Source organism: Onychostoma macrolepis, chromosome 06, assembly GCF_012432095.1.
Source record: "Onychostoma macrolepis isolate SWU-2019 chromosome 06, ASM1243209v1, whole genome shotgun sequence".
Classification (NCBI taxonomy): Eukaryota; Metazoa; Chordata; class Actinopteri; order Cypriniformes; family Cyprinidae; genus Onychostoma; species Onychostoma macrolepis.
This window is the reverse complement of record NC_081160.1, coordinates 33,871,193-33,941,360: the sequence shown is the minus strand read 5'-3', so window position 1 is coordinate 33,941,360 and position 70,168 is coordinate 33,871,193. Positions and strand designations below refer to the sequence as shown.

The 70,168-nt window shown below is 41.4% G+C and overlaps 4 protein-coding genes and 1 long non-coding RNA gene across 6 annotated transcripts in view; 1 reads left to right on the top strand and 4 right to left on the bottom strand.

Moving 5' to 3' along the window:
• Positions 1-16,063: 16,063 nt before the first annotated feature.
• On the bottom strand, positions 16,064-17,142 carry LOC131542845 (uncharacterized). The gene is made up of 2 exons (XR_009271798.1): positions 16,948-17,142; positions 16,064-16,487 (listed from the first exon to the last, which is right to left on the bottom strand). It is a non-coding gene; the product is annotated as an uncharacterized LOC131542845 (long non-coding RNA).
• A 25,689-nt stretch (positions 17,143-42,831) lies between these two features.
• On the bottom strand, positions 42,832-46,305 carry LOC131542728 (G-protein coupled bile acid receptor 1). Its single transcript, XM_058779669.1, has 2 exons — positions 45,977-46,305; positions 42,832-44,817 (listed from the first exon to the last, which is right to left on the bottom strand). The coding sequence occupies exon 2, from the start codon at positions 44,778-44,780 to the stop codon at positions 43,752-43,754; it is 1,029 nt and encodes a 342-aa protein (XP_058635652.1). The 5' UTR covers positions 44,781-44,817; positions 45,977-46,305; the 3' UTR covers positions 42,832-43,751.
• Positions 46,306-46,428: 123 nt separating this feature from the next.
• LOC131542542 (uncharacterized) lies at positions 46,429-51,046 on the bottom strand. Its single transcript, XM_058779343.1, has 3 exons — positions 50,763-51,046; positions 50,238-50,642; positions 46,429-49,254 (listed from the first exon to the last, which is right to left on the bottom strand). Exons 1-3 carry the CDS (start codon positions 51,013-51,015, stop codon positions 48,920-48,922), a joined length of 993 nt encoding a protein of 330 aa, XP_058635326.1. The 5' UTR covers positions 51,016-51,046; the 3' UTR covers positions 46,429-48,919.
• Positions 51,047-51,561: 515 nt separating this feature from the next.
• On the bottom strand, positions 51,562-64,187 carry aamp (angio-associated, migratory cell protein). The gene is made up of 11 exons (XM_058779342.1): positions 63,826-64,187; positions 63,191-63,322; positions 62,987-63,106; positions 62,757-62,896; positions 62,536-62,680; positions 62,379-62,462; positions 55,742-55,857; positions 55,265-55,359; positions 54,906-54,996; positions 54,647-54,801; positions 51,562-52,774 (listed from the first exon to the last, which is right to left on the bottom strand). Exons 1-11 carry the CDS (start codon positions 63,917-63,919, stop codon positions 52,699-52,701), a joined length of 1,248 nt encoding a protein of 415 aa, XP_058635325.1. The 5' UTR covers positions 63,920-64,187; the 3' UTR covers positions 51,562-52,698.
• Positions 64,188-66,606: 2,419 nt separating this feature from the next.
• The window catches only part of LOC131542329 (histone deacetylase 4-like), a 41,394-nt gene continuing 37,832 nt past the window's right edge, over positions 66,607-70,168 (top strand). For both annotated transcript variants that reach the window (XM_058778909.1, XM_058778912.1), the window contains exon 1: positions 66,607-68,032. The gene's annotated coding sequence lies outside the window, so the exon portion shown is untranslated. The remainder of the gene's footprint in view (positions 68,033-70,168) is intronic.

Genomic DNA, 70,168 nt, shown 5'->3' with positions numbered 1-70,168 from the left:
TTGAGCGATGCATTCAGTTTGGTTTCCTGTTAGAAGGGGAAAAACAAACAAAAAGACAGCAAGTAAGTAAATAAATAAATAAATAAACATTGAGTGACTGAAACAGCTTATTTGCATAATTCAGCACTTACGGCTTAATAAAACCAAGTCAAGTCAAGTCACCTTTATTTATATAGCGCTTTTAACAATACAGATTGTGTCAAAGCACTTAACAGTATCAAATTGGAGGATAGAGTGTCAGTAATGTATAATGATAAGATCAAACACTCAATTTTCAGTTAAAGGCATTTCATTATTGAATTCAGAGATGTCATTGTCTAGCTCAGTTTAGTTTAAATCGTATCTGTGCAATCAAATCGGTGATAATCGCTAGAAATTAAGTTATTCATTTTATTAAGTTAGAAATTAATTAACCAGCCTATTTAATTGTAATAGAGGATTCTCAGACAACTGAACTCACCTCGGCCTTAATGAAGTAGTGAATGTAATGAATTATGGGAGATCTGGGGTAAGCAGAGCCACTCTGGATGATAGTGAATTTATCAATCTGTTCCTGCACTGACTTCCTGTTTTTCCACTCACTCTAGAGTCAAAAGAAAACCAATTATGGTTTATTTTTACTGGATGTTACAGATTATAGATGTAATATGATACAAAAATACAGGAAGGAAATTGTGATTGGAATGGCCAAATTCCCAAACACACAGTTTGCTTTATGAATGTGAACGTCTGCAGCTGTAACAACAAATTAACCAAAATTCTGGACCAAAAGGAGTTCAAGAGATGAGCAAATAATGTCTTTTTCCTGTAGAGCAGAGATGCTCAAGCAGGGCTTATGAGACCGTGGTGATTGCTGCAGATTTAACATCAAGGTGTTAGTCACTGACCGCAAAGTAAGCCGATTTTATTTATATTTGTGTTAACAGTGATCGGAACAGTGTTATATGCGTCTGTATCAGACGAACCTGCCCAGACATGTCCTGTAACGATCGTTCTGTATTATTCAGCCTGGTAATGATACTTAACTAGTGATTATTCATTCATTATCTGGATGTAAATCAGTGTTATGTATTACAGTGTTTCTTAAAGCTGTTTGAATGACGCGATGTAGTTCTATTGGGCTGTTAAATTACCGAATGAGTGATGAGCGTTATGTTTATGCAGATGCTGCTCAAATGCACCACAACTACCCATATATGATAGCTGTATGTTCATAGTGACAAATTCTCACTCATGGCTTGTAGTTCTCTGTGAAAGACCTTCTTTCCCTTCATTTAACCCTTGTGCAGTCCTTATTTGGGAGTCACACTCATGGTATTCACGGTCAAAAGTGACCGGATACCTGAAATTTTTTTTTTTTTTCAATCTAATAAAATCTAGTAAAATCAATCTAATATATTTTTGTTCAATAATATTTTTTCTTTTTTCTTTTGTATTTTGAGAGAATTTTATGGTACTAATTAATATTTATGCAATAATTATGATAAATTTTTCCCATTGAAAATAGTACAAAAAAATTTTTTTCAAATTTTTCAAATTATTTTTCAATTTATGCAGTATTTCAGATGAAAATAGACACTAGGCCTTTAAATTCCAATTTTTGAATGCAGATTAGCACCTCCTGGTGTGAGCAAAGAAAGAAAAACATGTAATTTCATGGTGTAACCACTAGTTGCCTGTATAGGACTCTATAGAGAGTCTTGTGAATTCCCTAGTTGTTTTAGACATAATTGTTTACTTTTATTAGGTTGTGGATATAAATGTATATTTAGGCATTCTCAAAGACTACTTTTGTCAAGGTTTATATTTTTTGCATTATTATTATTATATAGGTTTTGCATTATTATTACTACAGTCAACCCTGAACACAGAAAGCATTTTGTTACACAAAACATTAAAAAACTATAAAAATGTAACAAAAATGAAGAGGAATGCTTTATCAGAGCCTAATCCTTCAGGGTCTGATCTGATTTCAACCTCTTATTTCACTCAACTCATTTTGGCTATATGGTTACAGCCATACCAATTCATTTGAGTGTGTATAATTGTATATGTGTGTGTGTGTCTGTGAATGTGTGTGAGTGGATGTATCTGTTTTACACTCTTGATGTTTTAGAGTATAACCCATTCCTTGTTGTCCACTTTTTAACTGCATTGTAGCTGAATTATTGATTTTATTTTACATAGTTGCTGTGTTACAGGCACACCAGTTCATTGGGGTGTGTGTGTACAAGTGTGTGTGTGTATGAGTGGATGTGTTGATTTTGCACTCTAGATGTTTTAGAGTTTCACCCTTCATTGCTGTGCAATGTTTTTCTGCATTGTTGGGGATTTGTAGATTGTACACAAAAATTTTCTGTATTTTTAAATGTTTTCCGTTTCCCATTCATTTCTTATGGTCGGTCATTTTTGACCGAAGACCATGAGTGTGACTATTTTTTACGACCATTTAACTTTTTCGAATCATGCCCTCAATTTTTTTGTGTGTTCACATACCAAGTGCCATAAAAGTCAACGAGTTTCGTACCATTCTGGTGAAGCTACGATTTTTAAAAATTCAAAATGTAAAATCCTCGGTCAGAAATGACCGAAGAGCGCACAAGGGTTAACCGTATGTTTTGTAGAGAAATATCACTGATGTGAATTGGGAATACTTTGGCTTCATTGTGTAACAGTGAATGTTTACTGTTGTTTATATAATTTAGTTTATTCATTTTCTTCATTGTACTTATTTTTGCAGACTATCTTCACCTTTTATTGTACATCTGTGGCCCTACCTTTCTCTGCCAATACACCGTCTAAAACTGATCACCTGTCTCCTCATTATTGGTGCTCTGACCGGCACCCAGGGGGGTTTACTCATCAACTACCCAATCAGAACCTCATAGTCCAAAGTCTCTCTAACAGTATATATATATATATATATATGTGTGTGTGTGTGTGTCTGTGTGTGTGTGTGTCTGTGTGTGTATATATGCATGCGTATGTGTATGTATATATGTATGTGTGTATATATATATGCATGCGTATGTGTATGTATATATGTATGTGTGTATATATGTGTGCGTGTGTGTATGCTGCAGGGTGCTGGCTGCTGCTCATGCGCCTGAACCTTAAACTTGTCAACTTTTTTTTTTACAGTGAGGTCCAGCTCACCTGGAAGACAGTATTAGACATTAGGGTTAAATGTAAACCACAAAACTCAAAAAATATAAACAAATTTCCAGGTATTTAAAGAAAACCTGTTCAAGGTGAATTTGTGAGACAGAAGAGGGCATCAGTGTCTGGTTGAATCCAGCTCAAATGACAGAAGAAACTGAAGCAATATTCTCCACATTTCCAAAAGGCCAAGTGCAAATGAGGCGAGAAGAGCTTTGATGATGTAAGGCTTATTCAGGTAAATGCAAGAAATGCTAAAGGTGTTACTTATATATTTTTTTTTTTTTTTTTTTTAAAAGATATTACAGAAAGCAAACGTACTTGTTTGCTGTGTGGTCTGGAAGAAAGTGAAGTCATGTCCTCTGGTAGAATCAAGGTCTCAGTCCAGCCAAAGATGAGCTGAGAGCAGCTGTCTCCCGATATCTGTGTCTGATATTGGACCTCAGCAGCAGTGGATTTGCACCTGCAGGTGACTGACTCTACCACTACCTAGCATTGACTGCAATAGAGAATGATATTCTCCACCAAAAGGCTTTCTGGGGAACATGGTTTGACCCAGTAAAGACAACAGTGTTGAAATAAATACAATAAAATTAAAATAAAATAACATAACTAAAAATATAATAAAATACCTAACTACATAAAACTATTATTGTTAGAAATTGCAACAAAATAAAATAGAAATGTAAACTTTTGAACTGCAGGTTTCGTCTGGCCAGAGGAGAACTGGCCCCCCGACTGAGCCTGGTTTCTCCCAAGGTTTTTTCTCTATTCTGTCACAGAGTTATCCTTTGATTGCACAGATACTATTTAAACTAAACTGACCTAGACAATGTCATCTCTGAATTAAATAATGAAATGCCTTTAACTGAAAATTGAGTGTTTAATCTTATCATTATACATTACTGACACTATCTTTCAATTTTATACTGTTAAGTGCTTTGACACAATCTGTATTGTTAAAGGCGCTATATAAATAAAGGTGACTTGACTTGTTGTGGATATTAAGACTCACAGAAGGAATCACCTCAGCAGCTGTTGATTTTCCAGGAGAATCTTTAACACTGTCAGTACCTCACAGGAACAAAGCAAACAATTGAAATTTCTAATGCATTTCTAATTGATGTTTCTAGAGGTGCAACAGGAACACTGAGCTGCTTGTGAAAATCAGAGCCATCTGTGAACTGAAGGGAGTCCTTTATATTTGACAGATGAAAAACAGTGAGCAGCAAAAGGACATTTAAGCATGGTTTAAATTTAATTAAATATGCAGATATGTGGAGTACATCAATTCAAAACTCAAACACACGGTCACAAGAGTTAAATTGACATTAACAAGCAGTTATCAATGCAGTTATCAATGCAGCCATGAATGAACCCTGAAACTCTTTAGTGCACACATTGCTAGACAGATCTCAAACTCTTGTCACTAGGTTTGGGGCACCCCTTTTATCTGAAACCTGAGCTTAGAGGCATTGTAAGCTGTTGACCAAGTAAAGTCACCATTTTGCACACAATGCTGTAAACATTGTAAGGGAGGTTTAGTCAAATCTTTGGAGGACTCTTACCTTGCCAGGTTTTGGAAAGAGGGACTGCTGAGATTGAGATGACATTTTAAGAAGGACAATTTCTGCATATTATAACCGCCTCATGTTTTTCTAACACAAAACTAGTTATACAACTTAAACTACTGTTATGCAAACTAGGCAAAAATTAAAATATGCACATTTTTATATAGCCATGAAAAAAAAAAAAAAAAAAAACAATCAATCACATTATACAAATAATGTCATGTATGAATCCATAACAGGAAATAGATATTAGGTTGCACAGTTTATTAATGTGCAAATGGATGTGTAGTCTTATTTGATGAGATATAGTTTATCAAATTATGCCCAAAGTTGAAGCTGTCCCTCAGACGATGAATACTCCAACTATTTGCGATGACTTCACTCCAAACGATAACAGTTCCCAAGCCCCAGACCTTTCCAGAACAGGTACTGCCATAAGAAAGACAGAAGCTACACGCTTACATCCATCTGGGCATTACATCCATTTTAGCTCGTAACATGTGGTTAGTCACCAATAAAGGGTCCTTCTAAAATACATAAAATAAACTGTATCAACCTTTTAGCATCCAACCCAACATCGCTTGTATACACATATACAATTGCTTAGCATATATCAAACATCATCAACAAGGCCAGATTGAGATAAAGAAAACATCCTTACTTTAAGTTGAGCTTGAAATGGAACATTTCCCAACAAGGACATCGCACATGCAGTCAAGCCATGCTTTCTACTGCTGCCGTTCTGCTAACTTCCTCTACTGACGGAGCTCATTTAGGCACCATAGCACCCCTAGCGGTGGGAAGACACCTATAGATAAGAGACTTAGTAACTGGCTTGTCTGTTACAATATGATGCTATAGCATAACTTGCATCAGAACACATTTACTCTTATCAATTCCAGTTTGTACAATCAGCACAACATTGAGGATGTTGAATATCAAGGGTTTAACCAAAATGGTTAATGTAACCACTGCATTTGGTCTGTATTCACAATTGAAACCATTATGATTCAACACTTCTCAGAACCAAATAAACATACAAATAAACCTATACAAGCTTTGTGTGGGTACATTTGAATGTTCTGCATTTAGCAACAACGAAACACGAGCAATGAGCTTTTAATCCTCAAGCTCACAGATCGTTTTTGAAGAAAACAAGAATCAAGTTCCTTCAGAACATGCCAGCATTAAGTCTTAACTGAAATAGAAAAGAAAAAAAAACTATAGTGATAAACTGAAACAGTTATGAAAATATAAATTCACAATAGACAAGGAATACTCTCCTTTGGGATGATTTCTCTTGATGCAGCTCTTAACATCCGGGTCACACACACAAAACTCACCTGTAGCTTTTAGAAGCCCTTAGACCTTGATCAGTTGGTTCAGGTGTGTTTGATTAGGGTTGAGCTGAACTCTACTGGACTATGTTCTAGGGAGCAGTCCACCTGGACTATGTTCTAGGAGCAGTCTACCTGGACTATGTTCTAGGAGCAGTCTACCTGGACTATGTTCTAGGAGCAGTCAATCTAAATTATATTCTAGGGAGCAGTCAATCTAAATTATATTCTAGGGAGCAGTCTACTGGACTATGTTCAAGGGAGCAGTCTATCTGGACTATGTTCTAGGAGCAGTCTACCTGGACTATGTTCTAGGAGCAGTCTACCTGGACTATGTTCTAGGGAGCAGTCAATCTAAATTATATTCTAGGGAGCAGTCAACCTGGACTATGTTCTAGGGAGCAGTCTACTGGACTATGTTCTGGGGAGCAGTCTACTGGACTATGTTCTAGGAGCAGTCTATCTGGACTATGTTCTAGGAGCAGTCTACCTGGACTATGTTCTAGGGAGCAGTCAATCTAAATTATATTCTAGGGAGCAGTCTACTGGACTATGTTCTAGGAGCAGTCTACCTGGACTATGTTCAAGGGAGCAGTCTATCTGGACTATGTTCTAGGGAGCAGTCTATCTGGACTATGTTCTAGGGAGCAGTCTACTGGACTATGTTCTAGGGAGCAGTCTATCTGGACTATGTTCTAGGAGCAGTCTACCTGGACTATGTTCAAGGGAGCAGTCTACCTGGACTATGTTCTAGGGAGCAGTCTACTGGACTATGTTCAAGGGAGCAGTCTATCTGGACTATGTTCTGGGGAGCAGTCTACTGGACTATGTTCTAGGGAGCAGTCAATCTAAATTATATTCTAGGGAGCAGTCAATCTAAATTATATTCTAGGGAGCAGTCTACTGGACTATGTTCTAGGGAGCAGTCCACCTGGACTATGTTCTAGGGAGCAGTCAATCTAAATTATATTCTAGGGAGCAGTCAATCTAAATTATATTCTAGGGAGCAGTCAATCTAAATTATATTCTAGGGAGCAGTCAATCTAAATTATATTCTAGGGAGCAGTCAATCTAAATTATATTCTAGGGAGCAGTCTACCTGGACTATGTTCTAGGGAGCAGTCTACCTGGACTATGTTCTAGGGAGCAGTCTACTGGACTATGTTCTAGGGAGCAGTCAATCTAAATTATATTCTAGGGAGCAGTCTACTGGACTATGTTCTAGGGAGCAGTCAATCTAAATTATATTCTAGGGAGCAGTCTACTGGACTATGTTCTAGGGAGCAGTCAATCTAAATTATATTCTAGGGAGCAGTCAATCTAAATTATATTCTAGGGAGCAGTCAATCTAAATTATATTCTAGGGAGCAGTCAATCTAAATTATATTCTAGGGAGCAGTTAACCTGGACTATGTTCTAGGGGAGCAGTCTATCTGGACTATGTTCAAGGGAGCAGTCTATCTGGACTATGTTCTAGGAGCAGTCTACCTGGACTATGTTCTAGGGAGCAGTCTATCTGGACTATGTTCTGGGGAGCAGTCTACTGGACTATGTTCTAGGAGCAGTCTACCTGGACTATGTTCTAGGGAGCAGTCAATCTAAATTATATTCTAGGGAGCAGTCTATCTGGACTATGTTCAAGGGAGCAGTCTATCTGGACTATGTTCTGGGGAGCAGTCTACTGGACTATGTTCTAGGGAGCAGTCAATCTAAATTATATTCTAGGGAGCAGTCTACTGGACTATGTTCAAGGGAGCAGTCTATCTGGACTATGTTCTAGGGAGCAGTCTACTGGACTATGTTCTAGGGAGCAGTCTATCTGGACTATGTTCAAGGGAGCAGTCTATCTGGACTATGTTCTAGGGAGCAGTCAATCTAAATTATATTCTAGGGAGCAGTCAATCTAAATTATATTCTAGGGTGCAGTCTATTTAGGGTGCAGTTTACATGGACTATATTCTAGGAGCAGTCTATCTAGGGTGCAGTCTACCTGGACTATGTTCTAGCAGTCTACCTGAACTATGTTCTAGGGAGCAGTCAACCTGGACTATGTTCTAGGAGCAGTCAACCTGGACTATGTCTAGGGAGCAGTCAACCTGGACTATGTTCTGAGCAGTCTACCTGGACTATGTTCTAGGGAGCAGTCCACCTGGACTATGTTCTAGGAGCAGTCAGTCAATCTAGGTGCAGTCTACCTGGACTATGTTCTAGGAGCAGTCTATCTGGACTATGTTCTAGGAGCAGTCAGTCAATCTAGGGTGCAGTCTACCTGGACTATGTTCTAGGGAGCAGTCTACCTGGACTATGTTCTAGGGAGCAGTCTACTGGACTATGTTCTAGGGGCAGTCTACCTGGACTATGTTCTGGGGGCAGTCTACCTGGACTATGTTCTAGGGGCAGTCTACCTGGACTATGTTCTGGGGAGCAGTCTACCTGGACTATGTTCTAGGGAGCAGTCTACCTGGACTATGTTCTAGCAGTCTACCTGGACTATGTTCTAGAGCAGTCTACCTGGACTATGTTCTAGCAGTCTACCTGGACTATGTTCAGGGAGCAGTCTGGACTATGTTCTAGCAGTCTACCTGGACTATGTTCTAGCAGTCTACCTGGACTATGTCTAGGAGCAGTCAGTCAATCTAGGGTGCAGTCTACCTGGACTATGTTCTAGGAGCAGTCCATCTAGGAGCAGTCTATCTGGACTATGTTCTAGGAGCAGTCAGTCAATCTAGGGTGCAGTCTACCTGGACTATGTTCTAGGGAGCAGTCAATCTAAATTATATTCTAGGAGCAGTCCATCTGGAGCAGTCCATCTAGGAGCAGTCTACCTGGACTATGTCTAGGAGCAGTCAGTCAATCTAGGTGCAGTCTACCTGGACTATGTTCTAGGAGCAGTCCATCTAGGAGCAGTCTATCTGGACTATGTTCTAGGAGCAGTCCATCTAGGAGCAGTCTACCTGAACTATGTTCTAGGAGCAGTCAATCTAAATTATATTACAGGGTGCATTCAATCTAGGAGCAGTCCACCTGGACTATGTGCACTGGATAGTGTGCACTGGATAGTGTGCACTGGATAGTGTGCACTGGATAGTGTGCACTGGATATGTGCACTGGATATGTGCACTGGATAGTGTGCACTGGATAGTGTGCACTGGATATGTGCACTGGATAGTGTGCACTGGATAGTGTGCACTGGATAGTGTGCACTGGATAGTGTGCACTGGATATGTGCACTGGATATGTGCACTGGATATGTGCACTGGATATGTGCACTGGATATGTGCACTGGATATGTGCACTGGATATGTGCACTGGATATGTGCACTGGATATGTGCACTGGATATGTGCACTGGATATGTGCACTGGATATGTGCACTGGATATGTGCACTGGATATGTGCACTGGATATGTGCACTGGATAGTGTGCACTGGATATGTGCACTGGATAGTGTGCACTGGATATGTGCACTGGATATGTGCACTGGATATGTGCACTGGATATGTGCACTGGATATGTGCACTGGATATGTGCACTGGATATGTGCACTGGATATGTGCACTGGATATGTGCACTGGATAGTGTGCACCTGGACTATGTTCTACAGTCTACCTGGACTATGTTCAGGGAGCAGTCTACCTGGACTATGTTCTAGCAGTCTACCTGGACTATGTTCTGCAGTCTACCTGGACTATGTTCTACAGTCTACCTGGACTATGTCTAGAGCAGTCTACCTGGACTATGCTCTAGGAGCAGTCAGTCAATCTATGCAGTCTACCTGGACTATGTTCTGCAGTCTACCTGGACTATGTTCTACAGTCTACCTGGACTATGTTCTACAGTCTACCTGGACTATGTTCTAAGCAGTCTACCTGGACTATGTTCTAAGCAGTCTACCTGGACTATGTCTAGAGCAGTCAGTCAATCTAGGTGCAGTCTACCTGGACTATGTTCTACAGTCTACCTGGACTATGTTCTGCAGTCTACCTGGACTATGTTCTAAGCAGTCTACCTGGACTATGTTCTAGCAGTCTACCTGGACTATGTTCTAAGCAGTCTACCTGGACTATGCTCTAGGAGCAGTCAGTCAATCTATGCAGTCTACCTGGACTATGTTCTAGGAGCAGTCTCTGGACTATGTTCTAAGCAGTCTACCTGGACTATGTTCTAGCAGTCTACCTGGACTATGTTCTAAGCAGTCTACCTGGACTATGTTCTAGCAGTCTACCTGGACTATGTTCTGCAGTCTACCTGGACTATGTTCTGAGCAGTCTACCTGGACTATGTTCTAGCAGTCTACCTGGACTATGTCTAGAGCAGTCAGTCAATCTATGCAGTCTACCTGGACTATGTTCTAGGAGCAGTCTCTGGACTATGTTCTAAGCAGTCTACCTGGACTATGTTCTACAGTCTACCTGGACTATGTTCTGCAGTCTACCTGGACTATGCTCTAGGAGCAGTCAGTCAATCTAGGGTGCAGTCTACCTGGACTATGTTCTAGCAGTCTACCTGGACTATGTTCTGAGCAGTCTACCTGGACTATGTTCTGAGCAGTCTACCTGGACTATGTTCTGCAGTCTACCTGGACTATGTTCTAGAGCAGTCTACCTGGACTATGTTCTAGCAGTCTACCTGGACTATGTTCTAGGGCAGTCTACCTGGACTATGTCTAGGAGCAGTCAGTCAATCTAGGGTGCAGTCTACCTGGACTATGTTCTGAGCAGTCTACCTGGACTATGTTCTGCAGTCTACCTGGACTATGTTCTAAGCAGTCTACCTGGACTATGTTCTAGGGCAGTCTACCTGGACTATGTTCTAGGGAGCAGTCTGGACTATGTTCTAGAGCAGTCTACCTGGACTATGTTCTGGGAGCAGTCTACCTGGACTATGTTCTGGGGGCAGTCTACCTGGACTATGTCTAGGGAGCAGTCAGTCAATCTAGGTGCAGTCTACCTGGACTATGTTCTGAGCAGTCTACCTGGACTATGTTCTGCAGTCTACCTGGACTATGTTCTAGGGCAGTCTACCTGGACTATGTTCTACAGTCTACCTGGACTATGTCTAGAGCAGTCAGTCAATCTAGGTGCAGTCTACCTGGACTATGTTCTAGCAGTCTACCTGGACTATGTTCTAGGAGCAGTCTACCTGGACTATGTTCTAGGAGCAGTCTACCTGGACTATGTTCTGGGAGCAGTCTACCTGGACTATGTTCTAGGGTGCAGTCTATCTAGGGTGCAGTCTACCTGGACTATGTTCTAGGGAGCAGTCTACCTGGACTATGTTCTGGGAGCAGTCTACCTGGACTATGTTCTGGGAGCAGTCTACCTGGACTATGTTCTGGGAGCAGTCTACCTGGACTATGTTCAAGGGAGCAGTCTACCTGGACTATGTTCTGGGAGCAGTCTACCTGGACTATGTTCTAGGAGCAGTCTACCTGGACTATGTTCTGGGGGCAGTCTACCTGGACTATGTTCTAGGAGCAGTCTACCTGGACTATGTTCTAGAGCAGTCTACCTGGACTATGTTCTGGGGGCAGTCTACCTGGACTATGTTCTGGGAGCAGTCTACCTGGACTATGTTCTAGAGCAGTCTACCTGGACTATGTTCTGGGGGCAGTCTACCTGGACTATGTTCTGGGAGCAGTCTACCTGGACTATGTTCTGGGAGCAGTCTACCTGGACTGTTCTGGGAGCAGTCTACCTGGACTATGTTCTAGGGCAGTCTACCTGGACTATGTTCTGGGAGCAGTCTACCTGGACTATGTTCTAGGGAGCAGTCTATCTAGGGAGCAGTCTATCTGGACTATGTTCTGAGAGTAGTCCATCTAGGGTGCAGTCTACCTGGACTATGTTCTAGGAGCAGTCAATCTAAATTATATTACAGGGTGCAGTCTATCTAGGGTGCAGTTTACATTCTAGGGAGCAGTCTACCTGGACTATGTTCTGGGGGCAGTCTACCTGGACTATGTCTAGGAGCAGTCAGTCAATCTAGGTGCAGTCTACCTGGACTATGTTCTAGGGTGCAGTCTACCTGGACTATGCTCTGGGAGCAGTCAATCTAGGGAGCAGTCAATCTAGGTGCAGTCTACCTGGACTATGACAGTGTGATAGCAGTCTACCTGGACTATGTTCTGGGAGCAGTCTACCTGGACTATGTTCTAGGGAGCAGTCTACCTGGACTATGTTCTAGGGCAGTCAGTCAATCTAGGTGCAGTCTACCTGGACTATGTTCTAGGGCAGTCTACCTGGACTATGTTCTAGGGAGCAGTCAATCTAGGTGCAGTCTACCTGGACTATGTTCTAGGGAGCAGTCAATCTGGGGTGCAGTCTACCTGGACTATGTTCTAGGAGCAGTCTATCTGGACTATGTTCTAGGGTGCAGTCTATCTAGGGTGCAGTTTACATTCTAGGCAGCAGTCTATCTGGACTATGTTCTAGGGAGCAGTCTACCTGGACTATGCTCTAGGGAGCAGTCAGTCAATCTAGGGAGCAGTCTACCTGGACTATGCTCTAGGGAGCAGTCAGTCAATCTAGGGTGCAGTCTACCTGGACTATGCCCTAGGGAGCAGTCTACCTGGACTATGTTCTAGGGAGCAGTCTACGTGGACTATGTTCTAGGGAGCAGTCTACCTGGACTACGTTCTAGGGAGCAGTCAGTCAATCTAGGGAGCAGTCTACGTGGACTATGTTCTAGGGAGCAGTCAGTCAATCTAGGGAGCAGTCTACCTGGACTATGTTCTAGGGAGCAGTCTACCTGGACTATGTTCTAGGGAGCAGTCTACCTGGACTATGCTCTAGGGAGCAGTCAGTCAATCTAGGGTGCAGTCTACCTGGACTATGTTCTAGGGAGCAGTCTACCTGGACTATGTTCTAGGGAGCAGTCTACCTGGACTATGTTCTAGGGAGCAGTCTACCTGGACTATGTTCTAGGGAGCAGTCTACCTGGACTATGTTCTAGGGAGCAGTCTACCTGGACTATGTTCTAGGGAGCAGTCTACCTGGACTATGTTCTAGGGAGCAGTCTACCTGGACTATGTTCTAGGGAGCAGTCTACCTGGACTATGTTCTAGGGAGCAGTCTATCTAGGGAGTAGTCCATCTGTACTATGTTCTAGAGAGTAGTCCATCTAGGGTGCAGTCTACCTGGACTATGTTCTAGGGAGCAGTCAATCTAAATTATATTACAGGGTGCAGTCTATCTAGGGTGCAGTTTACATTCTAGGGAGCAGTCTACCTGGACTATGTTCTAGGGAGCAGTCTACCTGGACTATGCTCTAGGGAGCAGTCAGTCAATCTAGCGTGCAGTCTACCTGGACTATGCTCTAGGGAGCAGTCTACCTGGACTATGCTCTAGGGAGCAGTCTACCTGGACTATGCTCTAGGGAGCAGTCTACCTGGACTATGCTCTAGGGAGCAGTCAGTCAATCTAGGGTGCAGTCTACCTGGACTATGCTCTAGGGAGCAGTCTACCTGGACTATGCTCTAGGGAGCAGTCTACCTGGACTATGCTCTAGGGAGCAGTCTACCTGGACTATGCTCTAGGGAGCAGTCTACCTGGACCATGCTCTAGGGAGCAGTCTACCTGGACTATGCTCTAGGGAGCAGTCTACCTGGACTATGCTCAGGGAGCAGTCTACCTGGACTATGCTCTAGGGAGCAGTCTACCTGGACTATGCTCTAGGGAGCAGTCTACCTGGACTATGCTCTAGGGAGCAGTCTACCTGGACTATGCTCTAGGGAGCAGTCTACCTGGACTATGCTCTAGGGAGCAGTCTACCTGGACCATGCTCTAGGGAGCAGTCTACCTGGACTATGCTCTAGGGAGCAGTCTACCTGGACTATGCTCTAGGGAGCAGTCTACCTGGACTATGCTCTAGGGAGCAGTCTACCTGGACTATGCTCTAGGGAGCAGTCTACCTGGACTATGCTCTAGGGAGCAGTCTACCTGGACTATGCTCTAGGGAGCAGTCTACCTGGACTATGCTCTAGGGAGCAGTCTACCTGGACTATGCTCTAGGGAGCAGTCTACCTGGACTATGCTCTGGGAGCAGTCTACCTGGACTATGCTCTGGGAGCAGTCTACCTGGACTATGCTCTAGGGAGCAGTCTACCTGGACTATGCTCTAGGGAGCAGTCTACCTGGACTATGCTCTAGGGAGCAGTCTACCTGGACTATGCTCTAGGGAGCAGTCTACCTGGACTATGCTCTAGGGAGCAGTCTACCTGGACTATGCTCTAGGGAGCAGTCTACCTGGACTATGGTCTAGGGAGCAGTCTACCTGGACTACGTTCTAGGGAGCAGTCTACCTGGACTATGCTCTAGGGAGCAGTCTACCTGGACTATGCTCTAGGGAGCAGTCTACCTGGACTATGCTCTAGGGAGCAGTCTACCTGGACTATGCTCTAGGGAGCAGTCAGTCAATCTAGGGTGCAGTCTACCTGGACTGTGCTCTAGGGTGCAGTCTACCTGGACTGTGCTCTAGGGAGCAGTCTACCTGGACTGTGCTCTAGGGAGCAGTCTACCTGGACTGTGCTCTTGGGAGCAGTCAATCTAGGGTGCATTCAATCTAGGGAGCATTCTACGTGCACCCTATGACAGTGTGATAGCAGTCTACCTGGGCAATGCCCTAGATAGGGCGCACCCTAGATAGGGCGCACCCTAGATAGGGCGCACCCTAGATAGGGCGCACCCTAGATAGGGCGCACCCTAGATAGGGCGCACCCTAGATAGGGCGCACCCCAGATAGGGCGCACCCCAGATAGGGCGCACCCCAGATAGGGCGCACCCTAGATAGGGCGCACCCTAGATAGGGCGCACCCTAGATGGGCGCACCCCAGATAGTGCGCACCCCAGATAGGGCGCACCTAGATAGGGCGCACCCTAGATAGGGCGCACCCTAGATAGGGCGCACCCTAGATAGGGCGCACCCTAGATAGGGCGCACCCTAGATAGGGCGCACCCTAGATAGGGCGCACCCTAGATAGGGCGCACCCTAGATAGGGCGCACCCTAGATAGGGCTTGAAATGTTAAAAAGGGGAACTAAGTTAATTCATACAGCATTAACAAGCGGTCAGTTGTTCAGAACATAAAACCTGCAAATGCCTAAAGAAAAGGGACACATGAAAGGAACAGTGCAAATGTCATCAAATAAAGCATAAAATCCTATTAAAAAAAAAAAAAAGATTATAAAAAAGTGTTACAAATTTACACAGAAACATGCAATATTCTAATGAGGGTGGAAATAATGAGGATGAAAGGTGTTTTTATCTATATACCTAACCCTAACACCCCCCAATTAGCATATGTACCAATCAGGAGATATTGGGGGATACCAATGGATAGTCTGCACCCTGGATAGTCAGTCTGCGACAGAGATGACAGCCTTAGGTTAGGGTTCTAAATATACATGACAAAGTTTATACAACTAATACAAAAAAGAACTAAAGTCTGCAGGTAGGTAGATCTCCAGGAACAGGGTTAGGCACCCCTGGGTTAGGGTGTAACAGGAACACTGTGAGCTGCTTGTGGACATAAGAGCCATCTGTGAGCTGAATGAGCAATTTATCATCAAATGAGATTTAAAAAAAAAAAAAAAAAAAGTAGCTCTTTAAAATGTCTGGATTAACTGTAGGATTAAATAAACATTAAACAACGATAAAACATTGAGTTAACATTTGTAGTTGCTTTAAACAATAGAAACATTCAGCAAATCAGTTTCTCTACAGATCCTAATTTTAATGGCACTGATTTTGTTTGAGAAGAAAGTGTTGCTTTGCTCATGTTAGGCTTGACTGAGACCTCGATTCGACCAGAGGACTGAGTATGGCTACAGCTGGAATAAAGTCAGCTTTGGGACTCTGGAATTGACAGATGAAAATGACATTATGAGCATAGTTTAATTTAAACTAAACAGAGAGCACATACAAGGGATTTAAAAGAAAAATGCCCCTCAACATCCTTGATCAGCAACACCTCACATAGAGTGTTTTGACAAAAAAAAAAAAAAAAAAAAAAAAGTATATACACATTTAAGAAAAGTTATATCAGACAAATCAAGTTGCATAGCAGACATGTCAAGTATATCAATTAAAAACCTCAAACATACAGTCACAAGAGGTAAATTGACATTAACAAGCAGTTATCAATGCAGCCGTGAATTAACCATTCTTGAAACTCTTTAGCATACACATTTCTAAACAGATCCAACTTTCCGGTCACTAGGTTTGGAGCGCCCCATCTATTTGATATCTGAGCTTGAAGAGGGATTGTAAGCTGTTGACTAAGTAAAGTGACCAATTTGCATACAATGCTGTAAAGGGAGGTTTAGTCAAATCTTTGAAGGACTCTTAAATGGGCAGGTGTTGATTCTCCTGGAAACAGCTGCCTTGGCACAGTCAGCTGCCTATCACAACTCTAAACAACTCCTGCAAACACACCAGAAGACAGAACACACAGCATCTTTTACTCAAGGTCATGTCAGGACCACATGAACAGAATGTTTAGGGACTGTTGACAATTTGAGATGACATTTTAACAAGGACATTTTCTGCATGGAATGCTATAGCATTACAAAAGTGGTGCTTTACTCAGGTTAATTACATGCACAGCAATGGTTTGCAACCACTGTGTTTAGCCTGCATCCACAATTTAAACACTTATGATTCAGCATAAACCTATACAAGGTTTAGGAGTGTGAACTCCTGACTGTTACTCACCCATTTCCAGCGACAATGAAGCATTTGAAAAAGTAGTTAACTTATTGTATTCACTATCGTTTGTGAAGAAAATAAGAATCAAGTACTTTTAGAACACGCCAGCATTGAGTCTTAACTGAAAAGAAGTGCACTACTAATAAAATAAAGTAGCACAATTATGGAAACATACCATTCACAATACATGCTGAATACTCTTCTCTGAGACGGTTTCTCTTGATAAGTCACACAGTCAAAATGCATGCGTTCTGAGTCCCGCCTCCAACAGCACTCATTAATGAAAACAACTCTTGACTAGCTCATAATCAAACTCAATATAAAACTTTCCACTGGTTACATCAGGGGTGGCCCGGAGAGACACACTCCTGCAGAGTCCTGCCTTGTCAAAAACTCACCTGCCTGTAGTTTTATAGGAACCCCTAGACCTTGATTGGCTGATTCAGGTGTGTTTGATTAGGGTTGGAGCTGAACTCTGGCAACCCCTGGGTTAAATGGTGCAGTACCATAAAAATCACAACTACACAGACAGAATAAATAATTACAAGAATAAAGTACAAGCATTCAAAATATTCTCATTCACAATGACTTTCAAATGAAATTTCCAGCAGACTATTCATAATCCATCTTACACAGACAATCCTGTGAAATTTCAGCTAGTGAGCATTTATACTCATGGGCACATCCACTAACGGGGATGCAAGCAACCAGGAATTACATTAATAAAACAATCAAATTTCAAGATTATAAACTTTTTGTACATACCTTAATCCACAAATTATTATTTAACAGCCATGCATAGTTCCAGTAATTAAATTTTAAAACAAAAATCCATTTTATCCTCTATTTTGGTTTCTTCCACATCCCATGATGCACCGCAGCACAGATATAAAAGTTCATTTCAGGAGCCGCTCTGGTCTTTCAAGTGGTTTCAGAAAGCTGTCATACTGGCTTCTCAAATGAACTGATTTTTATTGACTTTCCAATAGTGATGGGCAAATGAAGCCTCATGAAGCACTGATACTTTCCCTCTGACTGTTTTGGGAAAAGATTTGAAGCTTAGACAGTGTTCAAAACCATGCCATCTGGTGGTTAGTAAAAAATAAACCAGCTAAAAGCCTTTGAAAGAAGCTCCATCGGACAAAGCATTCACTAGACATTTCATAAATCGATTCATGTTATGTACACAAATAAAAGCCTAACAGTGTGTGTGTGTTGAATGTCTGCCTCTGATAAATTTATTTACCCATTAAACTGTGACATTTAATGACAGTACGAATATCAATATGATGTAGTAGAAGAAAAATGAGAATGAGCTTTATTGCCAGGTATGTTTACACATACAAGGAATTTGTTATAGTGACAGAAGCTCCACAGTGCAACAGAATGACAACGACAGGACAGGACACGGATAATAAAAAGAATAATATACAAATATACAAAATAGACAATGTACAAAATAGCAAAAACACAATATATAATATAGACAATTATGTATATACAGGTATGATATGTGCAAATTTGAAATGTAAATAAGTATGTGTGTTAAGTAAATAATGTATAATAGTGTTGTGTGTTCCACGTTTTTTGTCAATTGTTTATGAGATGGATTGCTTGAGGGAAGAAGCAGTCGTTCGTGTAGAGGGAGAAGAGCAGCGGGGAGAGAAAGCAACCCTGGGGGCACCAGTACTGATCGTATGGGTGTTGGATGAGAATTTACCAAGCTTTACTAACCGCTGCTTGTCTGTCAGGAAGCTGTTGATCCACTGACAGACAGAGGTGGGCTGGAGGAGTGATGGGATGATTGTGTTAAAAGCGGAGCTGAAGTCTACAAACAGGATTCTCACATAAGTCCCTGGTCTGTCCAGATGTTGCAGGATGTAGTGCAGTCCCATGTTGACTGCATCATCCACAGACCTGTTTTCTCTGTAGGCAAACTGCAGGGGGTCCAGTAAGGGTCCTTCAGATAAACCAAAACCAGTCTTTCAAATGATTTCATGGCCACAGACGTTAGAGCCACAGGTCTGTATTTCAAGCTTTTTATTGTCATTGCATCGGAATGCAATGAAATTTCAGAGACTGCACACAGAGGTGCTACAATGCGACACAGAGGTGCTACAATATGATAACCACATACACATAGACCACTATACGTAATCAAATCCATGTAAAAAACGTGAATGATGCAGGTAAAACAAAGTGCAGTTCTAAATACAGAAATTATTGCATAGTCCACAAGGATTGACGTAAATAAATAGTGCAAAGTATCCCTTAATTCAGGGACTGAATGGCTCTTGGATAAAAACTATTTGAAAATCTGGCCGTGCGTGTTTTAATTGACCTGTATCGCCTTCCCGAAGGTAGGAGGGAAAACAGATGATGACCGGGGTGAGAGTAGTCCTTAATGTTTTTTGCTCTGGAAAGATACCGAGTGTTTGCAATGTCCTGTAGGAAGGGGAGAGGGCAGCCAGTGATATTCTGCACATTTTTTATGACCCTCTGTAGAGCTTTTTTGTCAGCTCCTGAACAGCCCCCATACCACACCGTAAGACAGTACGTTAAAACACTCTCTATGGCAGAGCGGTAGAATTCCACCAGTAGTTTTTGACAGGCGGTTTTTCTTTAGGACTCGCAGGAAGTGCAGACGCTGCTGTGCCTTTTTAACAGCCGCTTTTGTATTTGTGGACCAGGAGAGACTATCAGATAAATAGATTCCCAGAAATTTAAAACTGCGAACTCTTTCCACATAGTCTCCATTTATAATGATGGGAAGGGGGTCAGCTTTGCACTTCCTGAAGTCCACGATGAGTTCTTTAGTTTTCCTTGTGTTTAACACCAGGTTATTTTCAGAGCACCACAACATAAATTTTCTGACCTCGTCACGATAGGCAGATTCATCATTTCCAGAAATGAGTCCAATCACTGTGGTCATCAGCAAATTTTATAATGTGGTTGGAGGAGTGTGTGGAGGTGCAGTCGAAGGTATAAAGGCGATAGAGTAGTGGGCTCAGCACACATCCCTGTGGTGAACTGGTGCTGAGAGTGAGAGTGGAGGAATGGTGAAGACTGAGCTTAACACACTGAGGGTGGTTAGTGAGAAAATCCATAATCCAGGTACAAAGGTGAGCAGAAAAGCCCAGATTAAGGAGTTTCGTGATAAGAATGTCCGGTATGATGCTATTGAACACATAACTATAAGCATCCGGACATATGTACCTCTGTGTTCCAGGTGCTCCAGAGCTTTGTGGAGTGCTGTAGCAATGGCATCCTCTGTAGACCTGTTGGCCCTATAAGCAAATTGGTAGGGGTCAAAAGTGGGTGGGAGGCTGGCTTTAATGTGCCTCAGAACCGGTCTCTCTAGACACTTTGCAACAACAGATGTAAGTGCAATTGGTCTGTAATAATTTAAACTGTCTGTAGCCGGCTTCTTAGGGACAGGAATGATAATGGCTAATTTAAGGCAAGCTGGTACGATAGCTTGTGACAGGGACAGATTAAAAATGTCTGTAAAGACAGAAGCAAGTTCGTAGGCACAGGCCTTGAGTACCTTTCCAAGCTCTCCATCAGGGCCTGCAGCCTTTCTTGGATTTACTGACCTAAACACCTGTCTCACCTCATATTCCTGTACAGTCAGTGTCTGGGTGCCTGTAACAGGAGGTGATGTACGATGGAGTGGAGACTTCTTTTCAAAATGCGCAAAGAAACAGTTTAGCTCCTCTGCCAGTGATGCCCTGGTGTTACAGCCAGTGGTGGCTCTGCCCTTGAAGTTCATAATATGCTGCACTCCCAGCCACACCCGCCTTGTGTTGATGCCAGTGAAATGTTCCTCTGTCGTCCTCTTGTAGGCCTGCTTAGCATTTTTGATGCCTCTTTTTAGGTTAGCTCTCACAATACTGTCACCTGATTTGAAGGCCATATCACGGGCTCTGAGGAGGGTATGGACTTCTGACGTCATCCAGTGTTTCTGGTTTAGAAAAACCTGGATGTACTTCTCCTCAGTGACAATGTCAGTACAGCTGGCAATGTAGAACAGAACAGTTTGTGTATATTCTGCTACATCTTGGTGTTTAAATAAGTTCCATTTAGTCCTAGCAAAACAGTCTTATAGTTGGAATAGTGCTCCCTCAGGCCAGGTTTTGATGGTTTTAGTAGTTGGATTCATCCGTTTCCTGAGGGGAGTATAGGCTGGGACTAGGAACAGTGAGACATGGTAAGATAGACCAAGATGCGGGAGAGGCACAGTTCTTTAGCCATGCTTAATATTAGAATACACACGACCAAGTTTGTTACTTCCTCTGGTGGCACATTTTACATGTTGTGAAAATTTAAACATGCCTGGTTGAAATCACCAGCTATGATATGAACTCCATCCAGTTAGGCCCTCTGGTGTTTACTAATAATACTGTGCAAATAGGTGAGAGCTGTGCTAATGTTAGCATCAGGAGGAATGTAAACAGCAGTAACAACAACCACTGTTAGCTCTCGCGGCAGATAAAAGGGTCTAAATATGACTGTAATGGACTCTATATCAGGTGAGCAGTGGCTCTCTATGATGCGGCTCTGTGAGCACCAGTCATTTAATACGTACATGCGAAGACCTCCACCTTTGCTCTTACTAGAATCTATGGTAAGGTCCCCGCGATATAGTATATATAGTATATATAGTATACGGTTTGCCAGCTGTACAGCAGCGTCGGGAATCCCCTGGTGTAGCCAGTCATTAAGTCCAGTAATTTTGGGCTTCTTTGGGACGGGGATGATGGTGGAGCCAAGTATGAGGGGACTTCGCACAGCTCCAGTGATCTGTTGAAGATCTGTGTGAAGATGGGTGCCAGCTGGTCAGCACAGGATTTCAGACAGGCTGGTGTCACACCATCTGGGCCTGGTGCTTTCCTTCTCTTGTTCTTTCTGAAGACCAGGCGCACATCATCTTCACTGATCTGCAGTGCAGGAGAGGGGGAGAGGGGGGTTGCAGGAGGTGTGAATGGTGTTTTTTCAAACCTGCAATAGAACTCATTCAGATCCTCTGCCAGTTGTTGATTCTTCACAGTGCTGGGGGATGTTGTCTTGTAATTGGTGATCTGGTAAGAGTTACCCAGTGTTGGGCAAGCTACTTGGAAAATGTAGTGAGCTAAGCTAACAGTTACTCTTCATTAAATTAAGCTTCACTACACTAAAGCTACAGCCCTGGGAAATGTAGCAAGCTAAGCTACAGCAACATGGCAAAAGTAGTTTACAACATCTAAGCTATTTTTTAAAAATTCATTTTTATATTGAACCAACATCATACCAAGTTAATGCTCTCTCAGTGATCACTAAAACTGTCAGTCAAGCAGATAAACAGGCATAAGAGTTCAGGTTAATTGTTTATTCAACAACTGTTACAAACCAATTTGTCAACAAAAATCATCATGTACAGGGCCGGATTTACCTCATATTGTGACATAGGCAAAATACATTTTTGCTGTTGGCCGGAAGTATTGTAGTTTGAGGAGCCAATGGTGTTACGAGGTTTAGTGGAGGTGGCGTTACTTACTGGTCCAGGATCAGTGATCCTTACCTGTTATATTTCTGATTTGAGCTTGAGTTTCAGAAATGCTTTGGAAAAATGTAACGTTAGCTTTTGTTGACGATACCGCGCTACTTGATCAAAAATAGAGCTTCGCTACTGAAAAGCTATTTGATTCAGTAAACAGCAACACTACCACCACGCTACTGAGAAATGTAGTTAAACTACTAGTGTCATTACTTGTAGCGACGCTACTGCCCAACACGGGTGTTACCACAGTCTAACCCTTCCTTGAATAAGGGTTGATGAATACACAAGGGTTTAACAGGACTACCTTAAAATGCCACAAGAGGACTTCCGGTTTAGAGTCTGCCATGTGAAGTCGCAAGGTCGGGAGCTCTGCAAACTGATCGTTATATTTATTTCCACATATGTTACAACACATTTTAATTTACTTGTCACAGTTGTTACATTATTTTGAGAGATTTTTCATAACCTCGCGCCTCAATGTCGAAGGCTCCGCGACAGATAAAGACTGACACGGCGAGTTCTAACGGATCTGCAGAGTCAGCTAAAGATGAAACTAGCATAACTGAGGGTGCTACAATAATGGCAGCGATTAAGTCCTTGGAAGCTGGAATTTACCAAAAGTTTGACGCGCATGCAGCCGAGTTCCGGAAAGAAATATCATCCCTGCGAGAAGAGGTGCACAATTCGCTAACGGCGGTAACTTCAGAAGTGAACGCGCACGAGGAAAGACTGACTAGCCTGGAAAATGCGACATCAGAGTGGACGACTAGTTTGCAAGTGCTTGAACCGACCTCTTTACGGAACGAGATTGCACAGTGCACAGATTTGGAATGTCGTTCTCGCAGAAGCAATTTGCGTCTTGTGGGTATTCCCGAGGGTATGGAGGGCACACAGCCCACAAAATTCATTGCAGAAGCACTGCAAGAAATATTCAGCCTTTGTGAAGCCCCGCTTTTGGCCTGAGCCCATCGTACGCTGGCAGCACGACCCGCAGAGGGTCAGCGTCCGCGGGCGTTTGTCATATGCTTTCATCGATTTGACGTCAAGGAGGACATTCTTCGGAGGGCCATCCAAGCCAAACAGCTCAAATTCAAAGACAGAACTGTCTACATTTTCCCTGACTTCCCTCCTGAGATTGCAAAAAAGAGGGCAGCGTATTACGACGTGAAACGAGTGCTGAGGTCCCGATCTGATGTGAAATATGGGCTGAGAGGTCTAACCGGCTTTTGAATCACATATGACAGTGTTGAGCACAAGTTTGATACACCAGCTGAAGCGATGGACTATGTGAAACGGCACATAATGACCCCTTAAAAAGTGGACACAAACTGATTGGTTGAGGTAAAAGGTCAGCTGGTTAAAATTGCTGCCTGACTTTCATAGACTAATTGAACGAAGATTGTATTATTTTTACTACAAAACATTTTTACTTCATGTTTTGGTTGTAACATGATCTAGTGGTTTGCAGAGTTACGTTCGAGTTTTGATCAAAAGTGACTCGCACGTATCGTTGGGTGTTAACCCAGGGAAGCGTACACTCCGTCAAGGGTAGTGTTAGCTTGTTTCATAGGTGGAGAGTGGGTAAGGGGAATAAGGGTGGGCAAGGAGGGAGGGTTTGGGATTCTGTCTCAAAGCTGAGTTCATTTCTAAGTTCATTCATTCTTCATGGTGTTCATTTTAGGTTGCCCTTTTTTTTTTTTTTTTTTGATTTTACATTCTGTTGGGCTCTGTTTTTTTGTTTTGTTTTAATTCTCTCTCTAAATATGATGTACAGGTACCTTTCATTTAACACTCTCATATGGCAAACTCTTTGAGATATGTCAGCTGGAACTGTAAGGCTGTCAACAATCCTGTTAAGCGCAACCGAGTCTTAAACCATCTGAAGAGCTTAAGGGCAGACCTTGTTTTTTTGCAAGAAACACATATCCGTTCTGTTGACCACTTTAGATTAAAAAGGATTGGGTTGGACAGGTTTTCCATTCAATATTTCACTCTAAATCTAGAGGTTGTGCAATTTTAGTGCATAAATCTGTTCCGTTTGTGGCCTCTGATACTATTGTAGATCATAAAGGAAGATACATTATTGTATCAGGAATACTTCTTTCGACGCCCTTGACCCTTGCAAATGTTTATGCTCCCAATTATGATGATCCTACTTTTATTTCCTCTTTTTTGTCGTGTATTCCTAATATTCATTCACACCCACTTATTTTAGCTGGGGACTTTAATTGTGTTATGTCTCCTGTTCTTGATAGATCTTCCAAAAAGATCATAGCTCTATCAAAATGTGCCTCTGTTATCCACACAGTCATGAAAAAGTATGGTATATGTGATGCATTCTGCCATTTGCATCCATCTGAAAGGAAGTATTCTTTTTTTTCTCATGTTCACCAGACGTATTCTCGCATTGATTATTTCTTTTTGGACCATAAACTTCTTCCATACTTACAGGACTGTTCTTACCAAAGTATTGTAATTTCGGATCATGCACCAATTATATAAGATCTTCAGATCCCACATCAACCACCTAAATACTGTCAGTGGCGTCTTAATCCAGGTCTCCTATCTGACAAGGATTTTATTGAATTTATCTCTTCCAATATATCAAGCTTTATGGAGGTCAATACTACGCCAGGCATGCCATACTCTACTATTTGGGAATGCCTGAAATGTTATTTGCGTGGTTTAATAATTTCCTATTCATCCCATAAAAATCAAGAGAAGATAAGACGTCTTAAAGAAATATCTAACTCTATAGCGCTTATTGACAGCCAGTATGCCTCGGATCCCTCTCCTGAACTTTTTGAAGAACGTCAGTTCTTACAGGCAGAATATGATATACTATCAACCGATGAGGCTGAAAAACTGATTCTGCGTGCTCAACATAGGGTTTACGAGCACAGTGAGAGGACAGGGAAGTTACTTGCCCGCCAGATTCGTGAGGCTGAAGCGTCTCGAATGATTCTCCAGCTAAGACTACAATCAGGAGCCATCACTGTAAACTATAAAGAAATAAATTCGGAATTTAAAGAATTTTATGTTAATTTATATTACTCAGAATCCCCACCAGATGATTTTGCAATGAACACTTTTCTTAATGGAATCGAATTTCCCACTATTAATAAGTTGTCTCATGACTCTTTAGAGAAGAACATTCAAATTGAAGAAATTAAGGAATCTATAGCATCTATGAAATCTGGTAAGACCCCAGGGCCTGACAGGTTTCCGACAGAATTTTATAAAGTCTTTTCTAATTTGCTAAGCCCAATCTTACTTTTGGTTTTCTCAGAAAGTCTTCAGAATGGTTGTTTGCCTGCAAGTCTCTATCAAGCGACTATTTCGCTGCTTCTAAAGAAAGACAAGAATCCACTAGAATGTGGTTCATATCGTCCCATCTCTCTGCTAAATTGTGACTATAAGATCTTAACCAAACTTTTATCTATCCGTTTTGAAAATTCTGTGGCTCAAATAATTTCGCCTGATCAAACTGGTTTTATTCGGGATAGATATTCTTTTTCTAATATTAGACACCTTTTTAATATATTGTATTCTTCACAATCAAACAACCCAGAGGTGGTGCTGTCACTTGACGCGGAAAAGGCATTTGATCGTGTTGAGTGGAACTATCTTTTTCAGGTCTTAGGAAAATTTGGATTTGGCCCCACATTTATTTCTTGGATTAAACTTTTATATGCAGCTCCTAAAGCTTCTGTACGTACTAATAATGTCTTTTCAGAGTATTTCGATCTACAACGGGGCACAAGGCAGGGTTGTCCCCTTTCCCCATTGTTGTTTGCTATAGCCATTGAACCCCTTGCAATTGCTCTACGGTCCAGTGCACGGGTTTGTGGTATCACCCGTGCAGGAACAGTGCATAAGGTTTCTTTATATGCTGATGAGCTTCTTCTTTTTTTTATCTAACCCTCTCTCCTCTATTCCTCAAACTCTTTCTATTCTAGATACCTATAGTAGTTTCTCAGGATACAAACTAAATTTTTGTAAAAGTGAACTGTTCCCACTGAACACATCTTCCCTTCAGATTTCATACTCAGATTTCCAATTCAAGGTTATCAGGAATCGTTTTAAATACTTAGGGATTCAGGTGACCCGTAAATATTCTGACCTGTTCAGTGCCAACATTAGTCCTCTCCATAATCATGTTAAGTCTCTCTTTCTGTCCTGGAAATGTCTCCCTCTATCTTTGATAGGAAGGGTGAATGTTATTAAAATGAATGTTCTTCCCAAATTTTTATATCTTTTCCAGTGCCTTCCTATATTTATCCCAAAATCCTTTTTTACAGTTTTGCAGTGGAATATTTCTTCTTTCATATGGAATAAATCAAAACGAATTAATCAAAATCATCTTATGAAACCAAAGTGTTTGGGTGGCCTGACTCTGCCAAATTTTCAAAACTATTATTGGGCAGCGAACATTAGGAATTTGTTATATTGGGTGCAGCAGGATCTACAACTAAAAAAGTCTCAGTGGGTACTGATGGAAGCTGCCTCGTGTATTCCAGCAACTTTAACATCCTTACTAAGTGTACCAGGTTCTTTTAAATATACTACTTTAATTAAAAAAAAAACAGTTGTTAAACATTCATTAAAGATTTGGTCTCAATTCCGTTTAGCATTAGACCTTAAAGACCCTTGTATTATAGCGCCAGTCTTTTGTAATATTTATTTTCCTCCCTCTCTGATGGACGGGGCTTTTAACATCTGGAGGGAACATGGTTTAGCTATAGTTAGTCAGTTATACATAGCTAACAATTTTGCATCCTTTACACAACTTCGAGAGAAATTTGACTTACCCAGCTCTCATTTATTTAGATACTTTCAGATGCGGAACTTCATTCGTAAGCAGTTTTCTAACTTTCCCTTTTTGCCAAATAAAAATATACTTGATATTTTAGACCTATATACATCTTTGAAAGGGGTTATTTCTAAAATTTATACTATAATTAACACAAAACAATCCCCCTCAATGTGCCCACTGAAGGCGCTCTGGGAGGAGGAATTGAATTTGATGCTTGGGGAGAATACCTGGGATCTAATTCTTGCCCGAATACACTCATCATCCATAAATGCTAGACACACCCTCATTCAATTTAAGGTAGTGCACAGAGTTCATTGGTCTAGAACTAAATTAAACAAAATATTCCCTGATTTTGACCCAACCTGCCTTCGCTGCGCAACTGAACCAGCTACGTTATTGCATTCTTTCTGGTCCTGTTCGAAACTTTCTGATTTCTGGAGGAAAGTCTTTAGATGCTTTTCTGTTATTTTTTTTTTACCATTAGACCCCAACCCCTTGACAGCATTGTTTGGCATTCTGCCAGAGTCTGTCAATTTAAACACATTACAGGCTGACAGTGTAGCCTTTGCAACTCTATTGGCTAGGTGACTTATTCTTATGAATTGGAAGTCAGCAGCTCCTCCTCCTTATCGCCAATGGGTTTTTGACTTTTTACATGCTCTCAAGATGGAAAAGATTCGATTTGCGATAAAACAAAAGCCAAAACTTTTTTTGAAAGTCTGGAGCCCATTTCTGGAATATTTTAAGGAAACAACTATATCTTAATTTTATTTATTCGTTTATTTATATTTTCCCCTTTTTTATAACCTAAATGTGTATTTTTTTTTTTAAGTTAATTTTTCTCTTTCTTTCTTTTCTTTATATACTGTATTTGATTGTATAACTATGTACAACTGGTGTTTTCTTTTTTTTTTCTAATCTGAATTAATGTGTATAATATGTAGATATGTGTATAATCTATATTATTTGTATAATATTACAATATTTGCCTTACATTTTTTGTCTGACCTAAAATGAACCAAATAAAAAAAAAAAAAAAAAATGCCACAAGAAAGTCAAGAACCTAGGAAAGAATATATATTATATATTTCAACATTACATCGTCATTATAACAATGCTCTCAGCTAGAGTGAAAACTTTGTAATTGCTTGTAGAATTTGAATGCACAAGTTTGTTTCCGTAGACTCGGAGCTATTACAGGAAACTCCAGTGTACCATGTAAGGCTGATCTCGCAGCAGGAATGCGCTGGAATGCACTGCACAATGACAGCAATACACAGAACACAGCGTCTCTCTCTCTCTCTCCATCCACAGCAGAGCTGCAGCCAAAACACATCCTTCTCACATCCATCCAGAGCTGTCTGCTGTGGCCGGGCCTGTTTCTCCTCAAACCAAGATTTGCTTTCTCTTTTTGTCCACATGATGAAGGCAGCTTTTAAGTACTGATAATACAAATCATTGGGTTCCAAAAACAACAGTATGTCAGACATAATCACAACTAAAGTAAAACACTTGTAATTATTGTAATACTTAAAATTCTATTTCAGATATTTTAAAGGTACACTCTGTGACATTTTATAAGACATTCATGTCTAGCTGGCTCTTATTCATCTCAATAGTGTCAGTCCTCGGACAGCTACTGGCATGGATGCAAGTTTGGCATGGAAGCGGTTCTTCTGTACACCAGAGCAGCAGGTCATTGTGGTTTGTTTCATACATTCTGTTTGTTATTATATTGTCTGGGTTGCTTGTTTTATGTAGATGTACTTTCATGTTCATGCCCTGTGAAGTTCCTTGAAAAGTAAAAGAAAAAAAGGCAACCCAGGTGAAAAACAAGTACACTTCCAAATGTGCTCTATTTTCGCGCACTAATTTTGTACTTAATATACTAAAAATGATTCTTTAGTACTTCTTAAGATAAATTTAAGATCATCTAAGTGTACTCAACTGTGCTATTTTGAGACACCATGAATATGACCTAAAATGCACTTTTAACATACTATTTCTGCACTTAAAAAATTTATTTAGTTACCACTTGTAGCACACTTGAACCCATCTTTCATACACTAGCACACTCAAGTGTACTACAAGTGATAATTAAATGCATTTTTAAAAAATGCATGTCTCAAAATAGCACAGTTGAGTACACTTAGATGATCTTAAGTGTACAGAATCTCACAGAAGTGAGTACACCCCTCACATTTTTGTAAATATTTTATTATATCTTTTCATGTGACAACACTGAAGAAATGACATTTTGCTACAATGTAAAGTAGTGAGTGTACAGCTTGTATAACAGTGTAAATTTGCTGTCCCTTCAAAATAACTCAACACACAGCCATTAATGTCTTAACCGCTGGCCTTGTGGTACTCACAAAAGTGAGTACACCCCTAAGTGAAAATGTCCAAATTGGGCCCAATTAGCCATTTTCTCTCCCCGGTGTTATGTGGCTCGTTAGTGTTACAAGGTCTCAGGTGTGAATGGGGAGCAAGTGTGTTAAATTTGCTGTTATCGCTCTCACTCTCTCACACTGGTCACTGGAAGTTCAACATGGCACCTCATGGCAAAGAACTCTCTGAGGATCTAAAAAAAATAATTGTTGCTCTACATAAAGATGGCATAGGCTATAAGAAGATTGCCAAGACCCTGAAACTGAGCTGCAGCACAGTGGCCAAGACCATACAGCGGTTTAACAGGACAGGTTCCACTCAGAACAGGCCGTCGCCATGGTCGACCAAAGAAGTTGAGCACGTGCTCAGCGTCATATCCAGAGGTTGTGATTGGGAAATAGACGTATGATTGCTGCCAGCATTGCTTCAGAGGTTGAAGGGGTGGGGGGTCAGCAGTTATCGATTGCTTCAGTCTGTTCCTATCTGTTGTGCTGCTGAGAGGTTTGCAATTGTAGCTCTGTGTAGCTTCGCTTTTTATTGAATCTCTACCTTACTTTCACTCCCTGTTGTTTAAAGTGATAATATATAACTTAATTCCCACCATATTAGCATTTGTTAGCCAGTTAGTTTGTCACTCGCGGTTCCATTCACGCCTATTATTGTTTTCTTTTCTTTTCCTCTCACTCCATTTTCATTTCTCTATCGCTCCGTTTTTCACGAGTTCATCAAACGACAGTGGTAAGTTAAGTTGGTATTATTCATCAATCGCGGTGAGTAATGGCTTCTTCTCCTGCTATTGTTGTTTGCACTGTTTACCACATGTACAGTTTATCTGTCTCTGTCAGCAGCGAGGGATTCACATGTGATAAATGCAGGGAAATAGTTAGGCTGACAGAGAAGGTTTTAGAACTAGAGACACGCATCCAAACTTTAGTTGAGGACAGTAAGAATGTGAGGGCTGTAGATACTGCTTTGGATGCGACTAGCTCAGGGAGTCCTGTACATTGTTCAGTTCCGGTAGAGCCCGTGCAGCAGGGCAACTGGGTGACTGTGAGGCGGCCTAGTCACGGGTCAAAACACCGCTCTTCCATTCCGATCAAAACATCAAACAGGTTCTCCGCACTTGGTGACGCATCCACTGAGAAACCTGATGAAAGTGCTCTAGTTATTGGCGATTCTATTGTACGGAACGTGAAAATAGAGACACCAGCCACCATAGTCCATTGTTTACCGGGAGCCAGAGCGCCTGACATCTTGGCAAATTTAAAAGTGCTGGATAATGCTAAACATAAATTCAGTAAAATTGTTATCCACTTCGGCGCTAATGATGTTCGACTTCACCAGTCGGAGATCACTAAAAATAATGTTAAAGAGGTGTGTGAACTTACAAGTACGATGTCAGACACACAATGTAATATGCTCTGGTCCTCTCCCTGCTTACCGTGGCGATGAGATTCATAGCAGATTGTTGTCACTCAACGGCTGGATGTCTAAGTGGTGCCCACAAAATAACAGGCTTTAAAGACAATTGGAAAAAATTTGGGGGCAGACTTGACCTGTTGAAAAGAGATGGTGTTCATCCCTCCTGGGGTGGTGCCGCTCTTCTCTCTAGAAATATGCCACATAGTCTTAGAGTTCGTACTTGACTAACTGGGGCCCAGGTCAGGAAGCAGACAGACTGGCTAAACCGATCGTCTGCTAGCCGCCTCACGTCACAGAAGTCAGTTAACTCTCAGCACATAGAGACTCCTTCACCTAGATATCACTCTATAGAGACTGTGTCTGCTCCCCGAACTAGAAAATACAGAAAACATCCAAACCAAAGTAATAGTAACAATTTAATTGATGTTCAACAAATAAAAAACAGATAGAATACAGATAAACACATGATAATGCTTGGCTTATTGAATATTAGATCCCTTTCTACAAAAGCACTTTTTGTAAATTATATGATCACTGACCATAAACTAGATGTGCTTTGTTTGACAGAAACCTGGCTAAAACCAGATGATTACATTACTTTAAACGAGTCTACACCCCAAGATTGCTGTTACAAACATGAACCGCGTCCAAAAGGTAAAGGGGGAGATGTTGCTACAATTTATAACAATATTTGGTTTCACTTTATTTTGATGGTCTCTTTAACACATTCTATTGACTACAAGTAATGTTACACCTACATTTCTACTGACTCTCATTAGAGTGTTAGTAGTGTATTAGTTGACTGGTAGGGTTAGGGTTAGATTAAGTTGACACGTTCTTGCAAAGTTAATTATAGTCAGTAGAATATCTGTTGGGAGACCAACACAATAAGGAGTTAGTAGATATGAAGTAGACAGTCTACTAATACTTTTATTAGAGTTTGTTGACATGTAGTTGCAACATTACTTGGTGTCAAAAGAATGTTCAAAAGGGACCATCAAAATAAAGTGTTACCCAATATTGTAAGAATCTATGGTCTGCCTCGACCCAGCTTCCACTCCACAATATGTTTGATCATGCTCATTTCCCAAAATGGCTTAATTATTATAGAGAAAAAGAAAGTCAACAGTTATGTTGTTTGTAGACCATTTGGGATGATCACATCCTGAGCAAATGGTGACTAATTGTAGAATGGGACAGGTGTGGGAGACTGAGAACCACCTCAGACAAAGGGGTGTCAGAACTTAATTAACATACAGACTACAGCTGTTACAACAGGAGCAACTTCATTTACATGAAGGGTAATAAACGGAAAATGTATAAAAGGTTTGAACTTAGGATGTTCTGGGTTCATTCCGACTCCGCTGAACCCAAGGTACTACATGTGCTTTGTCACTGCTATGCTGTAATAAACATCTTCATCGAGATCTTCAACGTCCTCATCACTTTTTCTTACAATATTTTCAGTATTTCTCAGAGGTCGGGTTTCAAGTATAATTCATTTGAAGTAATGGTGCTTCATATAATGTTATCCAAAGAAACAAGTGTTAATGATAAATCCCCTGTGATGTTTGTACTGGCTACTGTATACAGGCCACCAGGGCACCATACAGACTTTATTAAAGAATTTGCTGATTTTCTATCGGAGTTAGTGCTGACTGCAGATAAAGTCCTAATTGTTGGTGATTTTAATATCCATGTTGATAATGAAAATGATTTGTTGGGATCAGCATTTATAGACATTCTAAACTCTATTTGTGTTAAACAACACGTGTCAGGACCTACTCATTGTCGAAATCATACTCTACATTTAATACTGTCACATGGAATTGATGTCAGTGGCATTGAAATTTTGCAGCAGAGCGACGATATCTCAGATCATCATCTAGTCTCCTGTATATTCCATATAGCTAAAGCTGTGAAGCCAACTCCTTGTTACAAATATGGTAGAACCATCACTTCTACCACAAAAGACTGCTTTATAAGTAATCTTCCTGACTTAATAATCTCAGTTCCTCAGCATATCCAATAGCTCAGAACAACTTGATGATGTAACTGAAACTGTGGAATCTCTCTTCTCTAGCACTTTAGATGCGGTTGCTCCTTTACGCTTAAGGAAGATTAAGGATAAGAGTCCAACACCGTGGTATAATGAGCACACTCGCGCCCTAAAGAGAGCAGCCCGGAAAATGGAGCACAGCTGGAGGAAAACTAAATTAGAGGTATTTCGTATAGCTTGACGGGAAAGTACCCTATCCTACAGAAAAGCATTAAAAACTACTAGATCTGATTACTTTTCGTCTCTTCTAGAAGAAAACAAACATAACACCTGGTATTTATTCAATACAGTGACTAAATTAATGAAAAATAAAGCATCAACCGGTGTTGGCATTTCCCAACAGCACAGCAGTAATGACTTTATGAACTACTTTAAATCCAAGATCGATACTATCAGAGATAAAATTGTAACCATGCAGCCGTCAGCTACAGTATCGCATCAGATAGTGCACTATAGAGCCCCTGAGGAACAATTCCACTCATTCTCTACTGTAGGAGAGGAAGAATTGTATAAACTTGTTAAATCACCTAAACCAACAACATGTATGTTAGACCCTATTCCATCTAAACTACTAAAAGAGCTGCTTCCAGAAGTCATAGATCCTCTTTTGGCTATAATTAATTCATCATTGTCATTAGGATATGTCCCCAAAACCTTCAAATTGGCTGTTATTAAGCCTCTCATTAAAAAAACCACAACAGGTGCATCTCAATAAATTAGAATGTTGTGGAAAAGTTCATTTATTTCAGTAATTCAACTCAAATTGTGAAACTCGTGTATTAAATAAATTCAATGCACACAGACTGAAGTAGTTTAAGTCTGTGGTTCTTTAATTGTGATGATTTTGGCTCACATTTAACAAAAACCCACCAATTCACTATCTCAACAAATTAGAATACTTCATAAGACCAATAAAAAAAAAAAAACATTTTTACTGTATATGTACTCAATACTTGGTAGGGGCTCCTTTTGCTTTAATTACTGCCTCAATTCGGCGTGGCATGGAGGTGATCAGTTTGTGGCACTGCTGAGGTGGTATGGAAGCCCAGGTTTTTAACAGTGGCCTTCAGCTCATCTGCATTTTTTGGTTTCTTGTTTCTCATTTTCCTCTTGACAATACCCCATAGATTCTCTCTGGGGTTCAGGTCTGGTGAGTTTGCTGGCCAGTCAAGCACACCAACACCATGGTCATTTAACCAACTTTTGGTGCTTTTGGCAGTGTGGGCAGGTGCCAAATCCTGCTCCCCAGATCATCACAGACTGTGGAAACTTAACACTGGACTTCAAGCAACTTGGGCTATGAGCTTCTCCACCCTTCCTCCAGACTCTAGGACCTTGGTTCCAAATGAAATACAAAACTTGCTCTCATCTGAAAAGAGGACTTTGGACCACTGGGCAACAGTCCAGTTCTTCTTCTGCTTAGCCCAGGTAAGATGCCTCTGAAGTTGTCTGTGGTTCAGGAGTGGCTTAACAAGAGGAATACGACAACTGTAGCCAAATTCCTCGACACGTCTGTGTGTGGTGGCTCTTGATGCCTTGACCCCAGCCTCAGTCCATTCCTTGTGAAGTACACCCAAATTCTTGAATCGATTTTGCGTGACAATCCTCATAAGGCTCCGGTTCTCTCGGTTGGTTGTGCATCTTTTTCTTCCACACTTTTTCCTTCCACTCAACTTTCTGTTAACCCTTTTAAACCGGCTGTGTCGGCGCCGACACATCAGACCAAGCTGTATTCATGTTACCATAACTCTTCTACCGTTTGCACTATCAAAATAATTCAAATTGCTCCTGACAACAGACAACATGCGCTTTTCGGCAATATATGGCTTATTACGGTCATTTCTTGCGCTCCGTCAACAAATGACGGCAGATTTCAGGGAGAGCGGGAAGGGAGAATTTGAATAGAGAGATAAGGAGCGCGGAGTTTTGGATTGCATAAACAAATGAACAAATAATAAACAAAATGAACAAAAACATGGTCAAGGAGGAGTAAACAGCATAAGAGTCGATTAGGATGATTTTTGATGAAACTTTGGGAGCAGGCTGAGTGAGACTTTTTCACATGTGGTGTGTGCGTCGCTATAATGAGTCCGCGCATGTAAATGAATGGGTGTATGCATGTACATGCATGTGTAAATGTGTGCGTGTATGAACAAAAAAGCCTCCTGAATGAAAACTGTGCAACCCAGTGTCCCAAAAATACTTGTATATATGTATTATAGTTGAATTTTGAAGTAAGAAGTGTTGGATTATTTCGATCATGATTTTTCTCTTTTTTTTCTAAATAAAAAAAATATTCCTTTTTTTTTATTTTTGTCTATTTAAATTATGTTTACAAACTCAAAACACAAGATGAATGGTCAAAAACTGTACTTTTTTGAAAGCCATTTGTTTTCTGAAAATAATGACACCTTGCACTTGAAAATAGCACATTCTGTTAGAATTTTACAGTCAAATAAACAAAATGTGTGAAAATGACCTATTTTACCCTTAGGTTTTAAAGGGTTAACATGCTTGGATACAGCACTCTGTGAACAGCCAGCTTCTTTGGCAATGAATGTTTGTGGCTTACCCTCCTTGTGAAGGGTGTCAATGATTGTCTTCTGGACAACTGTCAGATCAGCAGTCTTCCCCATGATTGTGTAGCCTAGTGAACCAAACTGAGAGACCATTTTGAAGGCTCAGGAAACCTTTACAGGTGTTTTGAGTTGATTAGCTGATTGGCATGTCACCATATTCTAATTTGTTGAGATAGTGAATTGGTGGGTTTTTGTTAAATGTGAGCCAAAATCATCACAATTAAAAGAACCAAAGACTTAAACTACTTCAGTCTGTGTGCATTGAATTTATTTAATACACGAGTTTCACAATTTGAGTTGAATAACTGAAATAAATGAACTTTTCCAAGACATTCTAATTTATTGAGATGCACCTGTAGTTAATTACAGACCAATCTCAAATCTGCCTTTTCTGTCAAAGATACTAGAAAAGGTAGTATCCTCACAATTATATTCCTTCTTAGAGAAAAATGGTATCTGTGAGGAATTCCAGTTGGGATTTAGACTGTATCATAGTACTGAGACTGCTCTCATTAGAGTTACAAATGACCTGCGTCTATCATCTGATCGTGGTTGTATCTCTTCATTAGTTCTACTGGATCTCAGCGCTGCATTCGACACAATCGACCACAACATTCTTTTGAATAGACTAGAAAACTTTGTTAGCATTAGTGGAAGTGCCTTAGCATGGTTCAAATCGTACTTATCTGACCGCCATCAGTTCGTAGCAGTGAATGAAGAGGTATCATATCGATCACAAGTGCAGTATGGAGTACCTCAAGGCTCAGTACTAGGGCCGTTACTTTTCACGCTTTACATGTTACCCTTGGGAGATATTATCAGGAGACATGGTGTTAGCTTTCACTGTTATGCTGATGATACTCAGCTCTATATTTCTTTGCGGCCCAGTGAAACACACCAAATTGAGAAACTAACGGAATGCATAGTCGATATAAAAAACTGGATGACGAGTAATTTCTTACTGCTAAATTCTGAAAAAACAGAGGTCTTAATTATCGGACCTAAAAACCCCACATGTAATAACCTAGAACACTATCTAACACTTGACGGCTGCTCTGTCAATTCTTTTTCATCAGTTGGGAACCTAGGTGTGCTGTTTGATAGCAATCTTTCATTTGAAAGCCATGTTTGTAGCATCTGTAAAACTGCGTTTTTCCATCTCTAAAACATATCTAAATTGCGACCTATGCTCTCAACATCAAATGCAGAAATACTAATTCATGCATTTATGACTTCAAGGTTAGACTATTGTAATGCTTTATTGGGTGGTTGTTCTGCACGCTTGGCCAACAAACTACATTTGGAGTGCAACAGCTAGAGTCCTTACTAGAACCAGGAATATGACCATATTAGCCCAGTTCTGTCAACACTGCACTGGCTCCCTATCAAACATTGGATAGATTTTAAAATCTTGTTAATTACTTATAAAGCCCTGAATGGTTTAGCTCCTCAGTACTTGAGCGAGCTCTTATCACATTATAGTCCTCCACGTCCGCTGCGTTCTCAAAATTCTGGCCTTTTGATAATACCTAGAATATCAAAATCAACTGCGGTGGCAGATCCTATTCCTATTTAGCTCCCAAACTCTGGAACAATCTACCTAACACTGTTTGGGAGGCAGACACACTCTGTCAGTTTAAATCTAGATTAAAGACACATCTCTTTATCCTGGTGTACACATAACACACTAATACGCTTCTATTATTCAAATCCGTTAAAGGATTGTTAGGCTGCATTAATTAGATCAACCGGAACCGGGAACACTTCCCATAACACACAATGTACTCGTTACATCGTAAGAAGAATGGCATCTACGCTAATATTTGTCTGTTTCTTTTTTATTCTGTTTCTCAGTCCGTATCCAATCAGATGGTGGATCAGCATCAAGAGATGATGTCTGCAGCCCTGATCGTCAGCGACGATGCCCCTGAGACATAAATTTAAATTATAATAAACAAACAAATATATATTATAAAAATACACAGAAAAACAATAAATGCATTAAACTATACATTACAATTATAGCAAATGAATAAATCATATAAATGAAAAACTTCAAATAATGAATAAAACACTAATATAACAAATACATTAAATTATAAATTAAAATGCTCCATCCGGACGAGACCACGGGAATCAGATAAGCCCTTTACACAATCTGACATGGCTACGGTTGGAATTGAACTGCGGGTTTCGTCTGGTCAGAGGAGAACTGGCCCCCGACTGAGCCTGGTTTCTCCCAAGGTTTTTTTCTCCATTCTGTCACAGAGGGAGTTTTGGTTCCTTGCCGCTGTCGCCTCTGGCTTGCTCAGTTCGGGACACTTCATTTCTAGCGATTATCGTCGATTTGGTTGCACAGATACTATTTAAACTAAACTGAGCTAGACAATGACATCTCTGAATTCAATAATGAAATGCCTTTCACTGAAAATTGAGTGTTTAATCTTATCATTATACATTACTGACACACTATCCTCCAATTTGATACTGTTAAGTGCTTTGACACAATCTGTATTGTTAAAAGCGCTATATAAATAAAGGTGACTTGACTTGACTGTCAGTGCTCATACCATACGTCGCACACTGCATCAAATTGGTCTGCATGGCTGTCGTCCCAGAAGGAAGCCTCTTCTAAAGATGATGCACAAGAAAGCCCGCAAACTGTTTGCTGAAGACAAGCAGACTAAGGACATGGATTACTGGAACCATGTCCTGTGGTCTGATGAGACCAAGATAAACTTATTTGGTTCAGATGGTGTCAAGCGTGTGTCGCGGCAACCAGGTGAGGAGTACAAAGACAAGTGTGTCTTGCCTACAGTCAAGCATGGTGGTGGGAGTGTCATGGTCTGGGGCTGCATGAGTGCTGCCGGCACTGGGGAGCTACAGTTCATTGAGGGAACCATGAATGCCAACATGTACTGTGACATACTGAAGCAGAGCATGATCCCCTCCCTTTGGAGACTGGGCCGCAGGGCAGTATTCCAACATGATAACGACCCCAAACACTTGCTAAAGAAGCTGAGGGTAAAGGTGATGGACTGGCCAAGCATGTCTCCAGACCTAAACCCTATTGAGCATCTGTGGGGCATCCTCAAACGGAAGGTGGAGGAGCGCAAGGTCTCTAACATCCACCAGCTCTGTGATGTCGAGTGGAAGAGGACTGCAGTGGCAACCTGTGAAGCTCTGGTGAACTCCATGCCCAAGAGGGTTAAGGCAGTGCTGGAAAATAATGGTGGCCACACAAAATATTGACACTTTGGGCCCAATTTGGACATTTTCACTTAAGGGTGTACTCACTTTTGTGGCCAGCGGTTTAGACGTTAATGGCTGTGTGTTGAGTTATTTTGAGGGGACAGCAAATTTACACTGTTATGCAAGCTGTACACTCACTATTTTACATTGTAGCAAAGGGTCATTTCTTCAGTGTTGTCCCATGAAAAGATATAATAAAAATGTGAGGAGTGTACTCACTTCTGTGAGATACTGTATCTTAAGAAGTACTAAAGAATTATTTTTAGTATATTAAGCAGTGGTGTTCCGTCCATATAAGCTGCGAATGCGCCGCATACCCAGGCCGTCTGAGAGAATGAGTTCACGGGCTAATTAATATAAATATGATTATAAGTTGATACCTTATCATTTGAGATGTGACTTAAAGCTTAATAAAGCATTGGGAATAAGTACGTAAAATTATTTATGAAAAACAGTGGTAATTTTCTGTAAATCTACGTCAGTGACGGAAGCTTCCGGGTAAGAGGATTCTCCGCAGCTTTGGCGCCTCCGCTCTGTTGCTATGACTCGTCAGGATTGTAGCGCGTTCTCAGTGTTTTGCTGGTAGATGGCTGATTTCATGCAAGAGGTAAGCTGTCCGCGAAGCGATCACCCAAGTGGAAAAATGCGCTGTTGCTGCCAGATCTCGATTGGCGAAAATTACATTGTATTTGATGCAAAATTAACCCAACGAAATCATATGAAAAAAAAACAAAAGCAAAAAAAACCCATCATAACTATATTTTCATGCTTTCTCAAGCAAAGCAAATTTTGAAAGTCCACTAAAAACATATCTGGTCATAGACAATATTGAAGACGTTATTGTCAACATGACTAAGGAAAAAAAAAAAGTTTATAAAAATGTATATAAAATTTGAAATAATAACAATACCTTTGTTTTCCGTATACTTGTGTTGCTTACAGTTAAAGTCATTCTGTGATTTTATTGTTGTTTTTGCAACGTTATTTGGCAATATTTTAAAGATATTATTATTTTTTATCATTTATTTATTTTATTTTATTTTTGGGGGGAGATTTTGCATGGTCTGTTATTGTCATCCGGGTGGTAGTTTTAACTTCTATTCACTGGGAATAAAAATAAATAAATAATAATAATTCAGTTGATGCACAGACTTATAGACCGGGGGAATTCCCCATCTCCCCATGCTCTGAATATTACGTATCATAACGTAACTACGAGTGGACGTTATTTGGCGGTTTTTACTTGGAAAATCAGCTGTTTTCTAGCATGCTGCATTCGAGTAACTATGGATAAACCTGAAACGATAGAAGAAGGATTGGAGATGAATTTCATTAACAAATAGCCTAAGGTAGGAATGTTACTTTTAAATGGGGGTCTTAAAGGGATAGTTCACCCAAAAATGAAAATTCTGTCATCATTTACTCACCCTCAAGTAGTTCCAAACCTGTATGAATTTCCTTGTTCTGCCGAACACAAAATAAGATATTTTGAAGAAAGTTTGTAACCAGGCTGTTTTGGGGCACCATTGACATCCATAGTAGGAAAAAAAAATACTATGGAAGTCAACGGTGCCCCAGAACTGCTCCATTTCCCACATTCTTCAGAATATCTTCCTTTGTGTTCAGCAGAACAAAGACATTCATACAGGTTTGGAACTACTTGAGGGTGAGTAAATGATGACAGAATTTTCATTTTTGGGTGAACTATCCCTTTAATCTTAGCACTCAGCATACCCGGTTAAAAAAAAAGTCACCGCTTGCCACTGACATTAAGTACAAAATTAGTGCACAAAAATAGAGCACTTTAAGTACATTATGGAAGTACACTTGTTTTTCACCTGGGAAGATAAATATGGCTGACAAAAAACTAAAAAGACTGTCCCATAAGATGTACCATAGACTATGCACTTACCCTATGCACTAAGTACTCAACCATCTAGTACAGGGATCTCCCACCCTGAGATAGAGCTACCTTCCTGCAGACTTCAGTTCCAACCTGCTCCGGGACACCTGCAGGTGACTGACAAGTAGCCCTGAACACCTTGATTAGCTTCAGGTGTGTCTGACTGGGGTCGAGACATGAGGCGACCGTCATTTCACGATATATATAAATATATATGTATATAGCATTTTATTTTGGAGAAAAAAAGGAAATAGTTGAATAGTGTGTGGATTCCTCTTATTTAATTTCCCAGACTCTGAGCCATTACAGGTTAGAATTACATGAAGCACAGTCCAGTGTACCATGTAAGGCTGATCTTGCAGCAGGAACGCGCTGGAATGCACTGCACATTGACAGCACTACACAGAACACAGCGTCTCTCTCTCTCTCTCTCTCCATCCACAGCAGAGCTGCAGCCAAAACACATCCTCCTCACATCCATCCAGAGCTGTCTGCTGTGGCCAGGCCTGTTTCTCCTCAAACCAAGATTAGTTTTCTCCTTTTGTCCACTTGATCAAAGCACCATTTAGGTGGCAACAATACAGATTACTCAGTTTCAGGCTTAGCGCTCAGTCAAATGTAAGCCTCATCTGTCCCTTTGCCACATTGTTCTGTGCGCATTACAAAATATTTTGTCATCAGCGGGGTCCATGCAGACTGTGTGCATAAAGACAAATTTTCTAGCCTCTCTCTCATCTCTATGCATCATCTGGGTATACGCCTGGAATTTACTTCATGAATTGGTGCAGCCCAATATTCAGTTGGGTTGTTGACTGTAAGAACTACTGTAGTAGAGAATTGCAAAGCAGTGAGTGAGTGTGCTTCAAATAAATCCGTACTTCATGGTCAGTGGAGTGCATTCAGAAACACTAAAACACTTCATTGCCTCATTCATTCATTCATTCATACATTCACTTGATCATGTGCAAGATGTAATGTTAACCAGATAAAGCATACACCAGCTTTTTGGAAGTCACTGCAACCTCTTTCATAACTATCAACAGGTATGAAAATAAATGTGCAAAAATTAATTTTGTTTCTTACATGAAATCTGAACAAACTACAAACTATATATGAGAAGGTGCTTTGAGTGTGGTTTACATGTGTAAATATGTTTCAGGTTTTAACATTTGTGTAACTGCAATTTTTGGCAGTTACTGGTTACTACACAAAACACAATGTAGTGCAAGAAATAAACCAGTGTTCTCCAGATTCAAAATGAGGATCATATTTACTCACCGAATATTGAAGGTCATTCTTCAGTTTTCTGCAAAAATGAAGGATTGAGGGTTAAACCAAACTGCATTACAATACCGCCTGAAAGACAAAAAGATGCAAAATAACTGAGATATTACTAAAATATTCAACAGCAAAAATAATAAAGTGTTTTTATAACATCCATCACCATGCACCGAAACAACCCGAGTGGTATTGTGATACAAATAACTGCTAACCATAACCTTAAGGTGACAGCTCTGTAAAGTATAGTAAGATATTGTTCATTTTAAATTCAATTATTTACCACAGGCAAAGAAACCATTCTTCTGTTGCACAAAATTGAATCAAAGCATTACCCTCTGAAAATGTTTTTTCCACAGTTTATCTTGCTTTACTACACTGCTGTTTTTCATCACTGTCAAACTAATGTAAATTTGTTCTCTTTTTCTCAGATTTCTAACATCTAACCAAACCATTCCTCATTCTTTTAGACATAAAGACCACAATACAGTCAAAGAATGCTCTCTCTTGTAGCAAACAAAAATACTTCCACATTTGAAAGTGTGATCGTATTCTGAAATTAGGAAGAATGTCAGCATAGGAGGAAGATGTATAATACACCACATCAGAGAGTGATATGATAGTAACATAATATACCTAAAAGAATAAGGAATAACAGAGATCCGCTCATGTTTCTCAAGGGAGAATTATTGTACTGCTATGAATGTATTTACAAAGTTGACTCCAAAAACAAAATGTTTCATGGCTTGTTTATGCTTTGCTCCTTGTTTAATGTGCACTTCTTTACAATGCTATACATTTTAAAATGGACAAGTCAGATGTAAAACTGATGGCAGATTTAAGCATAAATATCTATTTTGAAATAACAAATTTACTTCAGTATTTACATACCCCTTTTTAACATTTCCTATTTGTTGCTCTGCTGCCTTCAACTAGAACAACTGGAAATTACAGAAGAACTAATGGATTTCATGTGGGAAAAACTGCCATAGAATAATAATAATAATAATAATAATAATAATAATAAAATGTATTTGTAATGCACCTTTCCCAAACTCCAAGCGCTGTAACATGTACAGAACAAAATAAATCAATCCAAAAATACATAATATCAGAAAAATTACAATAGTAAATCATAAACAAAAAACTTTACTAAAAAGATGTTCCTAAGTCTTAAGAAGTTCCTTAAAACAATCCAAAGAAGCAGTATTCCTAATAAAAATAGGCATCAACAAAAACAAGCATCTGTCTATGACCGAAAATCTGTATGGGGCAAAAAAAAAAAAAAAAGCCTAAACTAGAAATAAATACAGCTTTTATTCAAATGACCTCCTAACCTCTGCAAAGGTCTGATCAGCAGCTCAAGAGAGCCTCCGTAAAGCCGGTTCAATCAGTCAGGGATATTATGACTTGTTTTTGATTGTTTTTAATGATTTGTTCACAAATTTATGTTGATTTTGTATTTTGTATATTATGTCTAAACTACTTTATTTTAATAAATCCAGAACTATTTAGATGGATTCAGATTTAGATGGGCTTGTGTGCGTAAAGTCTCCCTGTCCAGTGGAGATGAGTGTCACAGCAGTTGCTTCTACACAAACACTCATTGAACAAAGATTATTTTAAGCTTTTCTTGACATTCAGTCCCAGTATTCACTGGAAAAGACGAAAATGAATCCCAGCTCTGGATATCTTAAGCTGAATACTATAAACATAACCCTTAATTGAAAGTCAGTCACATCAACTGAATCGAAGGCTAGTGTCCATTTGCACACTTGTATTTCTGTAGCGGTGCCACAGTTTACGGAACAGTTTCTTGATCGGATCGGTGTACTCCCTGTTGGCGAGTCCCAAAAGCAGGGGCACGACAGCAATGCCCCCGATGCCAACGCAGGACAGCACAATGTGGCCAGTGCGATTACTCTTTCCTCCCCGTCGGAGCAAAAACTCTACGCCTACATGGGTGTAAACGATGTACGGCACCCAGCAGGTCAGGAAGGCGAGGGAAACGGCCGCCACACAACAAGTGTAACGCATTTCCATTCTCCGTCTGCATTCCCTGTTTGCTACGGCTCGCTGCAGACGCTGGATGTCCCTCAGCTGCTCCCGTGTGATCCACAGCACGCGGCACGTCATGGCAGCGATGGAGAGGATGGCGGGTGCCAGTAGACCATATACTTCCAAATAGATGTAAGCATTTGGAAAAACACTGCGGTATGTACAGCAACGCTCTCCAGACAGCGCTACGCAGTTAGAGCGCGCCGTGCTGTTGGTTATTGGACAGCACTCATTCCGATCATGAATTGGCTTGTTGTTCCAGCCAAAAGAAGGCAGCAGCGCAAACAGCAGCGGCAGGATCCAGACGGCCAGCAGCGGCAGCACGAACCGCCGGTGCAGCCAGAGCTGGCCGCGCTGAAGCGGACTCACGATGCTCTGGTAGCGCTCGTAGTGCACCAGCACAAGGTTAAACAGAAAGGCCAGGAACAGAAAGTTGGGAAAGATGTGCACCAGCAGGCAGGACGAGAAGCTGAGCGTGCGGTTTAGGCCCATCCAGGGGATGAAGGGAAGCGCCACGCCGGTGCACAAGTCGGCCACCAGCAGGCTCAGGAAGAAGTAGTTCTGCGAGTTGTGAAGCTGCCGGTTGCAGGTGATGCCCAGGATTATGAGCAGGTTGATCAGGATGATGGCACAGGAAACGGGCAGCGTGATGGCGTAGATCAGCTGGGCCTCCACATTGCTCCCGGAGACGTTTCGCATCACCGCAGCCATCACTGCCACTTTCCACACCAAACGTCCATTCTAAGATCTGCATGAAGAAGAACGTGATACATCATTACTTTAATATTGATTAATAAAGCTACACATAATGTTGAACAATGTGAAATCTACATTACTAGTTATATTCTGTCAACAAATCAAATCCTTTAGGTTTTTTCCCCTTCCACTGAAACGTTTTAGTGCTTATTTGTGGCAGCTGGACCCCCTCCTTTTATTTTTTTTGCTGCTTAATAAAAAAATTTAGTAGTACAACAGATCTTCTGATCATGATATTTCCTTTCTGGCTAATTTGGTTTGTCGTGTGCAAATTTGATTCATGTGTCTGGATTTTGTGGGATTGTGCATTATTCCTGCATCTACTGGAAACAGGACTTTTATCGATTCTCAAAAATATGATGATACCCTAAACCAGAGAAATATTACTGCTTATATATTTCACTAGAAATATTACTGCTTAGAAATGATTATTAATTTGTACATCATTCAGTCTGGATCAGTGATCTCCTGTGTTGCATATCATTGCTCACTTTATTTCTTTAAGTCATAAACCTTTCCAAATGAGGAGCAAGAGTAATTAATTACAGAGCCAACAACTGTCATGGTACACAATGTCAGAAATCAGAAAAGCTAGATTAGTAAACAAGCTAGAGCACAGAAGACACACAAAAGCACTTTTGTGTTTAATGTGAAACAGGCCTAAGGTGTAATAAACCTGCCTTATAAGACAAAAGCTGCTAATACGAGGGGTTATAAGTTCAATTCCAGGTTTGTGCGATCTACTAAGCTAATAGTTCTTAACTGATGTTACCAAAACTTTAAACTAAGCAGTTCATTCAGTTCCATTTAGAATGTCCTTGCAATTATTTAAAATTTTCAGCATCTTTACATTAGATGCAATACTAGATTAGATGTTTCAAGTACAAGTAAATATGCACATTTAGCTCTGATATATAATAAAATGTTTAGTCTATAAAATGTCCGTTACAACTGTTTTAATGCCAAAATCAACATATAACAAATTAAAGATGATGCTAACATACATTTTGCTCGTAATTGGTCCATTTGCCAGGTTTATAACGGTCATGAACGAGGAACTCCTGACCATAAATTCAACACTTTCTTTATGAATGCTGGGTTTCCTAAAATGTTATTGAAAGAGTAACTAAAAAGTGAGAAAGAAAACGTACCTTTTGTCAGCTTGGGTTGAAGTGAAGATTAAACTCCTCAGGTCTTCATCACTACAGGGTCATGTCAGGTTGTTTAGCACAAAATAAGAAAAGTTTGTAGTTTAGCAAACTGCAAAAGGCAATAGAACAGTCCATTATAAGCCTTATTTTTCATCAGAGCTCTACACGGTAAGATCCTCAACAGCTGGAAAGAGACAAAGTCGTTTGTCAAGCAGAGAAAGTCAACAGGGGTGAGTCCGGGGGGAACGTCGCTCGTAAAACTCTGAGCAACACCCGTGCAAACCTACAAACCTGTGACCTGCACTGCTAATGCATGTACGCATGACAGATAAAGAGGGAGGACAACATAGACAATTTGAGACCTTTGACCGAGTCAGAAAGGATGTCACAGATGTGCGTAACTGCGAACAGATAAAGTGTATAGAAAGACACACACCTGAAATGGAGACATTACTGCATTCTTAAAATTGAGGGATATTTATACTAAAACAGAGAGATGCAATAGTGTACATTGTATAATGATACTTTTCTTATTACCTTTTGTATTCTTTACCTGTGAAACGGGTTAACTGATTAAAACACACAGCGAATGAGTGCAATGACGGACGTTTATCGTTTAGAATCACTCCTGCTCCCCACTTACTAGTGGACATCACTGGAGAAAAATCATAAGATGCGGTCATCAGTGAGGTCAGCTTGGGGTTTAATGAGATGTGTGGCTATACAGTCATGTACAACAATAATTATAAGACTATTATTATTATACTTTTGCTGAAGTATTACCTGGAGTTCAGCGGTCCTGGTTGCTGTAACTGAATGAATACTGTGGGTTGGAAAAATAGTTTGACTGACTAGTACTCATTCTCACACAGAGCATGTAGTATCAGAAATCCAACTAGAAGGTAATATGAGAGCTGCACTTTCAGGTCACTTCTGCAGAACTGGGGTCTGTCCCAATACCCACATTTGCAGACTTGACCACAGGAAGTATGTAAGAATGACCCAGGCCTGGAAATAATGTGCACTAAACCCACACTTTCTCTAGTAGCGCTTTAGTGTGTATTTGGGGCTAATGCGCATCACTTCATTCTTTCATGCAATGTCAAGAAAAACTTTTCAAAGTAAAATGTTTGCAACTGCTTTTTAATCAATTAGAAGTTTAGAAGAACATTTAAAAATTTATATGAATTTAAAAATCAAAACTTGTAAACAAAACACTTTACTTGCATTTTTTAACCACACAATATTTGTCCCATCAGATAATCATAAGTTTTGCATACACTTGTGTTCTTCAAGCCCACTTTAACCAGGATCACAGTCCGTGATGGGACTGAAGCAAGCTGTAACTGAGCCAACGAGACGAGAGACATGCGGATCCATGTGCGAGCTTTATTACAAAGGCGTGGTCAGAAAACAAGCAAGGGTCAAACAGTGGCAAACAGGTATATCATAGGCAAGGCAAAGAGTCATCCAAAACGGGCCTGAGTCAGTCGACAGCAAACAATATCCAAAGGGGCTAGACAAGAGAGGTAAATCCAAACGTAAGCAATAGTCCAGGCAGGGGGAAACACAATCCGAAACAGGCAAGGCAAGACTTGGAAAACTAACAGAGGCTCTGTAGAGTAGCTAAAGCTAGGGCAGCGATAGTGCAAGTGCATACAATACTCAACAGTGAGGGAGAGAAGGTCCATGGCTTAAGTAAGGTGTGCAAATGGGAATCAGCTGTGTGTGATCAGTGCAATGAGCTATGTGCGTGTCGTCAGTGCAATGGATGATGGGAACTGTAGTCCGGAGGTGACGTGCAAAACAGTTAGTGTAGTGCAAGAGTAACTGTGGTGAGTGAGTGACCTCTGGTGGTGAGTGAATGGAAGTTCACAGACCGGATTCGTGATAGAGCCCCCCCAAAAGGAGCGGCTTCCAGATGCTCCTAGAGCCATAAGGTGTGTTTGACTTCATGCGGCGCCATGAAAACCGATCGGCGGCTGACTTGAAGTGCATGCCGGTTAGAAAATTTGTCCGACTTGAACCGGCGCCGACGCCACGTCACCATCACATGTGGCATCAAAGTACCACGACAGCGTTTTGAGAGCAGCCGGCTGACTCAGCCGGCACAGTTTCTCCAGAGCGACTGCGGGAGCGCTGATGACCACACAGCTGTTTCACGATTGGCCAAATTCACCACATGACAACAATGACGTGTGTTTCTAACATCTTCAATTCTAATACAGCTCACAAATATTATTTTACTAGGAAAACATTACAATCGTGTGAAAAAAATGGAAGCTAAGCCAAACTTTGAACATTTTATAAAAAGAGATTAAACAAATGGTACTACTACATTAAATAAAATTAAGAACAAAAAAGCAAGAAAGACCTATGAAGCTTTTTGTTACTTTAAATTGTTGTAATTTTACCCCTGGCATGAATTGTTTCACTTTGCATATTCTTATGAATGTTTATTTGTTTTTGTACTTGTTGTGAGTTGTATATGCTTGTACAAACCTTTGTATAATTTCTGCATAATAATAAAAAAAATATTGCCCACAAATCTGTTTTTAGAACAGTAAAAGCTTTTTTTACTGTATAGTCACAATGTTATAATGAGTCACATTTCATAATAAAAAAACACTGATAAAGGCTTATTGGTATTTAAATAGCACATGTTTATGTTGAACTTTATTCTTGAACAGATGGCCCTGTATTAAGCAGTATATAAAAAGTGTTTCTGTTACTCATGAAAACATTTCTGAAACGTCCGTGCATTTGACAAATATTGCATTTTATTCACTTCATCTGTGATAAGAGTATCCAAACACCTCGAGAGCATCACTACCGGGAGCAGAAAGAGTCCGACTTCACGTCTCCGCTTTCTATTCCGCCCCCGACTGCAAGCGGCTATTCTCGCCGATAGGTCTGTGTGGCGCCACATGAAGTCGAACACACCTATACTATCCAGGAGGGTGGTGGAGCGGAGGCGGAACAGGGGGAGGGACGGAGGGCCAGGTCCACATGGAAGTGGAAAGACCGAGGACTGAGGTAGAGCCAAGCACCAAGGCAGAACAGGAAGCCAGGGTGGAGCAGATGACCACCAGGCCTGAGCAGATGAAGCAGAGGACTGGCACGGTGGAGCAGAAGACCACCAGAGCGAGACAGCTGACCTCCATGGCGGAGCAGACAGAGCAGAAGCCCACCAGTTCGGAGCAGACAGGGCAGAAGACCCCCACGGCAGATCAGGAGAGCACCACAACGGATCAGGAACCCACAGCAGGGACTGGGACCTAGGGAAAACCGAGACACAAGAAAGAGAAAAAACATGCACAGACCCAAGGATTGAGGCAGGGAACATGGGAAGTCTATCAAAATTTTCCTTGGTGGCAACTGAACGAGCAGGCAGTCCATAACTAAAAACATTGGTGGGAATGGGATTGGCAGATTGTTCAGTGTTTGAAGCTGGATAGACAGACGGTTTATAATGAAATGCATTGGCTGGAAGGGGACAGACAAACTGTTTGGCAATGACAGGGTTAACAGAGCATACAGAATGTACATTTAAAGCTTCTAAGGCAGTGATGTGGTTAATAGGACAGATATGGGGTGCATTTATATTTTCTGGCCTGAAGACAGACAGTTCAGGGTTAGATTCCTTGACAGAGACAGGCAAAACAGACAGTTCACAATCAGCCACTATGGCTGGTTCAGAACGGGGCGAGAGTTCAGAGATGGCCTCCTCGGCCGGTTCAGACCAGGGCAAATGTTCAAAAGCGGCCTCCGTGGCCGTGACAGGGCAGAACGAGAGTTCAGGGACAGCTCTTATGGCTGCGACAGAACAGGACGAGGATTCGCAGACGGCCTCCATAGCCGCGACAGGGCAGGACAAGGAATCACAGACGGATACCATTGACACCTGGTTCTACAATGGTAAACTCCGGACACAGGGAGAGTTCAGTAACGGTCTCTTTGACCGTAACACAACAGGCTGGGAGTACATTGCTGGGCGCTATCACCATACAAGAGGCTGAGGCGAGCCCCATCGCTTCTAAAGGTTCTGCAGCATGTGCCGCCACCTCTGGAGGTTCTGCGGTGGTGTATGCAGCCCAAACGCAACAAAGCGATTCCCATCTTGGGAAGCACTTTGGACAGGGGAATTAGTTCATGGACAGAAGGGTTGGAGTGAGTGGGTTTGGGGATACCAGCTGCGCGTGCAGACACCAACGGTACATCCCTCAAACTGGATAACAGACTGGGAAATCGAAGCACTGACCTTGAATATCTGGGTGTGATGGAAGGGACGTCACAAGACTCCGGACGATCAGCTGAGACGTGACGTGACTCTGGACGATCAGCTGAGACGTGACGTGACTCGACACGTGAAGATCAACTCTGACTGGGCTTAACTCGTGAAGATCAGCTGCGACTTGGTTTGACTCGTGAAGATCAACGGCAGCTTGACTGGATTCACAAAGATCAATCATAACTTGACTTGGCTCTTTAACATCAACTGTGACTTGACTTGGCTCATGACTGACCGCAATGACATGACGGGGTGTTGTTGCATTTTGCAAAAGGAGCTCCGCTGTCGCCGCCACTTTGTGAGTCTGCTCCAGTGTGGCTGCCATCCAACAAGTGAGTGCGGTGTCGCGTTCCTCCGCAACACCCACAGTGAAAGCTGAACCAACAGTCCACAGAACATAATCAAAAAACTACTCAGTGACGAACGTGGACCCTTATGAATCACTTGATTTTAAAGGATGATTAAGGCCATCACAGAAAAAGTCTATTAACATACCGTCCGGTAATTCTGAGCCATTAGCCAAAGCCAAATATTCCGTAATGCAACCCTCAAGTGATCGTGTGCCCTGCTTGAAGGCTAGCAACAGGATCGCTGCGTCCATACCTGGCAAATGTCCACTTAAAAAGCCGCTGGATCCTTGTGTGGCCGAGTATTCTGTAACGGAGCCAACGAGACAAGACGTTTCTGACCACGCCTTTATTACAAAGGCGTGGTCAGAAAACAAGCAAGGGTCAAACAGGTATATCATAGGCAAGGCAAAGAATCATCCAAAACGGGCCTGGGTCAGTCGACAGCGAACAATATCCAAAGGGGCTAGACAAGAGAGGTAAATCCAAAACGTAAGAAATAGTCCAGGCAGGGGGAAACACAATCCGAAACAGGCAAGGCAAGACTAGAAAAACTAACAGAGGCTCTGTAGAGTAGCTAAAGCTAGGGCAGCGATAAGTGCATACTCGGCAGTGAGGGAGAGAAGGTCCATGGCTTAAGTAAGGTGTGCAAATGTGTGTGCTGTGTGTGATCAGTGCAATGAACTGTGTTGTGTGCGTGTTGTCAGTGCAATGGATGATGGGAACTGTAGTCCGGAGGTGACGTGCAACAGTTAGTGTAGTGCAAGAGTAACTGTGGTGAGTGAGTGACCTCTGGTGGTGAGTGAATGGAAGTTCACAGACCGGATTCGTGACACATGCACTCTCTCTCAAAAAAAAAGATTCACACAAACTGTCGACACTTTTTAAAAAAATTTTTTATTGCATTTATAAGCTAATCAGAAAGTGTGATTGGTTATAATGCTCAACGCTGCAAAAAAAAATTAAATAAAAAATAAATCTGATATCTAATGCCGCCATTGACACTTTTCACATTTAACTTTAATCACAACAGCCTTTATGATTTAGTTTATTTGTGCAGGAGCATTTTTTGACCTTGCTCTTAAATGTGTTTTTGGTGGCATTTTTGCCCCAAACCCCCGTTAATTTCTGACCCTGATTTCAAGTGAAAAGTGCAAAGGCCACAAGTATTGAGACGAGTCCCTGGAGTGGATCACTGGAAAACATTCAACCTCTCAGCTGGTTTAACATCGCTGGTGTGTTTATTCACACATCACATTTCAAACATTCTTGTAACTTGTTACAAAGGAAGAAAATTAAGGTTGACAGCCTTCATGTTGTTTCAACATGACATTGATTAAACACAACAGAATGTATGGCCATCCATTCAGCACTGAACTTTTGCCAAGACAGTCCACAGGCAGTTGGGAATTTGTGTCGTTGCTAATGATTTAAAGCTCATGCTGGGAGAAGAATGACAAAAGCTGTTCCTTGACCAGCAATCGGACACTCAACAACAGCAACAGGGAAGATCTTTAATCTGAGCATCCAGCTGAATGGTCTAGAAATCTGAACCTATGATTAAGTGTGCATTTTTACCAAGAACTTATTGGAACTGAATTTTATATACTCTGCATGGCCAAACGAGTGTGGACATTCCCTTCTGATTAATGGGTGTAATTATTTCAGTCATTTCTATGAGGACAAATCTCAATGCTTCACCATACAGTGCCACGCTATAGAAACATGTGAGTTTGTGGAAGGTTGTTTTCTACTTCAGCATGACAGCGCTGCAACACCATCTGACACACGTCTCAAGAATGTCACTGTATGGTGAAGCACTGAGATTTGTCTTCATAAACATTACTAAACAGATAAAACCCACATAATGTATGTGACACACCCCAATTACAGCTGTATGTAGCCTAAGCAAAAAACAACAACAATCGGTCTGTCAGACTTACACAGTCCTGACAAGAATGACAAAAACAGAACAACACAGCTCTGTTAAAACTTTAAAAAGCTGCAGTTTAAAGGTGACTGTGTGTCAGTGGGGAGGCATTACAGTTGCTGACGTCTAACGGGATCCAGATGAAGAAGTCGCTCTACCGGTCGGGTCTCTGCAAGCAGAACACTTTGGCTTTATGGTCTCCTCCGGCGGTGATGGCGACTGACGCGTCTCTGTGAACACAGACACAACACGACAACGTATGAAAAAGACACAGCACGAATGAATATTTACCCATGATAGAGAGAGAACGCATCAGGACAGCAAAGCATGTTCAACCATTAATTTAAATTTTATAGACAAATCCTGACAAACTTTTATGAATAAAAACCCTCATGTTTATTCTTATGACAAATGAAAGCTTGAAATGAGGTTGAGCAAACGATGGCAGATTTGACATGTTTGGGTGAACTTTCCATTTAACACAACCGGTTCCTTTTTGAAAAATGAAAGCAGAGCAGATTGAAGTGATCTGGTGTATATGACGCTCATGAAGGAAGATTTCAAAGCTCTGTTCGATTCTCCACTTGTTACAGGTTTCAGACAATCATAACACTGAAACCAATGTCAAAATAAACAGTTATAAAATAAATGACACTAGGTGCGTTTACATGTACACTTTTTTTGTCATTCCGATTAAAATCATTCCGATTGAAAGATTCGATGAACTGTTTACATGAGACGTTATCTAATCCGATATGGTGTTTACATGTGCCTGTGCTTTCGATTTTAGGATATGCTAATAGCCTACAGTGACAACAAAAACAAGTCACCAGAGGAAAAAACGCCCATATTTACGTTAATATTTTTAATATCTGTTTGCACTTGCTTAGAATAAACGGTTAATATTTGAATCCCTTGCGTTCATTCGAGCGCTCAGTCATATGGCCAGAACGCGATCATAGAAATCATACGCCCCTCTGTAATGCAGCTGAGATTAATTGTACTCTGATACTACAAAGTTGTACTGTACTTAAATGGAACAAATACACGATTTCTTACCAAGAGTTGCTGAACAATGAATCAAAGGAGCATTGCTTTATCACAATCGTGTTTCGTACAACATTCATGGCGTGAGCACGTATAAATTCAAGCAGATCGGAAATTATGAATCTGTCATCTATACAAAGACAAATGACAAAGGCAACTTTTGGTCAAGTTGTTTATTTTCATTGAGCTACTTTCACTATCATCACTGTGTTGTTTCTAAGCTGAAAAGCAGAAAATTGCGCTTCATTTCAGATCCGTTTTTCACTCCGGACATGAGAGCAGATAGTCCGTCACACAGCAAGCGTTCTCCTTTCTAATGTGTTTTTAACTGTATAATTGAAATTTTAACTTTATACCTCCACTATTACCCAATCTCTACTGTAGTGTCGGTGTCCCCAAATCACAGAATGTACTGTTGCCGACATCACGTTCACGTTCTGACGACCCGACCTCTGGACGTGATGACGTAGACGCAAAGTAATCGGTTTAAAGTGTTTACATGGCAGGATTTTAATTTTGTTCGGTTTATAGAAAGGTTTATCCCACCCCTCTCAAACCGATTACAATTGCATTCGGTTTGGGCATTTTTATTCCGATTGAGGTGTTTATATGGAGCATTTTCATTCGGATTGGACTTTTAAACCGATTGCAGTGCTCCATGTAAACGCACCTACTGACTCTATGGCCACACGCTCTCTGCAGCTACATTCAGGCGTCAATTCACCGTTTAATGCTAAATCTTGTTCTGTACACATCGCTCAGTCATTTACAGGAGCGAAGACCGCATTCTACAACCGAAGTGACCCCCAAAACATTTAGGCATTGACAGAAATCACATGCAGTGCGTGTGGAGCCGACGCAAACAACCAGCTGTTAATGGTGTATTTAAACACACATCCAAGTTGTGTCACGATTACGAGTCTTGCCTCACTCGTGTTGCAAGATCTTGGTAGAAAAACAGGAAATAATAAGAATAAGCCCACAATAAACAAATAAATTCAAAAATTTTATTATGGAAGTAAAAAGCTGCAGAACTCTTGGTTCAACAGACTAACCTGTTCAGCACAAAGTCGAGGATCTCAGCCGAGTGTCCGCGGTACTCGGACATCATGACTCCTGACCTCGCGTCCCACAGAGTGACCACACCGGCCAGATTACAGGTGGAGATGACCGCAGACGCCTCCTCCCACTGCAGGTGCACTACACCCACCTGACACACACACGCACGCACACACTTAACAAGCCCTTCAACAACACACAGATGATATGAGAGAAGACATTCATGTGCCGTATTTATGGCCTCTCAGTTTTTACCTCATGTTTACACCGATGTCTGAGGCTCTGTGAATTCATATCATAAATGGCCAGGGTGCCGTCCAGATATGCAACAGCAACTAGAGGTAACCTGAAAGTCAAGTCACCTTGATTTATATGGCACTTTATACAACACTAATACAATAAATAAATAAAATGTAAAAAAAAAAGTTCAAAATGTTAAAAACAGCTCCTCCTGCTTGTGTGCGATCAGTGAGGTCAGTGGAAGAAATCTGACCAGCAGCTAAAAAACATGGAGCGGCTTACAGCACATAAAAACGCTAATAAATATTGATGCCTTGATGAACATTATTTGTTTTGATAGATCATTTATAAATATTACTATTTGCTTTACTTACACATTACAAAATCCCACCGATTCTACAGAGTTGGAATCCTGCTCCTGCATAGAGTCTTTTGCTTCACTGTTTTCATTGGACAACGAGCATAACACCTAAAGAAAAAATAAATCACATTTCAAGCATCACACATGAAGCTTTATGATGGTGTTTAAGTGATCTACATCAGATCGCATCGACATCCAGTGCTTAGAAACTAACCCTAACCAGACACTCGTCACAGTGCTGCTGGAAACATACAGATCTCGCTTCAGGCCCAATCATAATCAGGATTTTATTTTTAAGCATAAAATTCATAAACTACATTAAGGAAAATGGAGAACACTTATCATAGTGTTTTTATTACACTACTACAGCGAAACTCTCTGCTGAAGCACTTCTGAGAAACGCCAGTCACACGCTTCCCTGATCTATTAAATAGCAATACAGTGTCACGGGTAAAAACACTGATGTCGGCACAGCTGTAACTCTACTCACCTTCCCTGTGGATGTGTTGATGAGTTTAGCCTGACCATCCACTGACCCGGTCAGAGCCAGCGTTCCCTCTTTATTACACGCTATAGAGGTCAGCGCTCCCTGATGACCATCATGACCTGAGAAAACAACACAGCCACAATCTCTTCTGTAGTACTGAACTTTTCTGATGACAACCCAAATAAATTTAGGGTCAATAACTATGTAATAAACTGCTTTTCTTCTTATTTTATCCCTATGTGATTGTGTCATCATCTCACATACTGTGCTTTCATAGAGGTCAAACACTCAAAAGTGTTGAAACAGAGCAACCCGACCAAACACAGCTTTGAGTAAAGCGCGGCACGAGCAGGCCAACGTGACCTGCAGCACAAACAACATGAATATCTTTCTGCAAACCATCCTGTGTGTCCCACTTGAAGATCACCGTCACTAGGGGTGAACAATATGACAAAAATCATATAATTGACATTTCATAATTTGCGTCACCACTTTTTGAGACTACAAAAAACAAACATAATCGACTGCATTTACATGAACACTCACCAAAAAGCGCATTTTGCCAAGTGTGTGAATTTGACCATTCAAGCGCAATTAGCTGCCAGAATGTGACACAAAGTTCACTCACGCTGTGTGACCGGCGGCTTTATTTGTGTTTGCTTCAGTGTGTGTGCGATTGGACAGCAAGAGACCACCAATCTAAGATCTATTTCACTGCTTATTGTGCTTGAATGGAATGCCACAAGGATTACAAATGTGACCCTGGACCACAAAACCAGTCATAAGGGTCAATTTTTCGAAATTGAAATTTATACATCTGAATAAATAATATTTCCATTGTTGTATGGTTTGTTAGGATCGGACAATATTTGGCTGAGATACAACTATTTGAAAATCTGAGGGTGCAAAAAAAATCTAAATATTGAGAAAATCACCTTTAAAGTTGCCCAAATTAAGTTCTTAGCAATGCATATTACTAATCAAAAATTAAGTTTTGATATATTTACGGTAGGAAATTCACTAAATATCTTCACGGAACATGATCTTTACTAGGGATGCACCGATACCACTTTTTCCAGTACTCGCCCGATACCCATACTTTTATTTTTGGTACTTGTCGATACAGAGTACCGATACCGATATTTTCATTGCATTTGTACATTTTTTAAATATTGGGTACAGAAACCAACAGAGTATGTATAATGTTAGTTGGTTAACTTAATTTATCAAACAGATACAGTCAAACCAAAATTTATTCAGACACCTTCAACATTTCTCACATCATCACAGTTTATTTGCTATAGTTTATGGTAGTAAAATATGACAAGAACTCAGAGTTAAACTGTGTCAGAACAAATTCAGCTCGATAATATCAGATAACTTTGATAGAAAGGTATGTGATGGATTACAATCAACCAAAATTATTCAGACAGCTGTTAGTATGACAATATTTACACAACTATCAATACTTTGTCAGGCCACCCTTATCCTTAATGACAGCCTGTAGTCTCCTGGGCATGCAGTCTGAATAATTTTTGGTCCCAAATTTGTATCAATTTTATTGGTAGTCTACTGTATGAAGAATTTTTGTTTATAATATGTCACAGTTTACTTTATTTTTCTATCCTCACTTACAAAAATGAACTATAGTGTCCTGCACCCACTAGTAAAAAATATAAAAAATTATATTTGGTCTCTGAATAATTTTTGGTTTGACTGTATATCCTTCGGTTATTTTCACACTTAATTATGCACATTAAAATGTATTTTACAAGTTTTTGTTACTCTCACTGTTCTTTTTTTTTTTTTTTTTGCTCTATGGTACATTATCTTTAATTCAGTTGCATTAGAGCTGCTAAAATCACGCGTTTTGCTGTAATAATGCAGGGAACCACTCGTTATAAATCTCCTAACTGTGATATTTTCAGAAATAGAAGTCACGTTTTTCTTTGCTTTTCTTTCTAATGCAGAAACACTCATGAAGCAAGCAAAACATGCAGAACGCGCGCAGTATTTGTACTGGTGCAGAATGAGAGGACAGTACAGCCGAGCATTTCACACAGGCTGCTAGTTTCACTTTCGCCAGAAAGTCGTGGATGCTTAAGGTTGAAAATAAATTTATTTTATAGTGAATTCCCCTATAAATTGTCTTATATTTACGATTCAGTTTTAATCCAAGTGATGCATGCTATGTGAGCGAACATCAACAAAGATCACAGAAGTGCGCGCGCTCTATCTCTCCCTCCCTCCCTACCGTTAAGTAACTTGTGCATTGTTTTGCTTACTTGTTTTTGACATATCCGACCGAACTACAAACGTTCCAGTGATGTCTGTGAGAAAAGTATATTCACTCACAAGCTCGCGCATCTGCGCCGGCGCGCGCTCAATCCACTCAGCGCTTTGCTTTTCAGTTCGCGCACATCAGCTATAAAGGCATTAATACTGAATGTTTAACATTATTCATTGCATACATCTGCTTCGTAGACATCCTTAATCTCTAATAACTCCATTCTGCTGCATGTTGTCCTGTTTCTTTGTCTGAATATGGCACTTATCACATGCTGTGAGGTATCGGCGCTTGGTATCGGGGCATTTTAACGAGTACGAGTACAGGAGCTCAGTATCGGGCCCAATACCCGATACCAGTATCGGTGCATCCCTAATCTTTACTTAATATCATAATGACTTTTGGCATAAAAGAAAAATCAATAATTTTGACCCATACAATGTATTTTTGGCTATATCCTAGATCAAGATGGCGCCGAGTATGGCAGCTGTGTTGCAAGCTCCGAGCCAAACTGGCAGCTTTTTGTTTGTTTTGTACGTAATTTGGATGTTTCTTGTTCTGGATGTTGTCTGCCTAATTGTTTACAACAGACAAACACTTCTGGAAATCGGTTCTACAGTTACTCACCGCAAACCGGACTTTAAATTCTTCAACACCGACCCGTTGTTTACAAACAACACTGCGGAGCCCTTTGTTTGGGCCGCCCGACCGCGACGTCGAAAACGGAGCCGGAGGAGAGGAAAGAGAGCCGGCGTTCTCGTCAGATTAAGACACCGAGCAGACCGACCACCGCTACCAAGTATCCTACTAGCTAATGTCCAGTCCCTGGACAATAAACTCTGTGAACTGAGAGCACGGATTTCTTTCCAGCGTGAGATCAGGGATTGCTCCATTATTTGCCTAACAGAAACCTGGATGTCTCGAGAGGTACCAGACTTTGCCATTGAACCCACGGGTTTCTCCGTGCATTGCGCGGATAGAATACCGGATCTCTCAGGGAAAAGCAAAGGAGGAGGTGTATGCTTCATGATCAACAATTCTTGGTGTGATCGGAAGAACGCACATCCTATACAATCTCTTTGTTCTCCTGACCTGGAATACCTCACGCTTCTGTGCCGCCATTTTGGTTACCGAGGAATTTACAGCGTCATCATTACAGCTGTTTACATCCCCTCAAGCCGACACAGATGTAGCACTCAAGGAACTGTACGGGCATTTATGCAGACAGGAGACTGTGCACCCTGACGCTGCGTTTATTATAACCGGGGATTTCAACAAAGCCGATCTTAGGAGGATCGCACCAAAATTCTTCCAGCACATATCATGCAACACACGTGGAGAACGGACTCTAGACCACTGTTACTCCCCCTTCCGGAATGCCTACAAGTCCCTCCCCCGCCCACCTCTGGGCAAATCAGATCACTCTTCGGTTCTGCTCCTGCCTGCTTACAGGCAGAAGTTGAAACGGGAAACACCCACCCTCAGGACGATTCAGCTTTGGTCGGACCAATCGGACTCTATGTTACAGGACTGTTTTGATTACGTCGACTGGGATATGTTCCGGGCTGCATCCGATGACGACATCGATGTTTACACAGACACTGTCACGTGCTTCATAAGGAAGTGCATAGAAGATGTTGTACCGACCAAAACAATCAGAACCTACCCGAATCAGAAACCGTGGATTAACGGCGAGGTTCGCGCGGCTCTCAACGCTCGAAGCTCTGCCTTTAATTCCGGTAATGCGGATGATTATAAACAAGCCAGCTACGCCCTCCGCAAAACCATCAAGACCGCAAAACGCCAATACAAAGAAAAAATTGAAGCACAGTTCACCACTTCCAACTACAGAGACATGTGGCAAGGACTCCACAACATCACGGACTACAAGGATCGCAAACACCCTGCTACAAACACCTCTACCTCACTTCCTGACGAGCTCAACGCCTTCACGCCGCTCAAGTCAGCGGCTCCTCCCACACACAGAGTGCTCCCGCGGCCGAGACTGCTGAGGCTCATCCACTCTCCGTGTCTGTAACGGATGTTACCCGATCGCTCCGCGCGTGAATATCCGCAGCCACAGGTCCAGACGGCATTCCGGCCGTGTCCTTAAAACATGCGCTCACCAACTAGCTGGAGTCTTTACAGACATTTTAACCTCTCCTCTCTCTATCTGTTGTTCCACAATGTTTCAAAACATCCACCATTGTGCCAATACAAAAGACACCCAAAGCTTCTTGCTTGAATGACTGGCGCCCTGTTGCTCTGACTCCCATCATCAGTAAGTGCTTTGAGAAGCTTATCAGAGATCACATCAGCTCTGTATTGCCAGCATCACTCGACCCACTGCAGTTCGCCTACCGCAATAACCGCTCCACTGATGATGCAATTGCCTTCACCCTGCACACTGCCCTTTCCCATCTTGACAAGAGGAGCACATATGTGAGAATGTTGTTTGTTGACTACAGCTCAGCGTTTAATACCATAGTGCCCTCTAAGCTTGTAGTGAAACTCCGGGATTTAGGTCTGAACAATTCTCTGTGCAGCTGGATCCTGGACTTCCTGACAGACAGACAGCAGGTGGTCAGAGTAGGCAGCAACACCTCCTCCACGCTGACCCTCAACACTGGAGCCCCTCAGGGCTGTGTTCTCAGCCCTCTCCTGTACTCCTGTACACGCATGACTGTGTTGCCATGCACAGCTCCAACGTCATCGTCAAATTTGCGGACGACACAACGGTGATAGGTCTGATCACCGGCGGCGATGAATCAGCCTACAGAGAAGAGGTGCACACCCTGGCTAACTGGTGCCACAACAACAACCTCTCTGAACATCAGTAAGACCAAGGAGCTGGTGGTGGATTTCAGGAGGCAGACCAGTGAGCACCCCCATCACCATCGACGGACTCCAGTGGAACGGGTCAGCAGCTTCAAGTTCCTGGGCGAAACATCACCGAGGACCTCACCTGGACTACTCATACACAATCAGTAGTGAAGAAGGCCCACCAGCTCTTCTTCCTCAGGCGACTGAAGAAATTTGGTCTGAGCTCAAAAATCCTCAGACAGTTCTACAGTTGCACCGTGGAGAGCATCCTGACTGGCTGCATCACCGCCTGGTACGGGAACTGCACCGCTCTCAACCGGAAAGCCCTGCAGAGAATAGTTCAGACGGCCCAGCACATCATCAGAGGTGAGCTTCCCTCCCTCCAGGACATCTACACCCAACGATGTGTGAGGAAAGCACGGAAGATCATCAGAGACTCCTGCCACCCGCGCCATGAACTCTTCTCGCTGCTACCATCAGGCAGACGGTACCGCAGCATCAGGACCCGAACCAGCAGAACGCGAGACAGCTTCTTCCCGCAGGCCATCAGACTGCTGAACTCCAGATAGCAAACGACACTCACCCACCTACCCCTACCCCTCACACTGCATTCCATCTACACACCAGTCACACTGACTCTGACAGCACTGTAGCATGTCTTGCACTGTACAGCTTGGAACAGATGCAGCTCCATCTTCTCTTCTGCACTAACTACTGCACTGCACTTCATAGTCAAAACACTAACAGTACACATCACTGTAAGTCAATATAAAGCAATAAGTCAAATATAAAAGCTATACATACATCTTTAAGTCTCTTGAGAACACATGTACTTACTATGTGTATATATAATATACTATGTGTATATTATAGAAATATGTATGTATAATGTATATTGTGTACAACTGTATATTGTTTATTGTATACTGTGCAAATGTGTATATTGTGTAAAGTGTGTATATTGTTGTATATTCTTGTCTATGTATATTGTAAATTTTTTATATCTTGTTGCTTGTACTGCCATGGCACAGAGTCTGCACCTAAGAATTTCACCATTGGTACACTTGTGTACATGATGTGTGACAATAAAGAGATTTGATTTGATATTGCTACAAATATACCCCAGCGACTTAAGACTGGTTTAGTGCTCCAGGGTCACAAATTATTGCAAATGATAAACTTTTGTGATAGCACAGCACGTGAGCATAACCGCGATAGAGATGATCTTCCAAAATCTTCAGCAGTCTACAAATTTCTACCGGTTCATCACATCTACTGGTATAATCAAGTCAATACAAATCACCTTTGTTTATATAGCGCTTTATACAATACAGATTGTGCGAAAGCAGCTCCACAGTGACTTGACAAAGCAAAAAACGAAACAACCTTAACCCTTTGTGCTGTACAGGTTTGAGACATCATGAGGGTGAGTAAATAATGCCAGAACTTTCATTTTCATGTGAACGACCCCACTGTAATGGCACCAGTGACCCTCGGAGGAAAGCGGGCGATACGTGAAGGATGAATTACCTTTGATGACATAAACGGCATTGCCTTGTTTTAAGTCCCACAGACGTAAACTTCCGTCCTCGTAGCCCACAACTGCTCTCTTTCCTGTGAAACAGACAGACACTTAGAAGACAGAACAACACACAGTCAGCAGCTCAGAGACCGCCTCAGCTCTCACCGTCAGGAAGGATCTTGCCGCTGGTCGCCTGGCAGCCGGGCCCTTGAAACGTCTTGCACTCTCCGCTCGGGATCTTCCACATCCAGACGTTCCCATCAGCCGCTCCGGCCAGCAGAACCGGAGCACAGGGGTGCCACTCCAACCACTGCAGCGCAAGACGCACGCCTCAAATACTGCCCACAAACACCAGCAACGCAAGCAGAGCGACAGAGCTAACTTACTTCCAGGTCTCCAACTTCAAAAGACCAGATTTCCTCCTTGTCCTCCACTTTCCAGACCTTAATGAGACCGCTCATATCACCAGACACCACCAGCTTGGAGTCGCAGCTGAACGCGGCGCATGTGACAGAATCCTTGTGACCTGCCGTGAATCAGAGAGAAGCAGGTTTGTGTCGAAGGACACGGAGCGCATAAACGATGAACGACTTGCTCACACTTGTCTTCTACAAACCCGTGCATTCAAACAGCACGTCTCCATCAGACACGCTCCACACGAACGCCCTGTCGTCCTCTCCGCCGGTGACAGCGAGGCCGTTGGTCACTGGGTCCAGACTAACACAAAAGACAGAACCTGCGAATCAAAAACAGCATTCAGTAAGAGCTAATGAAAGCCGAAGCGTTTCTCAGAGACGCGGAGGTGTGTGTGGAGGGTCACCTGTGTGTTTGGAGAAGGTCAGGTCACTGTCGTCCTGCTCGGACTCCATCTCATCCTCCGTCTCCCATCCATCATCATCCGCATCCCCCGCCTCAGCGAAGTCTACATCCTCCAGCTCCTCCGCCAGATCCTCTGAACAAATACATGCACGGCTTTAATATCTTTTTGAGGACTTTCTATTTTTATTGTCCATCCCAACCACCAAAACGTTTTTTAATGTTTAATGTAAAATAGAATATTTAGTATGTTCACTCTCACACACACACACGCACTCTCTCTCTCACACACACTCTCATTCTCTCTCTCACACACACACTCTCACTCACTCTCATTCTCACTCTCACACACACACACACACACACACACTCACACTCTCTCTCTCTCTCACACACACACACACACACACACACACACTCACTCACACTCTCTCTCACACACACACACACACACACACTCTCACTCTCACTCTCACTCTCACACACACACACACACACTCACACACACACTCACACTCTCTCTCACACACACACACACACACTCACACTCTCTCACACACACACACACACACTCAATCAATCTCTCACACACACACACACACACACACACCATGTAAACATTCAGTGACAAACACACACCTGCGGTCAGTTCTGTGTCATTGAGATCAATAACCTCGATGATTTCTTCATCTTCGTGCAGGTTCAGCGAGTCTTCCTCAGGATTATCCATCATCGATATATTTATTGACGGACTTTATTCATTAAAGTCCGGCTAAAGTTCTGTCACGGGCTCTCTCCGCTTGACCGCGGCTGAATGGCGCTTCTGGCCCTTTATTCGCGATATTGTTTTGAATTAAGTCACAGTTCTATAACAACGTTTCGTCAGATTCACTGTTTGCTGGATAATAACGCTACTGTCACGCGCTTTAATGTGTTCTAGTCTTTCACGTGCTCGCCCAGGCAGCTCGCGCTGGCGTATGACGTGCAGAACACGTGACGGACAGCGCGCCAGCCAATCACGCCTCAACGGAAAACTGTTCAAAGGCGGGACTTCCGGCCACAACCCCGCTGTAGTATCGCAGCACGTGGCACTAGATGGCGCTGGTTATGCAAACACAAATCACACATGCGGCCTGAAATGATGCAAGATTTGTGATTTGCCTATAAATGTTGGAAAAGGACTGTGAAATTGTTAAATGTGATGTAAAATCGACAGTATCTACTATCATTATGAACACAAATTCTCCTTTTGGTTTTTTATTTTATTTATTTTTTATTAGTTTGTTTTTATTTTTGAAGATTAAAAACAATTACTTTTTGACCTGTGTTGTTTTTACAGTGCGGTCAGCTCTCATGTGCTGCTTAGTTTTGAGGATCAGTGTCCAACATTCAGATGAATTAATTACGTTTCAGTACATTTGAAGGCGCATAAAACATGCACATAATCCTGTTGGTTGTTCTAAAATGAGGGTTAGCATAATTAATCTCTGAACAATACTAATTCCTAACAGTTATATTTATGTGTTTGGCTCACTGGATCTTCTTTCTGAGCCTCCATTTAGAGCATAACCAGAAGGATTCACTGGTAATCACAGTGACGCACGATTAGAGGTCAAATTCATACGAGCTACATCAGTCCCAACACTTGTACGCATACAGTCAGCAAAACTGTTTTATATTTAAGAATACAGAACTCAGACATTTCCATTAGTTTTATGAAACAAAGTGAACAAAAGGTATTAAATTAGACTTCTAGACGTGTTATATAACTTGTGCTCAAAGGTTCATAAGGAGATGTAGAAATCCTCTGTTACTATGGAAACCACGATCCCAGCCGGGTTCTGTCGGACTGACGAGAAGGGCTTTTCTCCTAAACATCACCTGAAGTTCACTTACCAAGACGGAGAATGAAAAATATCCTTAGATTATAACATGAATTATTCAAGTTCTTTATTGGAAAGAGTTGCAACAAACTTACTTTAACAGTAAGTTAAAGAAAGCCCTTAGTTATAATTATAAACTACAGTTAGTGTAAACTAAACTAACTAACTAACTAAAATCACGTCTCGATTACACGTTTTACACTCATTCTTACAAATCAATCACTCTCTCTGGCATAACTAAACAGTTCATGTGAAACTTTCACAAGAAATTAAACTAATCTAATAAATTATTATACAGTAAACAGGAATCCTCTTCTCTCTGCACAAACTATAGATGTTCAGATGAAGGTTTTGGATTTTGGTTGGAGCTGAATTGACAGTTTTCCTCAGTGCCAATTGTACAAATCCATGTTCATTCTTAATGTGTGTGTCTACAATCCGGAATCAAATAAGAGAAATGAAAACGCTGCATTATTTAATTTGACTGCCGTAAACACGCTGACCGGCGGCTGAATGATGTGCTCAATCTGCTGAAGAATGTCGTGATGAGTGCCTCACTAATGTGCAGTGTTGGGCAGTAACTAGTAATTAGTTACTGTAATAATATTACTTTTTGCAGTAACTAGTAGTGTAACTAACTACTAATAATATTTCAGTAATAATATTACAGTTACTTTCCATAAAACAGCTTAGTTACTTTTGATGCCTCAACCCCGCTGATTTAAAATCCAACAATCAAATAATTCCTGGATTTATTTTCATATTTTTCACGACTCGCACATGCATGTGATGTCCCCGGTGCTGCAGGCAAGCGTGGAATATGGAAAAGCAGATAGAAATATTGCATTATCGCCATGTGGTACATTATATTAATGTAATATAATTTAAAATATTTTTTGAAAATTAAACAGTTTCTTACAAACTCATGTGATTTGATAAAATACATAACGAAATTTAATCGCATATGGGTAACAGAAAAATTACTTCAAGCTACACATGACAATTAATGAGATTAATACAACACTTCTGCTTGAATGCCACTATCAATCAATATCGAGTGTTTGTAATCACTTCTGACTGCGATCCGATGTGGATTTTGGTCAAATGATGAGGCAGAAATATGTTGTTAGTAATATTGTAGAAGAATTTGATCTGGAAGATACACAGTTACAGCTTCTGCGTAGCGTGAAGAAACAGTAATGTAACTAGTAGTGTAACTAATTACTGTTGCCAGAAAGTAATAAGTAAAGTAACAATATTACCTTTGAAAGGAGTAACTAGTAATGAGTAATATATCACATTCTTTGAGTAACTAACCCAACACTGCTAATGTGTTGCTCCATGCAGAAGAGATCAATACAGAACCCATGGTTTACGAAACTCGTGATGTCAAATGAGTATTTGGTTCTCAGAAGACTGAACTGGAGCAGTAGCGGTGGAGATCACACAGATATACAAATAAGTGACCGTCTGCAAAGGCCTCCGGTGATCTGGATTTAGCAAATAGCTATGGACATATTTTAAGTCCTTCTACGAGATCAATTTATTTCTAGCGCAACTTGAAGCGGACCAAAGTGCTTTGCATATAGACACGTATAAAACAACACTTTTACAGCAAAACAGTTTAAAGAGATTAAGTTAATCTCTATAATACATTAAAAGCCAGAGAAAACAGATGAGTTTTTAACTTAGCCTTCAAATCTGTCAATGTTTTAGCAGTTCTGATACAGTGAAGACTACTCCACAATTTAGGGGCAATCACGTTTTGTATTCTTGCCTCTGATCAGATGGCCGGAGAGATCTCGAGGGGTTGTGTAACAGCAACAGATACGATGCTGCCGGTCCTGGTAAAGATTTAAAAACAATTAAAAGAATCTTAAAATCAGTTCTATAATGGACAGGAAGCCAATGAAGATTAATATAGGATCTATTCCTGCTTCTGCTGAAGCTCTCTAACCACGCGTAGAGTTAGGAGACTTGAATCAGTTCAGCACGTCTGGACACAGCGCGTCTCTGATGTCACGTCCACCGGTGTGTGTTCTTGCTTGTGTGTCAGTGAGAATGACAGAGTGTTAAATGATCATTTGCTTGAGAAAACACTGCAGGCCCGAGGGTCTTCAGAAGACCAGCGCAGAACAGATGTTTTGTCCTGAAGCTTGTTTGCTGAATACACGATGTCCTCGAGCAAGCTGAGGGCTGTATCTGATGGTGCACAGTAACAGGTGTCTCTGACTGAAGGCTTTAAGAGTCACTTCAAGGCTTCGGACGCAAACGTTGTGTGAAATCTTCTTCTAAAACGAGCTCCTGTGTGTAGGTTCAGCAATTTCACTCTAATAGCTTCTTTTCATTACCATTAACGTCAAATAACTGAACATAAACATAGGAGCTCATTTTAGAAGAAGATTTCACACAGCACTTAAAGGCTTTTGCATCTGAACTCTTCACTTATTTCATTATGAACGAAGAAGAAAATCACTCCATTTTGTCTGACCAAGCCTTACATTAATAAATGTCTCTACTTCAATAAAATACACTCAGGCTGTTCCAGTCGGAAGAGAATGACTGTATAATACTGTAATGCTTTGGATCTTTATGTCTACAGTGATTCCTGATCAGAAGAGTTTGTGAAGCCTCGCCACAGACACCGGATCAAGAAGCGGAGGATAACACACAGATCACGAGCGCTGGACACACGCACTCCGCCGGTAACGAGATCTATTCGCACTCGTTACTAAATACAGATGTCGTCTCCTGACCAAACACCGGCAGCACGCGCTGAAGAAGAAACGCGTTGATCATCACGATCCGCGTGACGTCACGGCGCGCGCGGTCCGACGTTCCCGCCTCTCAGTCCCGCCACACGTGATTCCCGAATCAAAGATCCAGTATGGCGGAGTCTGTCAGACGGCGTTTCTGTCGCTTCTGCGCGGTCCGCGGGAATTCAGATGACTGCCGTTAATCAGGTGAGCGAACACCGGACACACCGACAGCATCACGAGCTGCTGCTGCTGATGTTCTACAGCAGCTTCCGTTAACGACGACCGAACAGATTTAGAAACCTCTTCTGTCGAGATCAGCGGTTAGGATGGAAGCAGCTTGAGCTGGTATTGTGTGATTGTTGTGGTTAAATGAGTGATGGCCAATGATGAGGCGGATCGGGATGGGCGGGTTAGACATCAACAGCACGTTTTTGTGAATGAGGTTGAGGGAGGATTGCCATGACTCAACGGACACACACACACACACACACACACACTCTCTCTCTCACACACACACACACACACACACACACACACACTCACTCTCTCTCACACATGTTTGTTTTTGTGAAAAGTGGGGACTCTCCATAGGCGTAATGGTTTTTATACTGTACTTACTGTATGTGCTATTGCCCTACACCAACCCTACACCTAAACCTACCCCTTACAGGAGACTGTGCATTTCAACTTTCCCCAAAAAAACCTTATTCTGAGTGATTTATAAGCGTTTTGAAAAGTGGGTACATGGAGTAATGTCCTGAGATGTCACCTTCAGCTTGTAATACCTGTGTCATACCTTTGTTATTATACAAATTTATGTCCGTTTTCACAAAACACACACACACACACACACACACACACACACACTCTCTCTCTCACACACACTCTCTCTCACACACACACACACACACACACACACACACACACACACACACACACACACACACACTCTCTCTCACACACACACACACACACTCTCTCTCACACACACACACACACACACACACACACACACACTCTCTCTCACACACACACACACACACACACACACTCTCTAACACACACACACACACACACACACTCTCTCTCACACACACACACACACACACACTCTCTCTCACACACACACACACACACACTCTCTCTCACACACACACACACACACTCTCTCTCACACACACACACACTCTCTCTCACACACACACACACACACACTCTCTCTCTCACACACACACACACACACACTCTCTCTAACACACACACACACACACACACACACACACTCTCTCTCACACACACACACACACACACACACACTCTCTCTCACACACACACACACACACACACACACTCTCTCTCTCTCTCTCTCTCGTGTGGTGTGTTAAGGAGATGTTCAGGTGCACTGGTGCTTGTTTTAGGATCAGATGCCAGATGAAGGAACAGCAGCTAACAGATACATTTAAAATAGATGGAAGATCAAAACAAAGCTCTAGCTGATGTTTAGTGTGTGGGTCATAGGCTGCTGTCAGTAATCTTCTGTTAGATGTGTCTTGTTTGTTTAGATGTTGATTCAGGAGATGGCGTATGGTGCTTTATGATCTGTTTAGGCTGCGCTTTCTCTCTTGAGGGACAATGGAAGCCCTGGAGTGAACATAATGCCCTCCTCAGACTGTCAGGAGATTATCAGACATGCGCTCCATGATGACCGACTTTCACCAAACAGCCCAGCGCCCCAAGCCACCCCTCCGGCGTCCGTCTGGCGAGGGCAGAAACACGGGTCACTTCTGGAGGAGAGAGAAACACGAGACCTGATGGTCCGGAAGACCCTGAGATCACTTCAGATTCAAATAGCTTTATTAGCACGGGGAAAGAAATCTTTACATTGCCAAAGCATTAATAACACTCAGAGGCGGACAAAGTACACAACTTCCTTACTTGAGTGAAAGTACAGATACTACTGGTCAAATACTACTCCACTACAAGTGAAAGTTGTAAAGACAGATTTTTACTTAAGTGAAAGTACGGAAGTACATGTTTTTAAAAGTACTTAAGTATCAAAAGTAAAAAGTAAATGCATTGTTTTATTGTCACATTGTTGTATATTTACAATACCATATGCCACTAATGCAACCTACTGAATACACTGATTAGCTTGTGTTATCTTTGGAATTAAGAGCTTTTATGTTACAAAACATACTGAAATGGAACAACTGAATGAAGATAATCATCTTTATTTTTTATCTAACACTGCTACAGCTACATTGAACTCCTTTTAATACTTGTTTAAGAGTTACAAAGTTCTTTTTCAAAGAGATATTGAAATCTATGATATGGTTCATT

What these genes read in the sequence shown, in the direction of transcription:
- aamp (XM_058779342.1), bottom strand. Translation starts at nt 63,919, where the DNA reads ATGATGGATAATCCTGAGGAAGACTCGCTGAACCTGCACGAAGATGAA. An exon ending in TTGAAGTTGGAGACCTGGAA is followed by an intron (nt 62,681 to 62,756) that starts GTAAGTTAGCTC and finishes CTTGCGCTGCAG; the next exon opens with TGGTTGGAGTGGCACCCCTG. An exon ending in GACATCGGTGTAAACATGAG is followed by an intron (nt 54,802 to 54,905) that starts GTAAAAACTGAG and finishes TGTGTGTGTCAG; the next exon opens with GTGGGTGTAGTGCACCTGCA.
- LOC131542542 (XM_058779343.1), bottom strand. Translation starts at nt 51,015, where the DNA reads ATGATATACCTGTTTGACCCTTGCTTGTTTTCTGACCACGCCTTTGTA. An exon ending in TGGCTCAGAATTACCGGACG is followed by an intron (nt 50,643 to 50,762) that starts GTATGTTAATAG and finishes CTGTTGGTTCAG; the next exon opens with CTTTCACTGTGGGTGTTGCG. An exon ending in ATCACACCCAGATATTCAAG is followed by an intron (nt 49,255 to 50,237) that starts GTCAGTGCTTCG and finishes GGTTTTCCCTAG; the next exon opens with GTCCCAGTCCCTGCTGTGGG.
- LOC131542728 (XM_058779669.1), bottom strand. Translation starts at nt 44,780, where the DNA reads ATGGCTGCGGTGATGCGAAACGTCTCCGGGAGCAATGTGGAGGCCCAG.